We start from the raw sequence: 71,099 nt of genomic DNA, 5'->3' as shown, positions 1-71,099 counted from the left end.
CCGTGTGCGCGCGCTCGCGTGTGTCTGCATAACAACGTCTGTGTATTTGAGTGCCGGTGTGTGCAGCAGTGTCAGACCTGTTTGACCAGATAGGATAACTGTCACCTCTCATCTTCTCAAATTAGTCCCCCCCACCCCCCCTCCCCTCTCGCTTCTCCTCCCACCACCACCACCACCACCGCCTCCTCCTATTATGGGCCAGCCCATACCAAGTTTCAGCAGCACACATTTTGGTGTAGCTTACACAGAGATATTTGGCCCTCATTTCTTTCCACAGGATTGTAAACATATCCTCTTCATCTTTAAAATCTTTTCTTTTTCCTGCAACCTGTTTTCAGGTACCGGACCCGACAGTGCATGCGAGGCGGTCCGAAGGTAGGAGCTGCATGTACGATGCAGGAATTCACACACAGACATCATGTCTTGGTTTTAAAGGTGTTTGACATAGATAGATGACCGATGTAATGAGTTTACAGATGCGCAATACAAGATTATAGATTTCACGTTAATGTAATGTGTCGTGTCAATGAGTGCAATAAAGTTGATGTCAAGTGTCGGTTTCAGTCCAGATCGATCTCGGCTTCCTGCCGGACGGCAGTGATTAACGAGTTCATGTTTGGGGTGGGATCGTCCCGTTGTGATGTTTTCTGCTCGACCCAGTGTCCTGGCGGGACGGCAGCCAATATTTATCACCCTCCCAGCAGAGCGAACGACGCGACATGGCTGCGTTCACCCCACAGCCATGTCCGCCGCATGTTGTCCGCGTCGGGACACCAGATGGTCCGTCTCCCAACCTGCGGGCCGCCTCATCCCCTCCAGAGAGGGGAGGGTGGCGCTGTCCGGAAAACTTCAGGCGCTTGACTGATCGGCGACTGGAGGTGCGGCTGTTTGCGGTCCAGGGAGAGGGAGTCGTGGGTAAAGCATGCGGGCTAAGAGGGCAAAGTGTTTCTGCTTCCTGTAGGTGGAGTCGGGCACATGCAGCAGCAGCAGCAGCAGCAGCAGCAGGGGAGCCCTTGTTCCTGCAGCAGAGGCCGGGATGGTAGTTTTTAAAGGCAGATCGTAGGTATGCCTGCAAATGTGATGCCCTGTCCTGCATTTCCCTCTGCTGCTCTGCCACTAACTGGAACAGTTGCATTCCTCTCACTTGTCAGTGTTTGTACTTTTTTTTTTTTTTTTTTTTTTTTTGCCCCGCTACCATCTAAGATCTGATAATAAGTATTTTTCTAATGAGTTCCTTTTTCTTTTTCTTTTTTTTTCTTTTTTTATTACCGAATCTGTTCTTTCAGATCATTATCTTACAAAAGACCTGCAGACTCGAAGAGTTTAAAGGAACCTTTTTTGTGGAAAAGTACTCGGGTCTTGTTTTTGTCTGTTGTAAGCTTATGTCACTACATAGCACCCGCATGTTAAGAGAGAGACTTTACACAAATCTTCAGGTAAGACGACCATCTCTTTGAAACATCAGTTTGCAGTTTGACTTCCTGGTTCAAATTTGTCTCATCACACTTGCAGTAGTTGTGCACGCACAGATTTCTTTACAGATTATTGCCAACATATGAGTTTACTTCTGGATTTACCTTGATTTGATTTTTTTTTTTTTTTGATAATCTGTCTTAACTGTTGTCTGTTCATCTAAATGATCAATTTAATTGCTTTTTTTTTTTTCTCCAGCTATCCCAGGCCGACACCGTCATAAAAATCAATAACCCAACACGCACCACATCATGCTTTCCTGCAGTTTGTTTCCTCCATTCTTTCATCGTCGTTAAATCTTTTACCACCTTTACATATCGGCAACATGCGTGCCTGTAACTATCTCTTCTCCCCATCTCTAGTTGCTCTCTGAATACTTTTTTCTAACCAGCCGTAGCTGCCCTCTTGACCCCTCACCTGCACATGCTGACTGGAGGTGTTCGCTTACCTTCCTCGCTTTGCTCCCTTCTCCTCTGCCAAGTACCACTGATATGCACAAACACGCACCTGCAGCCAACAATAGAGGCTTTATTCAGGGTGGGCACGCTGTGATCCAGCCGGCCCTCTATCAAGGACTTGGATCTGGACATGGGCGGCTACCGTGCTGAAAACCACGGTGTTTCTTTAAAGTTACTTTAAAAGTGCTCCAGTCATAGCGGCATGCCGTGTTTTTTTTTTTGCTTTTATCTGCGGGTTTGACGATGACCTCATCAGCCCAAACAGTGTTATTTTTTTTTTGAAGAGTGTCGTAGCTTTGTCATGTTAAGAGCAGAGATCTCTCCACCGCACTACTCCGCAGTGAAACTAAAAAAAAAAAAAGCAGAACCAAGCAGTCTGATATATAACTGTCTGTCATTATGTTTTGGATGCTGCAGGCGGATTTGACCACGTCTAAATCCTGTGCTTTCTCCCCTCCGGTGCGGCACGGCCTCAGACATAACACATCGTCCTCAAGGCGATGACATCACTGTCTAAATGGCATGCTTGTTAGGAATCTTTCTTGATGTCTGCTGCTGCGCAGAGGGATGAAAGTGGGCGAATGAAAGAGAGGGCAAAAGCCATTCAGACGCATCTTCTGGAGCAGCCGTCGGCTTCAAAGGCCAACCTCAGGCGCAGCGACGGAGAACAACAGCTGATGACGTCGCGGAGGGCGCAGGACGTTTAACCGAAGCTCCTCACTGGGCCCGAAGCGTCTCTCGGAGCGCAAGAAAGAGCAGGAAAACAAAGATGCAGAAGAGGGTCGAGGTTCAATGAGGAGGAGGAGGAGAGAGAAACAGGATTCATGGGGGGGGGGGGGGTCGGTCTGTGCACACATCAGGGCGGCAGGCGAGATCAGAGCCGCGGGGAGCGCTCCCATGTTTGGGATAGGAGGGGAAGATAAATACGTCAGGATGGCTGCACAAAGAGCGGCGAGGAGGAAACGGGAATGTTGGGATTCCAAAAGGAAAATCTGCGTCTCTCTCTCTCTCATCACACACACACACACACACACACACACACACACACACACACACACACACACACACACACACACACACACACACACACACACACACACACACACACACACACGGGTTGAGATGGAATGAAGGGGTAAACAGACGTGTGTGTGTGTGTGTGTGTGTGTGTGTGTGTGTGTGTGTGTGTGTGTGTGTGTGTGTGTGTGTGTGTGTGTGTGTGTGTGTGTTGTAACCATGGTACACGAGTTTTAGAAGTTTGTTATGGATTTGTTTTCTAAATGACAGGCTTTCACAACAACTCCCCCTCCACTGCTGCGGGCCAGCAGAACACGTATGTTTTACATCATGACTCTCCTCCTGCTGCCTGGCAGTAAAAATAAATAAATAAATAAAAAAATAAAAAAAATACACTAGCAGCGAAAGATCTGGCCATGCTCGGTGTCAGTAGGTGTAGGGCTGGGCGGTCGCGTATTGAACTCGCTGTTTATCAACCCGTTTTCTCAGTTTGTAAAGAACGAGATTTTCTTTTCAAATTCTTCTCAAGCTGCCTCGTGTCTTCCTTTTCCTACATTGTCCAGATGGTTTCACGTCTTTTGGATGTGTTCCTTCTTCACGGACTCGAGGTCAGCGATTGCGACGCCTTTCCATTGGGTGCCTTGACGTTCACGGACTTCGGATTTTGTCCTTTCCTTGGTGACCTCTGGCGCCCTAATGAGCTCGACCAAGGGCGAGAATAGGACTGTTTACGCGGAGGTATTTCCTTTCCTTTGGGACACTGCTGCTTATTGATCAGGCCCGTCGACGTTATCCAACACCGACCGCACCGACGTGACCATCAACAGAAATCCAAACCGTGTTTTTCCTTTTTTTAATGTTTGGGACCAGTAAAGCCAGCGAGTAAAGAGAAGGACATTGGCACCACACAATAGCCATAAAAAAAAAAAAAAATCCAAAGTATCCCAAACAAACTTCATCGCTCCCCTGCTGGCCCGTCCTCCCCTCTGATCTCTCTCCTCTTTCATCCTCCTCTGGTAAGGCCCCCCTCTTCCTCTCCCTGCGTTGTCGTCCCCCCCCCCCCCCCGTTCTCGCTCCTTTTCATCTCTAGGCAACAAGGCAGCGGAGGTCTGAGCAGAGAGAGAGAGAGGCAGAGAGAGAGATGGTGAGCTGCTCTTGAAACTTTTGAGACAGCTATGCAAGGAATGCAGGTGCCTGCTGCGAGGACAACAAAGTGAGGAGGACCTCCGTAGGAGAGCGCACCGTGGGCGAGCAGCACGTCGCAACTCTGCTCAGCTGCTTCTCATGTGAAGCAGTTGGTGCAGTCGAGTTTAAACAACAACAAAAAATAAAATAATAATAATAATAATAAAAAATATGCACGTTGACAGCAGCAGGTCTGAAAACTGCAGAGAAACATTTTGTGTGCGCCATGTCGTTATGCGGCTTTACAAAAAGCTCTCCTGAAATATTTGGTTTACGTACAAATTCGTAGATAGCATATTTCACTGCAGAAAACACACTTCTGGAAAGTGAAACTTACGACGTTGACGTTTGAGGCATGTTTGGTGACAAAGAACAGCAGGCTGGGCTGTGTCATTCTGGGTGGCAAAGAAAAAGTATACTGAGATTTTTATTTTTTATTTTACTGCATCAAAGCAAGAGACTGAAGAAGTCTGGACTCTCTTCTTCTAGTCTGTTCTTTATTGTCTATTCGTCTCACTCCATCCACAGCTCTCTTTTTTCTTTCTCAGTCTCTCTGTCTGTTAGCTGTCTATATTCCTCTTCATCTCTCTCCTTCTCTCTGCGTCTCTCTCCTTGTCTGTGTTTTATTCAGCAGAAACAGAGAAGCCACAACACAGGGTTTGAAAGAGAGGAGAGGAGAGGAGAGGAGAGGAGAGGAGAGGAGAGGAGAGGAGAGGAGAGGAGAGAAGAGAAGAGAAGAGAAGAGAAGAGAAGAGAAGAGAAGAGAAGAGAAGAGAAGAGAAGAGAAGAGAAGAGAAGAGAAGAGAAGAGAAGAGAAGAGAAGAGAAGAGAAGAGAAGAGAAGAGAAGAGAAGAGAAGAGAAGAGAAAAACAGGAGAGAGCTGGAGACTGTGATGTGGTTGAGTTAAAGGACACAGATGACAGAGAATGCTTTCAACAGATATAAAAGAACATTATTTAGTGGTGTTTGTGTGTGTGTGTGTGTGTGTGTGTGTGTGTGTGTGTGTGTGTGTGTGTGTGTGTGTGTGTGTGTGTGTGTGTGTGTGTGTGTGTGTGTGTGTGTGTGTGTGTGTGTGTGTGTGTGTGTGTGTGTGTGTGTGGGTAGCTGCCCATCTGCCTGGCGGAGTCCAGGGGCCCTGCAGCCTTCGCAGCCAATGACTGATGTGATTTAGTGATGCAGGTCAAAGGTCAAGAGTCCTAGTCTCCATCTGCGTCTGAAGAAAAAGGCCATCAGGAAGGGATTAGGTTGGAGTCAATAGTCCTGGTGACAAGTCTTATCCCCACAGTCACACACACACACACACACACACACACACACACACACACACACACACACACACACACACACACACACACACACACACACACACACACACACACACACACACACACACACACACACACACACACAAATTATAGTGTTTGTATCACACTCGTGGTTATTAACTAAAACAGCATCAGTATTTCCATCAGTGTTAAATCTCTTTATATGGGCACCTTTGGTTGCGGTCTTTCCGTTACCTCGTATTCCAAATGAGTTTAACTAGCTCGGAGGTTTGTTTAAAACTTCACTCAGCACCACATTACCAAATAGTTACATTAGAGCCACTAAAAAAAGATGTTGTAATCATCAATACTTTTTCTTTAACGTTAGTTTTGCATCAGCAGAGCACGACAGTAGCGGCACAGTAGCAGCAATATTAGCATTAGTGGTTCAGTACGAGTGCCGGTTTACCTTACTATTTGCAACTTGTCTTTCGGTGTCCTGAGAATTCAACAGGGAATTTCTTTGAACTTGTACGGAGCGCATTTAATAGCCACATGTCTGCAGACGGCAGCGGAAACCTGAGGAAAGTGCTATTTATGAGGAGCTGTTTTGACAGACAGACAGGCCTGGGATGGCTGAAGACAAGTGTGTTTGATGAAACATGGCAGGAGCCAAATCCCAGTCAGCCCTCTTATTGAACCTACTGAAGGAGGACTGTGTTGTGGAAAAGTTCCCCCAAAGTGGCTCAGAAGAAGTGCACGCTTTCCCCGCAGGTGAAGGGAAAACTGGCGAGCCGGGGGAATAATGTTTATGTATTAGATTTCAAACACTTCCTTCCTGTGAGGAAATCCAGATGTAAAGGTATGTTCTTCTGCCTCAAGGATCTGACGGGTTTCTTCTTCTTCTTTTTTTTTCTGGGCGTCGTGATGGAGTGACAGAGTTTGGCTCTCCCGTCATCTCGACACACGGCGGATTTTCGAGCTAAATATGCATACAGGTCGAATGTGCTGCTTGGCATTCTTTTAAAAAAAATAAAAATAAAATTCATCACGTGGGCAAAGTGTGTTTTTTGACCACAGACACCTTTTTAAGTTTGGGAGGTGGGATATTAAAATTATACCTGCCATTAAAAGGGAGCCGTATCAAGTTAAAGGCGCGGCTCCCTATAGACAAACCAATTTCTGGACCATTTAAGTGCCTTTCGGGGAAATAGCCCGTCCTGTGATGGCAAGAGAACTTTAATCTTCAAACAACCCCCTTATCCAGCTCTCGTGGGTTTTTTTTTTTTCTGTTTTTTTTTTCTCAACCCCTCTTATCTTATGTGAGTCGTCGGTGGAGTGAATTTCTATATATTCTTGCTTCCTTTGTCAGCATATATAAACAAACCCAAGGCCTTCACAAATACGCACCGCCCTGCTTCCAAAAAAGTCTGATAAAAGTCCTTTTCTTTCCGCCGCTACTCGGAGAGGAGAAAGCGGGTTGTTCGCTCTTTGGGCTGGTCTATCAGAAAATCCGGGGGAAATTACGCTGAGCGCAGCAGTAGTCGTACAGCAAAGGGTGATTACAAATTCAAATGGATGCTTTTACATCAATGGAAGGCTTTGAAGACCTCTTAATGAGCAGATAGCCGGAGTTAAACATTTGTGGAACTGCCATCTTCGAAAGAGGAAAAAAAAAAAAAGGGGGAAGGGAAGGGGTTTGATCCTGGCAGATATCTGCAGGGCAACGCTGAGCAACTGTCTATCTCGGACCGGCGGTTTGTCTTTTGAGAGACGGAGCTGTTCAAGCCTCTGTTCCGGATCCGGGGTTAGATGGGGCTCTCCGAACAAACTTTGCACCAGGAAGAGCAAACCCCCGTCGCTGCGTACTGATCACAATGTCTTGTCAGATTTGAAAGACCGGCGTGTGTGTGTGTGTGTGTGTGTGTGTGTGTGTGTGTGTGTGTGTGTGTGTGTGTGTGTGTGTGTGTGTGTGTGTGTGTGTGTGTGTGTGTGTGATGAAAGCTGGATTGAGATACAAAGGGGGAGAGCGGGAGAACAAGAGGGCTGCAGAGAGCCGCGCGCACCACGGAGTCAAATATTGAAAAAGAAACGAGAGGAGGAGACACGGGGCAAGGGCAGTTTTAAAGAAAGGCCAAGATAAAAGGAGCGACGGAGAAGGAGTCGACGCTATGTAAAGTGAGGTTTTTACTCAAAGAAAAGGGGGGGGATGAAAAATAAAGGAGGGAGGCAATGAAAAAGAGACGAGATGCGGGGAAAGAGAGAGAGAGAGAAAAAAAAAAAAAGGTTTGAAAGAGAGCAAAGCAAATGATAAACAAACATAGGGAGGGAGACGGAGACGAAAGTGTTGTTCTTCCATCTCAGCAAAGCAGCGGGAGTCTGGTGGAGCTTTGAACTTGGCCCCCATTAGAGGCCTGATGATGGTTTGAAGTGAACGGTTGAAACGAGCCAGAGCATTTTAGATGTTAATTTGTTGGTTTTTTTTGCGGTGTGCGTGTGCGTGCGCGTTTGTGGGTGTATTTTCTCATCCTTTTCAGGGCTTCCCGAAATCGTTCGTAGTCACACCCAATTTGACACAGCGGGATAATAATGCTTCCTTTAGCTTTGTTGTTTTCTTCTATTCTCCTTTCCTCGTTCCTTTTTTTTTTTTTTTTTTTCCTGTTTCAGAAAGGAAGACAGATTCACGGCTGTTACAGCAGAACTTTAAGTTGAATTCAGCTGTATTATGGAATAAAAGAAAAATGAAGATGTTATCTGCATATGGTGCTGTCTTGATTAGAGATTTTTCTTTTTTCTTTTTGATCTTTCCCTCTTGTTTCCTCAGTCATCGCTTCCAACTGCACTGATGGAGAGACATGTCTTTCATGTCTGAAAATAGTTGATATATTTTAAGACTATAACCCAGTGCACAAATCATCTCTGTTCTCAGTCTTTCCTTAATTACTCATTACCAAAAATCAAGTTTCTTGTGTGGCAGATTATGTAATTGTGTTGTTTGTAAAGGGACACTGTCTCGCCCACGATGTCACGTGCCGGCTCGCGAATAACGATACTTTTTTTTTTTTGGTGGCAGATTGAGCTCAGTAACCAAATTAGGATGAGTTCAATGAATTGACCTTCAGATTGCTGTAATCACATTAAATTAAGTGTGTGTTGGGGAAGGTTAGCTAACAAACAGGAGGAGGTCAGCAGACTTTTTTTTTGTTTTATGGCGTATTTGACCTCTGACCTCTGTTCATATATCACATCAGGTCAGCGGCGGTCGGTCAGATCAGAGAGCCAGTCTGGCACCACCACCTCCAGGTTGACACCCAGCCTTTGTCCCCAAGCCTCCCCAAGCCGGGGGACAGTTTCTGGAGGACAGAGCTGGGGCAAAGTGCGGGGTGGGGGTTGTGTGTCTGGATGGGTCTGGTGTGTAAACACTGAGCGTCTGTGATCTAGTGACACATGAAAGGGGTCCGCCTGTGGGGTTGCAGGCCCATCGTCTATATGTCGACATCCCCCACCCGCACACCCACCCACCCACCCACCGACACACACACACACACACACCCACCGACACACACACTGACACCAGATTTATGTATTTATGCATTGCTGTGGCACAGCTCAAAGGGATATGGCTGGAGGGGGTTGAGGGAGAGTAGAAGGGGAGCACGGCTGCTGGGTCTGCAGACAGAGACGAATGGGGTGCTGGGGTGGGGTGGGGGTGTGGGGGGGGGTGTAGGTGACAGAAGAGATTGAAGGGCAGGAGGGGAAGTGGTGAGAGACATCTGGAGAGCGAGATGATGCTGATTCATAACTTTCGACTTCAATCTGGCCTCTATTGGTGAAGGGCCATTTTGGGGGAGTTGTGTGAGTGCAGCAGCCGAAATATTCATGAACACACACAAACACACACTGCGAGCTAGAGCATTTTGTTACAAAAAAAAAAAAGAAGAAGTAATGAGTCAGGTTAAGAGGATTTCAAACTGAAACAGTTTTTTTTTCTCTTAAACTTGAATTATAATCACAGTGGAGAGACCAAAGGCTAACTTTCTGATGTACAGTAGATCAATAGCTAAATCAGGGTATTGTTCAAGTGTATGATGTCGTTTGTCTCATGATCATCTTTTCATCTTTGACCATTTTGATCAGTGAACTGTGGTCTGATGCCTTACATTTTACTTCATCTACTTTTCTGTGCTTTTAATGTCAAATGTCAAATTTACAGTATGTTTGAAAATGTAGCAGTTGATTTAAAAGAAACTCAGTCATGTTGCTGTAGTACCACAGTCTCAACACTAGTGGGTAGACAGATTTCAATATACAGTATCTCTGCTCTCTGCTTACTGTCATCCTTTGAAGATCACAACCTTGGCCAGGGGGGTTAGAGGTCATCAGGTGTTGCTCAGCCCTCATTGAATGTTTTGACCCTTAACCACGACATCCCCCAGCTGACATTGGTGGCCAAGTCCACCATCCTGCCACCATCCTGGCTTCCAGCTCAATTTGTCTCTTTTGTGCCAGAGCCTACATTAAGCTCTGGCTGCTGCCTTTCTGTCATGCCCTCTCACTCACACCCCTGTTAAGTGCCTCCATACTGATCAGTTGGGGAAGCCCTATGTCCTACCTATACTGTGAACAGGCATGCGTGCCTCCCCCTGTTATCACAGTCCTGAACCAGTATTGGTTGGCCTACTTGCTGGTCAGTCTCTCTGAAACCTCTTCACAGCTATGCCGGTTCCCTTTTGGGAGGTTCCATCTTGTTTAGGTTCCTTGAGATCTCAGGTTCTTCCTTCATTCTTTCTTCATGGATCTGGATTGTTTCCGCCTGAACCACAGCCCTTTGCAAGGATGCAAGGGCTGCCTGTGATTGCCTTAATTTTTTTTTTTTTTTTTTTTTTTTTTTTTTTTAAGGGAGCATTCAGACTTTTGGACCGCTTTACAGGCTGACCACTTCCTGCCAGATGTTGTCGTGATGCCCCCAACATGACTATGTTGCGAGTTCCTAAAGATCATGGATGACCTGAATTTGAACTCCTCCCTAACAGAAGAGAGGGGAAGCTATAGCTGCTCAGATCTTGCATAGAGCACAAATAATGTGAAGCTTGGAGGCATTTCTAGTTGCAGCCTGCATTGATCTTTCTTTCCACACCTTCCACATGATACTGGCACTTCATAAAGTGGCAATCGCTACACTGTGATGGTTAGTTTGTCAATGAATCCCCTGATTGCTGGCTGCTGCCCCCCTGAGGTTGTTTTGGACCTTCAGTTGGCTTTTGTTTATAATTGTACCATCTTATTTATTATCTTGTCGATCATCCAAAAAGTACCTTAAATTGTACTAAAGTGTATGTAAGGTGCCACACAAATAAACATTGATTAATTAATCGACTGTAGCAGCGACGAGATCATCAGTAAACATCTCCACGGGTTGCTAAATTGAGAGATTTTGGAGAAATGTGTTATGCAGCTGAGTGAGTTCACATAAACAGTTTTTTGTTGCATATTGCCATTTACATTGTTTACTTTTTTTTTTTTAACTTTATTTTTCATCTTTCAGAGGGAGAGTTGGAGTTGCCACAAACTCAAAACACCTCCTCAGACTTTAATTGCATATTGATTTATTAATTATTTGTTTCTCTTGTCGGTGACACAGATGTTTTGACTTTTCACTTTGCTATACCATAAAAAAATCAAGCTGTACAGACATGCACTTGCAAATATATGTTGGATGTGTCCTTTATCATAAGACTTGACAACCTGATGGGAAATAGTCTATCATAGGTCCAGATGTTGTGCTACAGGTGTGAGCTTTGTACTTCACTCTGGAATCTGTTTTCTTATGTCTTAAGACAGAGGTTTTAATTTAATAAAAGGAAGGAGAGAAGTACTGTCCATATTTGAATATATTGCTGATTGATAAATACAACTCTCAGAATCTTTTAAGCTATAGTTTACCTTAAAAACTTTTTTTCCAAAACCAACATTAGTTTGAAGTAACATGAAGAATCAGTATAGAATATTTTTCCAACGTATTTAGAGTTTTAGAATAAAGTGTTTGCATCAAATTTCCTACTGTAGTTTTCATTTAAATATTGTTAGAGAGATTATTTCAAGATGATTTTAAGGAATCCCAGTTAAATTCATCTGAAATAATTTTATGTAATCTGCTTGTGTTCTCAGAGCTATGATGTTATTGTCCGACACTGTGGTCAAAATTGATCTGAAGCCTCTGGCAGTCATATCAGTTTATGTTTGCTCAAAATCACAGATGGTATTTTCATCACAGAAATGAACACAAGAATCATTGCAGCTCCCAGAACAGTCTTTTACTCTTTTCTTGACTTGCAAACAGCTAAGCCTTCACGAGTGGAGAGAAAGGAAAGAAATAAAGGAGGGATGTCTGGGTAACTTCAATAGCCTCTCTGTGTCCATCTAATATGGAGGGCTAGCATGCTGGGAGTTGGCCCTTTCCATTCAGACAGACCCCAAACTCATAAAGACCTCTTCTATGGCCCCCAACCTGAAACCCACCCACCGAAGCCCTCACTGGTATAGGCCCCTTCCATGGGAACTTGCAATCTGCAACGTAATCCCACTTTGGCCCCTGGAGAAGCCTTTCCAAACAAACCATGTGAGTCCTAATACCCAGGGCTTCACAAGTGGCTCCTGGCTAGGCCTGAGCTCCACCACCAACAACAACTTGGCCCTCCTTCTTCTTTTTTTCTCATTCTCTCGCTTTCCTTCTTTCCACGGATAGACGACAAAAGAAAGGGATCTCCTTCTAATTGCTTCGAAGATTGAAAAACTGAGAGGGGTGGTGGGCGGCTACAGAGGGAAATGAGACGGAGGCTCTGGAGGCAGCGGGGGACTGTCAGTCTGGCTTTGCCTGCCGTGGGTGTGCGGTAGCTGGGATAAAGGAGCTGGCAGGGCAGCCTCCGCTGCAGAGCTGAGCTGAGTGGATCAGAGTGGAGGCGGGCGACTCCCAGGGCCTGGCTTTACAACTTCGGCCAAACGGAGGACTATGAGAACGCCGAGGAGATGCAGCAGCTCTGCTGGAGGCCTTCTTCACACATGGGAAAGGACGTCTGGTCTTCACAACTGGGATTCAGAATAGGCTGTAGAGAACAGTGTGTCCAAGCCAAGCAGGAGTATCTGACAGAGAGAGGGCAGAAACATAGGGGATTGGTAGCCATCCAAACGTTCTGCCCCGTTCAAACAGTCGAGCCACTGTTGATCAGTGAGGTGGTTGATGATGAAGTGTGTGAACACACAGCTGGGGTGGTCCGTGACCTTTGGATCTGTTGCCATGACATGCGGGGTTGCTAATAACACTCACACAGACACACACCTTGACCTCTGCAGAAAACATTGCCACAAATCTAAGCCTCTTTCTCTCGCTCTGCCATCACCCAGCAAGCACCTCCTTTGAAGCTTGGCGGAGGAGTTTTGCTCAGCTGTCTGTTAGCGTGAAGCCCGGAAGGGGGGGGAGGTGGGGGAGAAATGGAAAGAGTTTGCTTTTGGGGATGATGAAAATTAAGATTACATTACCAATTCCCTGCAATTTCAGAGCAAAAAGATTTGAAAGACAACATGAAAACCAAATCTAAGGAAAATCAGCTGAAGTTTGTGAAGCCCAGAGTACCTACTTAGTACCTAAGTTTAAGTTCAAAGGTTGAATATGAAAGAGCCCTCTCTTCAACATGTGTAGTGACATGAGATCCAAAGGATTTTGGCCTTACCAGCTCCAGAAAGTTCCCTCAGTCTCCCCTCCCTGACCTCCTTTCATCCCTCCATCCCTCCCCCTTTCTTCTTTTTAATACAAATCAGCCACTCAATGCCATGCACATGTTTTAGTGTTATTTGAACTCTGGCAGAGAACTTCAAACAGCTTTCAAAGTGAACAGAGTTTTTTTTTCCTCTCTTGCTCTCTATCTCTTTCTCTTTTTTGAAAGAACACAGCCATGCTTCCAAGTACACCTGATCAGAAGGTCGAGAGATGGGGATTATGATATGCAAATGAGGCTTTGTTATCAGCGCTGACACTCGTTATAAAGCCGAACAGAGGAGAGGTAACATGAAAAGGTGGCAACTCACCCCCCTCTACCCTTTTTAGCATAACCTCCCCTCTCAAACACATTGGCCCACCTAAGCCCCCAATTTTTTTTCATTTAGATCAAAAGGTTACACACAACAAAGAAAGGCCTGTGTGGAAAAGAAAAAGTGCCCTATGCACACTTCTGTATACTTTTACACAGTCAAGACTAGTGATTGGTCAACTGGGCCAAAGGTGTGTGCACATCTCAATGTGTGCTTTGTGCAGGAGGGTGTTTAATGAAAGAGATGATATCTGGATTTGAGCGTGTCCTCATGAGGTTGTCGTCTCCTGTGCTGTTTAGGCGGGACTTTGCAATTACCAAACACCGTAGAAAGGCTTTCATGTTTCTTCCCTGCTGGGACAGGAAAAGGATGAGGACACACAGATACACACTCTCTCACTCACACACACACACACACACACACACACACACACACACACACACACACACACACACACACACACACACACACACACACACACACACACACACACACACACACACACACACACACATATATACACTGAGAGATTGAGTCTTCCTCTTCTCAAATAGACACAGTAACATGCATATGTTTGCCCCCCCTATTCAATCTGCATACGGTTCAGTTCAAAGGAGTCCAAGCGAGGTGGCGGTCTGTGCCACTTTTCCACCTATTAGTCGGGCCCACCATCTGCAGTGATCTAGTGAGGAGTGGGTTTTATGAACTTCATAAAGGGATCGTTATTAGAGCGTCAGAGTGGAGATTGGCTGTTTGGCCTTTGAGTTAACCAGCAGGGGTCCTGAGTGCTTTGATGTGAATCATACTGTTAAATAACTTTTGCGAGGTATGAGAGCTACTGAAACCTTAGAAAAGGCTAAGTCTCTCTTTATATAAGTGATAATTGACCCATTTTTTTTCTTTCTCCTCCTCTTTTTGAACACCTTGAGTTGAATGACAACAGCCATGAGATAGCAACGATGAACAAAATATGTAGACATTTTGTGTTCCATGGTTAAGAACGTCCTTTGAAATTCAATAGACTGTAATATGGTGCCCAAACAGTGCACCGTTCTGCGTAGTTTGAGCTTTGGTTTGTAATTTTCACCTTTCACGGCGTTGGTGGAGGCAGAGCTCAAACAGAGCGGGTATTTTGGGCAATGACACCCACCTGGTAGGAGATGAAGAAAGGAACTTTGTCTCGGATCACTGCCTTTTAAAATGTTTAGAAAACACGCAGTGCTTTTGTAGCTTTGGGGTTAAAACACCATTTCAGCTCAGACATCAAATCTTACATGAGATCCTTAAGCCGCAATCTGACATACAGGGATTTATTCCTTTCTATCATGATATTCAACAGAAACATCGAGAGGTGATTAGTTTGGGAACAGGAGCTACAGGATGGCCTGAGCCCCCGGGATTATAGAACACATTTCAATTCAATGTCAGATATGTAATTTTCCCAGGTGTGTCTTCTCTCTGTGAGACTTGTAAACAGGAAACCGGTACACTCACTAAACCTCATCAGAACACAGTTGAATGCAGATATCGTGTATTAATACTTTCCTGCAGAATACAATACAGATGTGCACACGGCTTCGGATCAGTTCACCAATTAAGTCTTGATTTTCTTAATTACGCTAATTCTACTTGATTACTTGTCAAAAGCCTTCAAAAAAAGCATCAATTCAGACCCCTTGCTAACTGTATTTGGTCCAGTCTTTTCCATCTCCTTTGTATGAGAAAATAGCCTCTCTTCTTTTTTTTTTCCTTTTGGCCAAACTCTTTTCGCAGAAATGGAAGTCAGAAAAAAAAAAATCCCCGAGTTGCATGTATGACTCATACAGCTGGTCAATGTGGTTTACCTGAAAATACTTAGATATACATACACCTATCAACAGGAACAAATATTGCACAGGCAATTTGGAACCCCCCCCCCCCTCTTCAGCTCCACACATCATTTTCCTCTGATCTGTCTGTGTTAAAGAACAGTACAGACCTTGGTGGGTTTATATGTTCTGTATTTTTTGTTACTCCATAAAGAGATTTTATTGGTTTAACAAGAATTGGATGATGATTCAGCGTGGAATTCCCTGTTCTACTGATACAAATAACATGACCATGATCACCACAAGGAATACAAACAAACAGTAATAATACAGGCTTTAAAGTCTACTTAACGGTTTATAATGCCGGCTCACGACCATAAGAGGCTGAAACCAAATCAAATCACTTAAATGTAATAAGAATAAATGTTAAAAACACTGATTACAATTTATTGTGTTTTAGGGTGTTGAAAAGGAAATTATTTAACACATTTCCAATACAATCTATGAGACTGAGGAATAAAATACCAAGTCAACAAGTTCTGAACAACATCAGACAATTAAAACACAGCAAAATATATAAAAAAAAAACAATTACGCAAATAACAGAAAAATTAAGCAATGAAAATAATTTTTCAACAAAGAAATTTGAACCTTATCAAGTAAACGGCACAGAGGGATATTTACCCTACATGATGTACACTAGCATTAAATTGATATTGGAATTAATTTAAAAAAAAAAGATTGAAATTAGACCTAATCAGAAAAAAAACCTGTGAGGTTAAAAAAGTATTTTTCAAAAACTGCTAGTGAAATTTTACTTCTGTTTTACTGTCGTATAGAAAGAAGTTGAACATTTCTGAGCCTGTGTCTGAGTCATTAATGTCCACTAGATGGACCCCTACACCACTCTTCTCACCCAAACGGGAGCACTGCTCCCATGATGCCGAGACTCCTCTCTGGTGCATTGCTAACAGCGGGTCAAATCTTCTGTAATCAAACCGGAAAATCTACTGATATGATTTTGCAGATGATATGAGGTGAAAAAGGAAGTTGAGCAGAGACACTTCTTTGCTCTCGGTAGAGATGAGACCCACGTGGGTCAGTTTCCCTTTTACGTAATCACCACAGCCCGGTAGGTGGCATCCTATCCAAGCAAATGTAATCAGATTAAATGAACCCAAATTTGGATGTACCTCTCCCCGTTGCCAGAAATGCTGTGCACCTGATGGACCTCACACCGGGGTAGGCTGTGCTGTCTGTTGTTTTTACTAGTTTTATTAAAAACATGGAAGGGTAACAATGATTAATTTCTGAGCAGCAGTTATGTTTATTATGTAGCCCTTTTTAAACGGAGATCGGATTGTTCACGTTGTTTGTGGAGGGAAATCCGCGTTTTACAGGCGCATTGCAACGCCGTGACGCAATTCACACTCTGCTGCAACCCAATAAAATATGAATCACCAGTGTGCCGGCGATCGGATGCTTCTTCGGGTGTAAATATTATTTAAATGGTGAGGAGGGGGTGTGGTGCTCGGTATCTCCCATTCACCAAAACAATACACGCCCAGAGCTCGTGCATTTGTGGCGAAAAGCCGTGCCGGGAGGTCAGGTTTGATCACTGTGGCGCTTGTCTGTCTGTTCGGACTCCGGCTGGGTGCTCAGGCCAGCCAGCCAGCCAGCCCTCAGCAGCCCGCCGTGCTCCATCCCTCCGCAGGCTCCGGGCTGCAGATAAAAGCGCTCCACGCAGGGATTCTCGTCACATTACGCAGATTCAAATCCTGGCTTCAGACAGAGCCCACCGGCCTGCGGATGAAGATGCGATAACTACGGTAAGAATAAAGGTGCGTTTGCCTGTTTTTTTTTTTTTTTTTTTTTTTTTTTCTGGGTTTGTCCGAAGGTTTGGATCACGGATGCGGTGCAGTCAGAGAGCAGTAGAGCTAAAACCAAGATGTGAGGAGGACAAAGAGGTTGCATAGAGCTGTACCTTTTAAATGTTTGGGATTCTATTCATAAAAAGGGGAGATGTCGCCTTCCTTTTAAAGCCACTACACTTGAGTACAGCTGTCAGGATGCTACAATACACCGTGGCAGCAAATCAAGGGACATTTCTGTGGCTGTTCTACATTTACAGTGTTTGGATCGTGTTGTATACCACAGCTGTGTGATGTGGTGTTGGAGGTAATTCACAGTTGCCAGATTTATTCTAGGAAGTATCTCCGTCCAGGCAGGTGACTGATGCATCCGGGGAGCAGCTCATTATCCATGTCGCCTGCTGTGAACTGTACAGGGCGGCAGGAGATGCTCAACCCTCTCCTCCCCGTTCTCTCCTTAGCAGCAGGCCCACAGCCACACAGCTATAAAATCACTTGCATGTCTTCATCTCTGTTGCTTCGTTACACCAAATCCCCTCTTTATTTCAGGGATGAATCACTCCAAAGCCTGTGACATTGCTTATCAAATCTCTGCTCAGTGTCCTCATGCGAACTGGCTCATTAAGGAGCTTTACAACTTGTCAAAAGTGTGGTTATGGAAATACACAACTTATTAATGAATCGATTAATTGTTGCAGCTCTAAAATCTTTTCAATCCCCTGGAAAAGAACGCAGGTTTCAAAGTAGATGAGATTCATCTTCGACTGATGGATAACGGTTGCAATACATTTAACTTTCCGTTCTTGTGTGTCAGATTGAACAGATGATCTCTGCGTCTCTGTTTTCCTATAGACATGGTCGCCCCCTGATCCATGGCTGTGCTGTGTGTGTCAGTGCAGACTGTGTTGCGAGAGGAGATTGAATGACTCTAAAATCTCAAGGTAAGACACCCCTCTTCCTCCTCCTCCTCCTCCTCCTCCTCCTCCTCCTTTGACCTTGTGTATGCGTGTGTGTGTGTGTGTGTGTGTGTGTGTGTGTGTGTGTGTGTGTGTGTGTGTGTGTGTGTGTGTGTGTGTGTGTGTGTGTGTGTGTGTGTGTGTGTGTTGAAAGTGGCAGCGTTTGGAATTGATCCATGGCCTTGAACGGCTGCTCCCCCGCCTCACTCTTCCTCTCCTTTAATTGTGTCTCCTTCTTCTCAATTCGTCTTACTCGATCTCAAAACTCTTTTCACCATCAGTACATAATCACACGGTTCTGTCTGAATGTGTTTGTACACATATTTATTGGCACACATTCTGCATTTATTTGTTTGGTTTTTTTTACACCAACATCTGTGTCCCACACTGAGGTGTGTTTCTGGATGAAGGGGTTTGCGTCAACAGGTCTAAAGGGAATAGTCTTTCTTGGGCTTAATTACACAAATTGCTGTGAGGGTAGGAGCAAACAGTGGCAGCTGAATAAGCTGTTGTGTTTGGTTAAAAAGGGGTTTGATGGTACATTCAGTCGCAAAGCCTCTGTAACACAGAAATGTGTTGAGTATGAACTAAAAACAGGTTTCCCAGCTGTGTGTCTGTGTGAAGCCGAAGAGGTGCTCGGATGCATCTATATTTATACTGTGCGTCCGTGTTTACATGTTTTATGCGCTGCGGGCTGTGAACTTTCTGGTTGTACTGCAGTTCACATTTTGTTCAAAGTTGAAATAAATTCTGCTCGAGGGTTTCTGGCAAGCCGAGTGTGAGTCAGCAGTCGACCCTAATTTTCTGTCTTCGTGGTTTGAACGGGGTCAGTGTATATGGGTCCACCCTGTGCTGGTCAAGGGCTCAGCAGTGAGCTCAGCAGTGAGCATGTTTAAATGTGCATTGTTGTAGACTACTTGTTGCATTTTGGGGGGGGGAAAGGGAGCATCAGCAATAAATAAGGAAATAAGAAAAAAAAAATGATGACATCCGTTCGTATATAAAATGTACAAGAGGATATTTGTAGAAAGACCGGCCCTGTAGTTTACTACCTGGTCATTACCTGCATCAATCCTTCTCCTCAGGTAGAATGTCAACTCAAAACTAAAATAAATACATTTTTATATGAGTTTAGAGAAGAATATTGAAAGATACACGATTGAGTCCATGTAGAGAACACGATTGGGTCCATGTAGAGAACACGATTCATGTATTATTGACAAGTTTTGAGAGGAAAAGTTTTGCCTATGTGTTTTAACTAATTGTTGTTAGCCCTCACCTTCTCCTTATGAAAATCACACTCTGCCTTACAAGTTCCTCACCTTTGAGGAGTTTTGTCCTCAACGGTTCAATTAAATGTTTCACCAGTTTGAAAGCAGATAGGATGATGGGCAGTGCCACCTTAAGCAAACATATTAGCTCCCCACTGGATATAGTTTGTTGCTGTTTAGCATCTCTGATTGGCTGGAAGTACTCTCCTAAAATATTTAAATACTTATATACCCTTTGGGTAGTTGGCGTTTTTGATGTTTTGGGAAATCTCAATATATAGCATACAGTAATTTTAGATAATAGTGTGTTCCCAATTTTGGTACATCCATTTGGAAATGAACCTTCCCCATTTCAACACGCCCCTCAGCACAAAGTAAAGCCGATAAAGAAACGGTTTTCCCTCAACCACATCCATCATTTTTCGGATGAGTCTGAACACCAACTGCAAGCTCACGCAGCCAACCGGAGCACAACTTCATTGATACTTTTGTACTGTAGCTGAGTGGGAGCCTGTTCCTACAGCCAAGTTACAAAATATGTCGAAACTCTTGTGGGAATTAATCTTCACGCGCCCAAATTCCTCTGTGCGTACACACCGGTGTGTCTGTTGCATCCGTTCTGGTGAAAGAAAATGCAGTCAGAAAAAAACTGACGTTAGAGTGCTGCAAGATAACTGACACGATGCAACACTATATTGACGTGGAGGAATAGACACATGCATACACACATGTTCGGTGCATGCAACCTTTAACACTGTTTAAATGGAGCAGCCGTCAGCGCTTGCCACAGTGACGAGCTGCCACAAGTGTCACAGCTAATGAGTTCTGATGCGGTCGTGTGTTTGTGTGTTTGTTTGTGTGTGTGCTGTATGTAAATTCACCTGGCTGCTACTCACCTGGATATGAATTTAATACAAGCACACACACTGACCAAGCACAAGCTGCACACCGCAGCTGAGCTCTCCCCTCAGTGATTTACTGCAGCTGGAAAAAGAAGTCATCCTGCAGAAAATACATCTGTTTCTGCTTACACTAAAGGCAAAGACAGAAAGAGAGAGTAATGGGTGGTGGTTTCCTCTTATTGCGGTTATCTCGGCAAACAGGAAGTTAACATTAGAGAGGAAGGAGGAAGTCTTTGTTGACCAGAACACACTTGGTATGCAAACACTGCACTCTGCATGTAAGCCATTTGTATGTACAAGGGCAGATTCTTAAGTGCAAGATCATTTATACACACCTTCACTTCATCCTCACAAATGAATTGGAAATAATATGCTTGTAAACAAGTGAGTTTAGCTGAGGACAGAGCTGGTGATATTCCATATTTTACATAATGTCAACCTTGTCTTTGAAATGGGTAACATCTCGGTGTTATAGACCTCCATTGTTGTTCAAAAGCTATGAATATTATGCCCTGTTCCTTCGTTACTGTGGACATGGGCATTGTAGTTTGATTTAACTCAGTCCTGCTTTCTTAAAAATATTGACTTTAGAGCGCCAAATGTGTATGAATCCACTGCTGAAAATAGTCCCCAAGAACTGCACAGTTTACTCCTACCTGAGCAGCATTTGCTAAAAACAGCATGCCACAGAGGATTCAGCCTTGATGCAACCTGAGATGATCCTGAAAACCTGAAGTTTTATAGAATGTAATGCAACATTACAGGTGGATTTCTCTGAAATTCTTCATGTACAGTCTTATCTTCAATCACCTCAGATACCTTTGATGGAGGTTTTGTGGGTGTCTTACTTTTATAGTGAGAAATTGAGCTTTTCATCGTGAAAGTATTGCAGGCTCTCAATCACCACCGGTACTGTTGAGTGTTTGAATCACAGACACAGAACGTTACATATAGCAGAAATGACATGTTTTCACACGCAGAACCACAGTGAAAAACACAAACATCCTTTGTTATTTCATGTAACTAATATGCTAATCAGTGCTGCTGCCACCATTGTACGGCACCGTCACTGTCAAAAATGGGGGAAAAACAAAATGGATCAGATATTTTGAGCTTTTCTTAGTGGCCTGGAATCCTCTAATGATGTTGGTCTTGCATGCAATGCTGATGTTTGGAGTCTAGGAGGAGATACTTGGGGTAAATATGGTCTACGAACTTAAATGTAAATAAATTGAAAGAGTCTCTTCATAATGCCCTGAAGGCTTGCAGCAATGTTATATAGTGATCCATGAATACTAATTTCAAATGCTATATTTAAGATTCTTCCCCATTTTTTCCTCCTATTAGTCAATGATTACTATCTCTCTCTGTCCCCATTTCTTTACAAACTGTCTTGCTTTTATGGCTTAAATAGTAATATGGGCCACTTATTTTTGATGGCCAGACAGAATAAAAGGATAAACACATATCAATATTAATCCTTGTCTGTAAACACACACATTTGTTGTTTTTCTATGTTTTGCTGTCTCTACCCCACGTCTCCCTCCCTCCCTCCAACACTCCATTCATCATGTAATTGGATGGATTATGAGTAATACCAAACCCTCCGACTGTTTGCGGGGTGTCGACCGGCTTTTATACAGATTATAAATTGCTTTATATATTTGGATGCCTGCGTGTTTGTGTGTGTTCAGTCGGGATCGCGCATTCATTCACCTTTTGATCTTTCAAATTGGGTTAGGCGGCTCCAGACATCGATATCTAACACAAATCTGTTATTTATTGAAGTGAAGCGTCAAATGCACACGAGGCCACTTGAGCAAATCATCTGCTTGTTATGTTAGAAATGGCCACAGTTTGATCTCAATTCTCCCTGAGGAGAGTGGAGTTAAGAGCTGAGGTTGTCATAAGAAAGTTTATTGACGTTGACAACCATAATTAGAGTTTATTAATTCATCGGACACTCTCGCATCTTTTGAGAATGTTTTCCCCAATCCAGCAAATTGATGCACAAACACACACTTTCTCAGACGGTCTTCTTCCCATCTCAGAGATTTTTGCATCTCGGATCTAGATATCACCATTCTGTTTCTTGTGCTTTGGCTTACTACCCACACATCCTACACACACACACACACACACACACACACACACACACACACACACACACACACACACACACACACACACACACACACACACACACACACACACACACACACACACACACACACATACACACACACAATCACACAAAAACACACCAAAAAAACCACACACACACACACACACACACTGAAAACCCTTCACTGAGGATCTTGTGTTAACAAACACTCCACACACACACACACTCCTAGGAGACCGCGGTTATACAGTGAGGAGGAGCTGCCCTGCCAAACAAAAGGATGCAGGGATAAGTGCAGAATGAGATGAAAGCTTCTCCGTTGGCATGGCAACCTCCCGATCATCTGCATGACGAGGTTTGATGTTTGACGTGTTGACGGTGGATTCTGGGTTAGAGAGAGAGAGAGAGAGGTGAAGAGAACTGGTTTGATCCAGCGCAGTTGTGTGAGCGCTCTTTATCTCGCTGGCTTTTGTTTTATTGTTGTTGTTTTTTTATTCTCTCGCCTCCTTTTCTTGAAGAGAGGGCTGCATGATTCAGAGCAGCGATACTCCCCATCAAACCGCTCCTCAGTGTTTCCTCTGAGCTCTGCTGGAGCTTATCATACCAGCAGACCCGGGGGCAGGACTGTGTCGAGCTCTGTGAGCTTAGACAGTGTGTGTGTGACCGTGAGTGGATTTGGAGGTTTGTTGCGGGTACGCAAATATGCTGGTCTAACAGGCATATTGACACATCACACATTAACACTGACTGTTATGCAGTCAGTGTTGTTTCCTGTCAATATGATGGAACAGCTCCATCAAACAGTCCGTAAAACTTGTTGTTACATTACATTCATGACATATTGGATTTTTGAGCAGAAACAAAAGCATTCAATGGCGTCTTACTCACACGAGGTTTAACCACCCTTACAAAGGTGTGCTACAAAAAGGGCTGTCTGAATGGAATGACATAAATACTGAGGAAGCTTCAGCTGTTGCTGAACACCTCACAAAAGTGTTTATTTTTCCATTAGTGTTTGAATGGGGGAATAGGAAACAGTGTAAAGCTCTTTGAGACCGTTAAGGTGATAAAGCGCTGAATAAGTGCAGACCATATGTTTGTGTGTGTGATGCATTCAAATGTTATGGTTATTTCCGTTAAGTGGAGAACAGCAGTGTGTAATTTGAGACAACAATACCCTGTCAAAATTCAAGTACGACACAAGTAGGAGTCCTAACATATAAAAGTACTATATCTTAGTATACTAAGGGTAGTACACCATTTGGAACGTACTTTCCAAACTATATTTCTACTTCTGGTAAAAAAAACAAAAAAAACACTGCCTACCTTTACATTTTTTTATGCCAGAAATTTATGTCTGTTTTCTTAAGTTAATATTTTAGTTGAATAGTTTTGGACTTTTGGCTGGTCAGATAAAACAATTTGAAAACATCCACAAGGCCTGTGAGAAATTTTGCTGTGAATTTTTATTTTATAGACTAAATAACTACATAACTATTTAAAAAAAAATTGTTTGCAGATGAACAATGATAAATGTAACTGTTAGTTGTAGCTTAATTTGAAATATTGGCACAAATATTGACACAAAAAGTTACGTAATCCGGTAGTTTTGATTAACACTTGTCTGTGGAAGATACCACTATGGAAACGACAGCCGCGCTCAAAAACCATCTCCATGCACAACCTTTCATTCCTCCATCTCTCAGTCCTCCAGTGGCAGCTGGAAGTGGTCAGTCCGGCGTTGGGGGACCAACACCTCGACAGCCCAACACCTCGACAGCCCCTCAGAGCTATTTTAAGAAAAGGAGAGAGCAGTAGAGAATGAAAAAAAGGTGTGTTTACCTGCTCTCTGTGGCCTTAAGTGCGCTGGGGGACAAAGCTGTCTCACCTTTTGTCTCTTTTTTTTCTATTTTCTGTCCCTCGACCTCCATGCTCCCTCTGTCAGTCTATTCTCCCTTTGTTTCAGTGTGTGTTTGCACTGTGCTCTTTCAGACAACCGTGTCAAGTGTCCGAGGAGCTCATTTCTGGTGCGTATGCATGTGTGTCTGTGTGGGTCGGTTGTTAGTGACAATCAACTCTGATCTCTCTGTCTCACTTGATTTATCTTCCCCTCGTCACCCTTCCTTCTTCTCGTGCCTCGCTGACTCACTTGTTCCTCGACATGCTCTCCATTTTCCTTTTTCACACAGTCATACAGTATGCTCATTATGCTCCGCATGACTGCCTTCATTTCTCTACTTGTTTTGCCTTTCTATTTGATTATACAATGGAAACTCCTTTGTGGAAATTAAACTTTACGAGCTTCATTAGAGGTTGGTCTTTAACACCTGTGTCAGCATGCTGTAGTTTGTGATTTTATTGTGTGAAACCAACGACACCGGCCTAAAATGGATAGAATAATATGCTTCATATTTTCACAATGGACAGATCCAACTCTTCCGGCCCTGATATTTTCCAATCCTGTCTAAAAGTTTCTACCCATCCATCAAAAGAGAGAAGAAGATCAAATGAGTCCCGATCAAAGTAAGAAAAAAGACTGAACAGCGGACACATACGGACTCTACTGCAGCATCTGTCAGGTATATCAGCTGTTTTAGCAGCAGTAAAAAGATCAGAAAATACCGAAAATTGTAGCAAAGACTTTTTTGAAGGCACAGCTGGGGCTGTTAAACCCATTAAAGTGCACTTCTTGGCTCTGAAAAATTTGGTTGGTTTTCAGTGGTTCTTTCAGCTTTAGGAGAAGAGAGACACTATATGCTGAAAGTGGCACAAACTGTCAGCCACAAATTTCATGCCTTCCTTCAGTATCTCTCCTCTTCATTACTCGTTCTCAAGTATTTGTAATTCTGTGCATGATTATGAAGACGTGTACAAAAAAGAGTATTTTGGATAAGTAAATGTATGAATTTCTGGATTACAATAATATTATTTTAAGTAGAAAGTGTCACGGCACAGCTTTTTCTTTAATTATTTCAAATTTTCTCCTTTGCCTATTTGTCTTTTATATTTACTCTGCTGCTGTTCACCCTCTTCTATCATTCTTTTACCTTGCTGCTTTTGACCTCCCTCTCTTTCTCTTTCTCTTTCGTCTCCCAGGGTGCTGGCTTTAGCTGATTAGAGTGGCCCTGCTTGCTTTGATTAATTGGATGAGTCGTGTCTCCATGCCAGTCTCTCCTCTCCTCTCCTCTCCTCTCCTCTCCTCTCCTCTCCTCTCCTCTCCTCTCCTCTCCTCTCCTCTCCTCTCCTCTCCTCTCCTCTCCTCTCCTCTCCTGGCTATACAAACACAAGGCTTTTTAGCAGCAGAAAACTGATGAGAGGAAATAACTAAAACTGTGGGCGTGTCAGCAAACATTGTGCAGGTCACAATAAAGTCAACATGTCTCATTTGTCTTTTGGCTGCACCCCGCTAAAACCCAGAACCATCCACAATGTTTTAATTTGTCCTTCAGGCTTTGATGACAACAACAATCACTTCCATCTCCATGACTCTGTCTCCCCGCTCTCATTTGTCTCCTCACTCTGCTCCTCCATCCTCGCGATTCTGCTGTAAATTCCACTTCAGAAGCTTGTCTCCGAAAGATCGTCTTCTGCCTCCACAGACTCACTGTGGCTTTTCATTTTCTTGTTTCTGTTGCTCTTTTTTTTTCCTGTTATCTCTTTTTCCTTGTTTTTATTCGATCTGCCATGCCCCTAGCACAGCTGTGGCAGGAGCAACACACACACACACACACACACACACACACACACACACACACACACACACACACACACACACACACACACACACACACACACACACACACACACACACACACACACACACACACACACACGTACTCATACTCAAAATGACACACAAAACCTATTGTAGCACAGCCAAGTGAATGGTTGGCTGGGAAAGTCAAATGCTCTGTTATTCCATCCCAGCAAATGCAATCTCTGGAGATGCAGTGCCAACCGGAGAGCCTCAAGGGGTGCCGTGGCTTTCTCAGAGATGCAGACAATCACACAAGCTAACTGCTGTGTTGTTCCCCTGTCCATCCTCCTTCCATTACAGGCCTTTTTTGTTTTTTATCAACCAGCCGAAAGCTCGAAAGCCAGAGAGGCTGTGTGCTGTGCGTGCAAACAGCATGTTTGCCTGTGTGTGTCTTCCTGTGTATGTGTGTGTAATATGTGTGTGTGCTCTGACCGTTTGATATTGCTAACCAGGGATGATGGACTCTATGCGAAGTGGAAAAATAAACAGGCACAATAACTGGGTTCCACCCTGTTGAGACTATATAATAGATCCCTTGTTCCTGTGATCACTAGAGCTGAACAGATACTTTGTTGTGTGATTATGTCCTGTATATTGTTTTGCTTCGGTGGTGAATGGTGGGTTTGTTCTATATATATATGTGTGTGTGTCTTTAGGATCCCATAAAGCACAAAATATATTGTAAAACATGACATTCATAGCTGTGTAAAAGACAAAATTACAGACACAACAAATGAAATGAGCAGCATTAGAATATGTAAATATAAATGAATTAAAAGATAATTAAAAACAAGCACACTAGCCCGTTTAAAGCTGCACTATTTCATATTTTTTATGAAAAACAATGTTTAATGTGGAAAATATCACGTGACAAACCCACAACAAAAGATTGTAAAGTTCACTTTAGTTCTCCAGAGTATTTTGTCATATTTCAGGTCATTGTTTTGGCATAAAGACCCAGACCTTCATTGTGCGGTTCAGTTTCACTGCTCCCACTGTCACTATTTCTAGCTGGAGTCCACCATGAAAGAGCTAGGACATGCCAACAGCACACTGACATTCACAGCACTAAAAAGCAGCAACTAGCTGGTGAGCATAGCGGAGCTGCTGAGGATCCAGATATTTCCCCGAGGAGTTTGTGAAGACCAAAATATAAGAAAAACAAAAGTCAATATTGGATTTATATTCACCAGTGATTTGTTTTATTTGTTTGTCTGTATCTGCAGTATGTAAATAAGCAATTATTATTAACCCATACAGTGATTTATTAGCAGTGTTGTGTTTTCAGCTTGTGCTGCCCCCAAGTGGACAAAATAATAAATAAATTCATGTTAAAATAATCAAACTGATGAATTTTCATGTTGATAATAATAATTTTCCATTCACTAGTCAGAGTAGCTGCCTTCCATTTTCTTTTATCCTTTCTTGCCTCACCTTCCAGCCTTTAGTCAGCTGCTGTCTGCCCCCTTTGGAGGGTGGAGTTAACTACAGCCGAAACGTTAATGGCCTTTCTCCTTGAGGCTTCTGTGTTCCGAAGTAAACCATTAATCATGTTGCCATAGCGGGGTGAGCGATTGAGCAGCGTGCTGGTAAGATGGAGAGAGAGAGAAAGGCCCGGTCTGAAAGCGACTCTGCCAGCTACAGTCTTGCATAATGAGGGCTAATTGGTTGAGGAACACGGACATACCTGTCCAGTCTACTCACATTAGGATGAATAGAGAGCTGCAAGGCTGTTCCCTTCTCTCCCATGTAGTGTGTGTGTGTGTGTGTGTGTGTGTGTGTGTGTGTGTGTGTGTGTGTGTGTGTGTGTGTGTGTGTGTGTGTGTGTGTGTGTGTGTGTGTGTGTGCGCGCGCGCGTTTGCGTGTGTATGAAGAGTGTTTCAAGCATGCGGGGATCTCTGTAGTTATTTAATCACATTGCCAGTTTGCACTACCACTTTCTCAGCCTCCTTCCTTGCACTAATTTTTTGCTCAACTGTTTCAGTGTTGTTATTAATAGTGTGTTGCTACTGTCTCCATCTATGTCTCCCAGGCTGTGAGCCCTGTGCAGGGTGATGATGAGCAGTCAGGGCGGCAGCAGCAAGGGAAGTGGCCAGCATGGTGACACTCCTCCCCCTCGTCACGCCCCTGGACCCAAGCTGCAGGTGCAGCGTTCCCTCTCCCGTGACACTATCACCATACACTTCTCTGCTTTGGGGAAGGAGGAAGATGATGAGGAAGAGGAGCTCTACGGGGTACCAAATGCAGCTAAATCTATCCCTGATGGCGCGGAGGGATTTCAGGGTCTACCTTCAGGGGCCAATGAGCAATGTGTCGCCACAGGCTTGGAGGCGAAAGAGGAGCTGCTGTTTGAATCTGCTGGTATGGAGACTTCATCTGGAGCTGCTGTGCTTCCAGTTTCATCCACCACCCTGCCTGTGCAGCTCTCAGACCCTCTCCCACACACACCCTCTCCTGCCATGACTATTATCCCCACCTCCACCCAGTCCCACCTGAGCACCACCCCTCCCGCCAGCTCCTCCTGGCCCTCTGATCGACCCTCAGCCAATGCCCCAGCCACAAGTTCCAGCTACTCTTCCCCTTGCAAGTCGCCAGCACTGTCATCCTCCAAGCCTTTTCTCAGCCTCGTCAGGTCTTTGTCCAATGACGTTGAGTCTCGAGAAACCCCTCCGGCTGTTTCTACTGTCACACCACCGCACGCACGCCACAGACACTTAATGAAATCTTTTGTTAAGTCTCTGTCCACGGACACTTCTAAGGCCGAACATCTGGAAGGGCCTCCTCATCACAATCCTCAGCAGCAAACACAACCATCCCATCGGCCTCCACCTCGCAACATGCAGCTCTTCAAACAGTTCTCCCAACCCCGTTTGTCCTCCAGCCCTGTCACTGTCACTCAAGCAGGTGGAGACTCCAAAACAGCGCCTTCCTCCCCCATCATGTCTCCTGATGGTAGGTCCTTCTTCAAAGTCCAAGAGGTGGAGGCCAAGATAGAGGACACCAGGCGGCGGCTGTCAGAGGTGATGTCAGATCCCCTGCAGCTTTTTAGTAAGATCATGGGGGATGAGTCTGGCACTGGAGCTGCTGCTGGGAGTGTCGCTCATCGTGCTAAATCGCTGTCCTCCAGTGCATCAGAGCTTAGTGGAATGGGAGCGGTGAACGGACACGCCGAAGGTAACAACAACTACAGCATCAAGGAGGAGGAGGGAGCAGAAGGGGAAGACGATGAAGAAACCCCAACAGGAAAGGGCCCCAACTCAGTGTTTTTCTCTTTCCCATCACTGGCACCAGCTCCATCTCTCACTCAGGCCTCATCGTCTGCTTTCCACAAGTCCCCTTCTCTCACACTGGGCCGCTGTTCAATGTCGGCCCTAGTAGCTCGACAGGAAGACGAGGACTTCTGTGAACTGTACAGTGAAGACTTTGAGTTATGTACTGATACAGAGACACCAGATGGGGATCGTTCTGGGTCCCGGTGGCCCCATACTAGTAGCACTGGTTTGTGTAGTGAACTCGATGCAGAGGAAGAGGAGAAAGCTGAGGTGGAAACTGTGCCTGTGACTTGCCTCGTCTTCTTAACGCAGTTGATGTATTGGTACTTAGTCCTTCCAGTGCCACCCTGGGTATGTGCGGTGGTGCATGGGATAGCAGCCGGGTTCATGTTGGCCTTGCTGGTGCTTTGGCTGTCTTCTCCTCGACACTCTTCAGGGACCAGGATAGGGAGGCGAAGGATAGAGCACTGGAATGTGGCCCAGTTGGATATCAAAGAACCAGGAATATTCAAGGTGAGACAAAGCACAGCATTTATATGAATTCAAAAGTATATTTATTTCCTCAACTCATTGTAGGCCTCACAGATTGTGGGTGTTTTTAGGAGGTGTTTTTGCTACATTGGCTCTTTGACTGCCATTAAGGTCTGCAACTTTATCATTTGTATGTTTAGGCTGCATGCTTTGCGCAGATTTACACTTTCTTGGTGTTTACAGAAAAGTCAAATATTTTAATGCAAGCTTGCAAGACAGGCAAGATAAGCAGTACACATGTAGCTGATAGCATCAACATGATAAATGACTATTGCACTGCATTTATCTTACCGGGCCTTAGAAAAGCCCTCCTAAGAAAAGATCCTATGTTGTGCATGCAATTACAATTTTGCAATTTTGACTGTACAAATCTAGTAGGAAGGATGCTGTGCCACGGGAGCTTAGGTGCTATATCTTCAGACCACATGATTTTTGCTCTGTCATTTTATCATCCGAGCCATGTGCTGAAATTTCCCCTGTTGTTTGAATTGAATTGGCTTGGCTCACAGAGTACCCTCCGGGACGGATAAGGTAGGAGTTTTGATGAGAATTAAACTCTATTCAGCCTCACAGGGGAGACCAGGAGGTTATATTACACTTTTTTTTTCTGCAGTGATGGCTAAAATTTTGCTTTTAACCAAACATTGTAATGAGAGCGCACATCTGAGTAGAGAAATGTTTTGTAGTTTGAAGGAGTTATGTAAGCATGTGTACTTGTATGTGTGAGCCTTAGTGGGTACCAAGCTGTTGCACAGAAGAGCCTCAAGGCCAAAAGAGGAGTTCTGTGGTCGTGCAGAACATGATACGCGCATATGAACGATAGACTCGAAAGCCCACGAGTGCAGTGAAGCGACATTCCTCTTCATCGTTCTCTTCGTCGTCTTTCTTTGAGGATCAACAAAGTGTCACACGTTATCTTTGTTTGTGTTGTATAAACTTTGGCCACTGCCCCTCTTTGAGAGAAATGTGCTGTTAAATTAATGGTAATGTAATGATTCAAAAAAGTATATGGAAAGGAGTTCATTGTGACATTAACTTTTAACATAATTATTGCTATCAGTAGAATATGTGTCAATAAGTCACAAGTATTTGCAATATGTGGTTCCTTCGCAGCTGAAAGAATCAATGTATGAAGCACAATGTCCAGCTATTGGGACCTTTGTAGCATCGCATCCAATTTCTCGTTTTACAGAAAATAAAAAGAAATGTTTCCAGAAATGTAAAAAACTATGTCACGATATAGCCATCATATACTTAAATAAGTTTATTTTGCAAATGTAAAAATGGCTTTTGTAATGGCTTTAGTACTAACAACTAAATTTAAGGGGTCCTTATCAGACATATTCATAAATGTTAAAATCAAATACTGCATTGTTTTCATTCTTTCAAATATTAGTACTGGACTCAGAAGTCCGTTATCAATGTGGCTGGGAGTGGCTGATTAGCTAATGAGTGATAAAACATCAAGATCAAACATCACCTCCCGTCTCCTCCCGTCCATTTCCAGCCTGTGAGTAAACTGGTTGTGACCCAGGTCCTGTCTGAATTGTCGTGACCAGGGATTAACTGGTGTTGACAGACTCAGTGTGAACTGACAAAAGCAGGGTTGAACATTGGTCAAATAGCCCTGGTCTGACCCTAGTCACTGGTTTAAAAGAAGTATTATACTTAAAGAACTGGTTCTATCATCCCTCAAATTTCCCATATATCTCATATACTTACACTAGGTGTTGTACTAAATAGAAGGACTCCATGTAAAGTTAAAGAAGAATGTCAAAGGCGTACCTTTTTGGTTCACTAACATACCAAAACAACAAGATAAAGAAGTATAAAAACAATATCAAGTCTCCAGTTGGCAGTTTTCATACTACATTGCTCTCCAAAAGTGTATCAACAGTGCAGTGAGGGCACTGGATTATTACTGGACTATTTCGTCTTTGTTGTGCTTTAATCTAAATTCAAATGTCCAAAGCCAAAACACAATTTTCTCTCTACTGTTAACATCCTGTACATAAATGCTTCAGATTTGTAAACCTGTAACCATAAATCTTGCGTTTTCAATTCAGTGTCAGTGAAAACTGTTCTGCCTGTCCACCCCTCAACCTCTCAGGGCTGGATGAACGAGATCCACAGCTACGACCCGGAGATGTACCACGCCACCCTAACCCACTCTGTTTACGTCCGTCTGGAGGGCTCCGTCCTGCGGCTGTCCAAGCCAAACCGGAACATCTCCCGCCGTGCCACACACAACGAGCCTAAACCTGACGTCACTTACATCAGCCAGAAGATCTACGATCTCTCTGACAGCAAGGTGCGGTGGTTGTGGTAGCATGCTGGTAATCAAAGGAGGGAATTTGTGATGCATGTGAGACAAGAGAAGGGATGACTGGGATATTCAATGTGTGTGTGTGTGTGTGTGTGTGTGTGTGTGTGCTGACTCCCGACTCCCCAAGTGTATTTGTGTGCTTGATTATAAGCTTAACAGCTAGTGACATCAAGCACACGTCCCCTCACATTTGCCTTTGCCCGAGTACATGCTCGCTAATAGGTCATGTTCAGTGACAAAGCTACTCATTTTCAGAGTCACATATTGTGTGTAAACATGGAGTGACTTGTGTATAAGTGTGCTGACCTAGTGGTTTTTTTCATGTCTGAAGGCAGGACAGTAAGAAGACATTTCTCATGTCAGCGTGTCATGGAGCAAAGGTTTCATTATGGTTGTCCTCATCGTGCTGCTATCCTAATCACTTTGTCTGGCTCCTTTAGGTGTAGGTATTATTGTTATTATTGTGCATGTTATCTATATAAAGGCTGCACATAGTAGTGTCCCTGAAATTGCTATTTCTCCTTATCGTAAAGGTCTGATTGGTTTGACTATTCTGACATCCAATACCTTTTCCACTCCATAACACCACAGGGCTACAACCTCCAGCTAACACATTGAGCGTGCAATACTAATATCAGTGTCAGAGAGGCTGTGGCAAGAATTTATGCTTTAATGAAGTATTTAAACAAAATTGTATGTCCCATTACAGCAAAGCACAGAATAATGGCAAATTTTAGCTGCTTTCTTTATTAACAAACAACAGACACGTTCTTCTAATGTTGGTTAAAAACAACTGGAGCTTCGGGTTATTAAAAAAATATTAATATGAGTCATCTGCGCTTGTATTCCTAGCTGTATTGTTTGTTTTGATTTAGATTTTTTTTTTTTTAAATATATGTCCCCAGTTGATGCCACTCACACGCTGGGGCTACTCTGCCACATCAATATTCCTACTTACAATGTACAATACAAAGTACGACTGTTAGAGTATTTTTTGTTTCTACTGTGCCACAAACAACAACAAAACACTCTCATCATTGTCTTCATGTGACTGATTTCATGAACTCAGTCTATTATACCACAGATCTACCTGATGCCCCAGAGTTTGGCCCGGAAGAGAGTTTGGAACAAGAAGTACCCCATTTGCATTGAGCTGGCCAAACAGGAGGACTTCATGTCCAAGGCCCAGAGTGAAAGGCCCGAAGCAGGGGAGGACAAACTAGCTGGGCAGGGTGAGAAGCTAGAACGAACGGATAAGGGCGAGAAAGCGGAAGGACCGGCATCAGTAGAGGAACCCAAAAGACCGACCTCTGGAGGAGGGGATCTGACAATCTACCTGTTTGGGAGAACAGGTCGGGAAAAGGAAGAGTGGTTCCGGAGGTTTCTTTTAGCTTCCCGAATCAAGTCGGAGGGGAGAGTTGGCTGTCTATCTGGCATCTGCAAGAGTGGTGAGTTTCAGAGTGAGCTATGCACACTATCACAGATCAAGGGGGTCATTTGGGGTTACCCGTCTTGCGCACCCTTTCCCCTCACATACTGTATTAGTTCAGACACACATCCCCCCTCCCTCCCCCAGTTTGAATAGCCATTCTCTTGAGTATGTAACTGCATAGCAATCAGATCTGTGCATAAACCTCAGCTTAGGGACTGCCAATCCCCTCAACTGAGTGAACAGATGAGTGTGAATGGGTCAGCAGGATTACATGCACAAAGAAGCAGCATTGGTTTTCTCTGTGGAATATAAGCCTGTAAGGATAAGACCCCATACAAAGAGAAACACTGGCATTGTGTGGGCCCACTGATAAAGGCAGTACAGGGTGGACAGGATTACTGTAGAAATGATTTAAATATCAAGCTGTTTTGGGGATATATATAGCAATTATGTTGAAAATGACTGATAGTATGAGGCACAGAGAGGAAGTGTGTGTGTCAGCCGGTGTAGAGCATGCTAATCCAGAGAGCTGCTGTATGTTGTGAAAAAGGAATATAAATTAGATGCTAACAATGCAAGGCTGCACAAAATTTTTAGTGTGCATTATGCATATGAAATGATGTATTGATTAGAATCAGTGAACATGTAGATGCATAATGGTATCACTATACGCCCCCTTCTTCTCACTCCTCACATCCTGCATGTTCCCCTTCCACTTGTAGCCTTCTTGTCCTCCCACAGCCGCAGTGGCAGCATCCAGTCTGGTGGAGGCCTGGAGGCTGACAGCCGGAGCAGCAGCCGGGGAAGCCTGGAGGAACTGTTGCAGCCTCAGTCGCGCCACAGAGAGTCCTCGACTGCTCCCTACTCAGGCTCTACTGGAGGGATGAAGCAGAAGATGCTGTTGGACTATAATGTCTACATGGCCAAATACGTCAACCCCCAGGCACCACCAAGAAGCCCAACTCTCACGGACAGCCCTGAGCAGAGCCCTGAGAACAGCCCCAAAACTACCAAAAAGGTATGAGACAGATGGATGCATGTTGGACTAATAAGAAATAGACAACCAAACAGGGCATCTCGTCTGAGGTTTTTATTGTACCCACATGGGACATACTCCTTGAACCCCTCCCTGTTTGCCAGGGCGAAGGTTCAAGCGGTGCCCAACAGCAAACTTATTACTCGTAACGGGTTAGTTCGACCACGGAAATGGATGGAGCATAGATCAAGCCCAAGCTTGATATCTACTGTTATTATACTTGATCTTAACCTTTAGCTTGAATTATGTCCACAAAATGAAAGCTACAGTAGATACCTGTATATCTGTCCTTCAGTTGCGCAGGAGTTCAGAAGACTCTGTGGCGCCTGAGGCCTGGGTCAACGCCTTTCTGGGAAGGATATTCTGGGACTTCCTGGGAGAGAAGTATTGGGCCAACGTAGTCTCCAAAAAGATCCAAATGAAGCTCAGTAAGATCCGGGTGGGTAGTGGCACTACTAATATGCATCTTCAAAAATCAAAGAAAAATCTGTGAAGACGTGGTCTCGTGATCAGTGTAACAGAGAAATTTGTGTCTCTGTCGGCTGTATTTGAGTCTTTTTTTTGTTCCTCCTTTTAAACCGTCTTCTGTGTTTCAGCTGCCATATGTTATGAACGAGCTGACGTTGACGGAGCTTGACATGGGCTTTTCCATTCCTAAGATCCTCCGTGCCTCCAAACCGTCTGTGGACCACAAAGGTAGGAAGAGACAGTACGCTAGGTATGTCATGCTTTTCATAGTGTCCTCGGTGGTTTGCTACAATACCGATATTTTATTTTCCAGCCATCCGTCTTCTCCTCTTTCGTCGGCTCTGCTCCATCTCATTATTAATCTGTTTATCAGCTCTCCACCTTGCTTCTCTGACAGAATATTAAAACATGTCACTTTTCTTTGCCCCTTCGCCCCCTTCTTCTCCCTTCCTACCATATCGCCATCTTCCTCTTCTTTTGCTCCTCTTCCTGCTGGATTAAGACATCGCCCCTGCCCTCCAGCCCTCTCCCCCTCTTTCCCCTGGAGTCTCGACTGTCTGCGTGCCTCGCCCTATTAAGCCACAGTAATTAAACTTCACGTCTTGGTTCTCCCTCATCCATTACTGAGACACTGACTCACCCTGGATACCTTGAGCCCCAACAAAGGGACTAGTTCAACACAGAGACAATACAGAGATGCGAGGCATATTAATTCCTACCAAGGTGGCTCATTTGGGGAGGAAATGAGAGAAGCTTAAGAAATAGTGGAAGAAATAGGTTGTTGTAGGTATGTTTCAATCATTAGTTGTGCCTTTTTATGTTTTGGGTTTTTTAAATCTGGCTCCATAAATTCCTGTATAATGAGTAGACGAGTCGGCACATTTTTATTGCGGTGTCCTAATTTGTACAATATTCAAATTTTGTTGATCTTGTGTTTAAAGTTAAGTGATGTTAGCGCTGACATGGTAATGCCTGTTGCTATTCAATTGTCGGAACTAGTCTTGAGTCATTCTCCCATCAGCTATATTTCCACATTGTCTACGGTGCTAATATATGGGTTTTGTCTATTCCACCCCCAGATAATACTAACAAAGCATCATCAGTTGATCGCAGCACATAATTAGTCCTGGGGGAATGGCATCTTGGCAAGTGGTGCGCTGTAAACCTGCATGCACTAAAAAGGGAGCATGTACTTCAATAGTGACATATTTACTCTCATATCTTGTTGGTATTTCTTTGCTCTTGTGATGATGATGATAAGATAGAATGTGAGAGTGCCTCCTGACTCCTTTATAGAGAGATAGAGGGAAGACATGGTTTGATTTACAATGTTTATAATGTGCTCCAAGAACTACCAAACACACACAAGCTCATACAGAATTGAGCTTGACATTACTGATAAAACTAAATATCACTTTTGATTTAGTGCCTAGACATGATGATAATGTGTTGGGTGAGCAAGCATGTGAAAAATAAACTAGTGGGATATAAGGAATAGTTTTTTTTTTTACATTTAGGCATGAAGTATATATTTACATTTTGTACTGTGTAAACCCTGTCAAAGTTGACTTTATTGTTTATCGCTCTTACCATCTTTGTTTCACGTGTTTAGTGGGGCCTGGTGGAAATCTTTGCAGCTATTTGGTCCCAGAAATATGATGACCTGCTGATGGTGCTAGATGTGGCACTAAATCATTAATGTGGACATGATTGCCAGGCAAATTGAGACATTCAACTAAAAGAGCCAGACAAGTTTCATAAAGTCACTTCACTACACTCACTATACTGTTCAGAAAAGTCAACATGTGAGTTATACAGTATATTACAATGGCAAAGACTCAAGATAATATCTTGTCTTATTAATATTGCTGTGATTTATTTCCCAGTAGAAAACACACACATGATACAGAATCTGACGTAACATCATTTAACAGTGCTGTCACACACACACACACACACACACACACACACACACACACACACACACACACACACACACACACACACACACACACACACACACACACACACACACACACACACACACACACATACAGAACAAAGAGCATTTATGGAGAGTGGAAAATGAAGACTAAAGAATAATCAACAGCTATCATCTGCAGAAGCTAGGATTCATTGAAAAAACAGCAGGGGGATCAAATGTGTATAATTCTTCTGCCGCCCACTGAAAAGTGTGTAAACAGGAAGCAGCTTGATGAAGTTAGCCAATAAGGAGGCACTGCTGCCCCAGAGCTGACCTTTTCAGTATTTGCTCGAGGATACGTCTTCTTTCTGGCAGCTCATCAGGGGACCGCCCACCAATTAAACACCAGGCAGAAGATTCTTGTTTATTTACAGGATTTGCATTCAGAATCAGTCATTTTTGCTTCTGCTGTGGTATTAATGGGGATGTGAACAATGATTTTGACATTAAAATACAATAAATCTCCATGCCTTTCTCTCACTGTCTTTCCAGGTCTGTGGTTTGATCTGGAGATATCCTACACGGGCTCCTTCCTCATGACACTGGAGACCAAGATGAACCTTGCCCGTCTGGGGAAAGAGGGCGAGGGGCTCGGGGAGCACGGAAAAGAATGGTGAGCATTTCAATTACATTTAGTGATTACTTCTTTAAAACTTGATAATTCAGCCAATGAAATGGAGTCTGATTTTAAAATTGCTTTCAGTGATCTTCCACAGCTTGTTCTTATTCCTCTATGTTTGTTTATGTCATTGTCTTATAATACATTCTCAGCCACAGTGCGAAAATAAAATGTTTGAAGGATTCGCCATTTTGCTAAACATAACAACTCTGAGCTCGATGTGATTTGGGTAGATTTGCACTTAGAACCATGTTATTGTCATTTGTGTTTTTCACATTTCCTCCCCTTTTTGTGTTGGCTCTTCCTCCCCTCTCTTCATATACTAATCCTCACTCTGGACGCTTACCACTATGGATTTGTCCAATGACTGGTGAGTTTGGGAATGGACGCCTACAGCTGCCTGTCACTGAAACATCACCTTTTGTTTTACATTTGGATTAATTGGATCTTTTCCTGAGTGAATCAGTGGAAATTAGGCTCCTGTGATTCATTTCAGTAGGGATACATTTAATGGCCCTTAGTATTGATTGTTCCTGGTTCTATGCAAAGCCATGTGACAGTCAATATGTGTTTATGTGTGTGTGTGTGTGACAGGCCCAGGCCACGGACATACTGTCTGGCAGACAGCGATGAGGAATCGTCAAGTGCCGGCTCATCAGATGAGGAGGATCCCCCAGAACTCCTCAGTGACAGAACTGTACTGCCCGGCGCCGAGGGGTGAGTGAATGTCCCCTAACAAAAACATTAGTTCGTATCTGATTTAAAAATCGGCAGAATTAGATTGATACTGATGTGTTGAAGCAGAATGTTCTGCCTTTTCAGTCCACCCTCCCGCCTACTTACCCACTCAGCCCCACATGTTCGAAAGTTCGTTGCTGATTTAATGTAGTACCCAGTCACTCCTTTCCATCGTGGGTGCTGAGTAGCAAGAGATGCTGTAATGAATAAATTATGAACCTGACTCACTCCTTGTCTCCCCTCCTCCTCCGTTTCCATCCTCTGCTCACGTAGCTATGTGGGAGGCCACAGACCCAGCAAGATCATGCGCTTTGTGGACAAGATAGCCAAGTCGAAGTACTTCCAGAAAGCCACAGAGACGGAGTTCATTAAGAAGAAGATGGAAGAGGTATCCAACACACCACTGCTGCTCACCGTGGAGGTGCAAGAGTGCCGTGGGACTCTGGCTGTCAACATCCCACCTCCCCCTACGGACAGGATATGGTACGTTCAGGAGTACATTGAGGGCTGGAGGATGAAGGAAATCCTGGCTCGAGAATATAACACTGCACCCTCTGCTGGGCATTTGCAGACAAGCCTGCAAAGAAAGAATAATAAAACCGTTTAATTAATTCTTCATAAAGTAAATATACATCAAAGAAATGAGGGCAAAAAGGTGTGTTTTTTAATTAAAGATGTGGCTCATTAAAACCTTAAGTGGGCTTCATATTCTTAATTAATCATGAACATCTTTATCGGGGCCTCATAGAGGATATTTAGACAAATCTGAGGAACCACCAGATAATTAAAAGAATAATAAATATATTTCTGTCACATATTATATATATTTTGTCAGATTTTCTCTAGTTTGTGTTCTATTTTTCCTGAAATATTGGATACTTTTATTTCCATAGGCTTTTAAAAATCTATAAAATGAAAGTCTTTGGGTACATGGTTTTGAGCAGAAAAGCCCGAGCTATACCCTGTAATGAGTGTTCAGAGGTAATCTTTTACCATAAGATAAAAAGGTTGGGAACCACCCATCTTCAGTATCCTCATGATCTTTAATTTGTGTAGCACATTTCCTCAACAACATGTTATATAGTAAAATGTATTGAATTTGAGGAAATGAATGAGAGCACCTTGTTGCCTGTTTTTGTGGAGCCTGTCTGAGGACTCCGCTTGTATGAGATTATATAATTATTACCATGAATGTTTCCTCTTGGCTGTCAGGTATGGTTTTCGGAGTCCGCCTCACCTGGAGCTGAAAGCGCGACCTAAACTCGGTGAGAGGGAGGTCACTCTAGGTCATGTAACAGAGTGGATCGAGAAGAAGCTTGATCAGGAGTTTCAGGTATACGCTAAGAAAAACACAAACCGGTGCTCGTGGCTGCCCACCTACATGCACTCGAAAGCAGTGTGCCTGTGTCTTTCTCACCCCTCATCTGTAGCCAAAGTAATGATACGTCTGCAGTTTGGTAACTGCCCTCAAGCACACCTGCAAACTGCTGCAGCAGAATGTCCGTCAGGTCTACCACACATCTACATTTATCTCTGCCTGATTCCTCGGGGAGTGTAATTATGTACCACCCGCTCCGCCAGGCCTCTGGTAAAATATAGTGCTGACTGTTATCAGTTGTGTGTGTGTGTGTCTACATCTGCCTTTCAACAATCGCAGAACTCAGGCTTCACTGTGGTTCAGACATAACAATACGGGGTTGGTTGTTCAGGGATGTATTTCAGATCTCTATTGTTTAATTCTTGTTTAAGAAATGTTGTCCCATACTATTTTCTTGAACTACTATATATTTTTGGTCATAAAATCATTCATTTATCAAGTTTTTAAGTGAGCATATTTCTATTGTCTTCCACCTCTTTTGTGTTATTCCTAAAATGTATTTGTTACTTTGCTTGTCCTCCCCTAGAAAATATTTGTGATGCCAAACATGGATGACTTATGGCTACCCGTAATGCACTCTGCCATGGATACGCGTTCAAACACCAACTTGATTACTGTGACAAATGATGATGCCTTGAAGGATCCAGAACCTGAGGAGTCTGAGGTCTCTGACGCGTGAAGACTGCGGGGAAAAGCGAACAATGACAGACATTTTATCACCATGAAGATGTAACGGGTCCGGCCGACCCTCTGATATTTTTACCCATATTCCAGTCCCATTGTTGAACTAGTTGGTGGCCACTCATGAAGTGCACTCTCAAAACCGAAGTCCCAGTGAGCTCTTAATTATTTGTGGTCACTAAAAGCAAGAGCATGGAAGAGATAGTGACACACAGGTTGTCATCCAGTCAGTTTTATTTGTGTAAAATCTCAAATTTGGATTCACTCTCTGATGAAATATAATTCATGGGGCATGTTGCGACGGTTTAACAAATGCGTGTCATGGTGGATTGATTTATAGCCATCTAATTCAACAAGAAGAACCAGAATACCTGTGATGTACAGCTGCACCAAACATGATAGCAGTACAGTGTGAACTCTTGTGTGGCATTTCAAATTGAGTGGTTTATTGTTGCTAGAACTCTTCTGAGGCCACTGATGAAGAGGGTGTTTATCTGAATGAGCAAACAGTTGAGGGAATAATCCCCCAAATTTAGAGATGATTTGCTGAAAGCCCTGGCATCTATTAAAACACATTTCACAGGGATATCAATCATATACACACCGCTGCCTGTGCCAGCTGCCTGGTACTTATATGCAAACCAATCAATGGCACTGTGTCCATAGAAGACACTGGGTCTGTTTCAAAACACCATATTATACAGCCTGTGTGCTTTTCAACTGTGTGGTATGGATAAAAAGGACTTCGGAGGGGCTGTACGAACCAAGATCTGCAAACTCAGCAGCTAAACATTGCCTAGGTCTTTTGAATGTATAAATAGGAATGCAGCTCCCTAGCTGTGCAAGGAATAGCTCATTCACTAAGCAACATGTTTCAAGGCCTCTTTTCATGTTATAGTTGAGCAAAAGTAATAATTTTCTATTTTTATTGCCAAAGCAATCTTTCAGTCACGTTCGAAAGGTACTTTAGGAGGTAAACGGTGACAAATACGCGGTCGATACAGTAATTTAGTGTTCCCAGTGAGGCCAGTCCAGTGATGTACAGTTAACATTTTAGTTATTGAAGCTGGAAATTCAGAAGACAAAAATAATCTGCAGGGAGTGATTTTTTTTGGAGACTGAAACTCTTTCATCAAATAAACTTTGAATCTGTAGGTGAACGAGTGGGAAACCCACTCTCATGGTTTTATTTAAATAAACATCTTACTGGATATTAGCCATATTATTTAATGTTCAGACATCCAGCTAATGAATGCTCTATTTTTGTTGGATTATTTATTGATTTACTGTTCTATGTTGTGCACATTAAAGAGGAACACCACCAGTAAACTGGAACAACAGGAATGTTGTAATCTGCCAAGACACTCGTCTGCTTTACAGGTGACTTTTACTTTACATGTGTGTTGGCAAGTGTGAGGCAGAAAGTGCCTTTAAAATAATCAAACATTCCTCCATAGTGAGCCACCACATTTCTTGCATCAGTTGAGGGTAGAGAGCAAACGTCTTTGTGGCATTACGGTGTCTGTTAAGACATGCCCTTTGTTTTCACGTTTCGGTGTTATTCAGTTGCAGTGATGAAAATATCAAACATTGCTGTTGTGTTCAGTGATGTTGCAGAATGTTATGGTTCTGATCATTGTGGATCAATAAAACCTTTTGCTTGGAAAGAATGTCATCAACTTTGTGGTGCGGAAAGAAAAGGAAGGTAATTGGAAATATTCTCATCCGTGTTCAATAATCTTTGTATTACTTGCATCTTAAACTCAAATTTACATTAGGGCTGCAAGTTTTTCTTAAATTATCAGTTAATGTGCAGATTGATAAAAATTGTTTGTAAAATGTTAGAAAATACTCAAATATTTTCCAACAGTCCTGGGTTATGTCATCAAATGTCTTGTCCAACATCCCAAATACACTCAAGTTATAACAAAATAAAGAAAATCAGTCAAGTTTTCACAAACAAAAATGTTTGGGATCAAAGGAAACTTTCTGGCTATGAACTAATTGTTGCACTTTTCGTAGTATGTTGAATATTCCCTTAATGTTATCAGATTTTTCAGAAAAAAAAGTATCAAATGCGTACTTATTTTTAAAATTAAGTATTAGCCTGATATTTTTCCTATTCATATAGTCACAAAGGAGAATTACAATACAACATGAATGAACGGGAGGGGGGGGGGGGATCTCTCACCAACAGACCAAATGTCAAATCCTTAATTTTCACTTCACACGTTGGTTATGACTCTAATTTGAGTTTAATGACTGCCAATAGATTCTGTGTCTTGCTTAAAAAGAGCAACTTGGTGAAGATGCGAAGAAACTCCAGTTATAACAAGACATGAAATGATCTTGCACTACTCTTGACCTATTTGAACGGCCAAGGAAAAGGCCATTCAGGTTCAAAAAGTGCAGAATTTTTTTTTAATTATTTACCAAAAAGTGTAAAACTACGTGGAATAAAAAACAAAACAAAAACAAACAAACAAACAAAAAAAAACACACCAGTTAAGTTTGTAGAGAAAGGCTTTATTTTCAGAGTGCACATGTCCTAAAATAAAACTGAACATAAATACATGTATATTACAGATTTCATCATGGTGTCACCTTGTCTTGTAGAATAACCAAGTTTGTTGAGCGTCAGTCCGATCCCTGAAGAAGAAGAAAACAACTTGGGTGAGCTTGATTATTAAAACACTGCTCATAAAAGACTTGTATGGGTCATGTCAGATCTATATTGTCTTCAATATTTATCAGAAGTCTAACGCATCATGATCATCATTCATAACCATAAAAAGTATCCTTGATTATTCCAAAAATACCTACAGTGCTGTCATTTCGGAGACCGATCCCCGATCAGGCCCAGCTCCTGCGTGAAAATGAGAACACGTCTGAGTGAGTTTGATTATTGTAACAGACATCACACTGGTGCTGGTGGGTCAAAATCAGTTTTCATATCGACTTCATTTTCACATCAGAAGTCTAACGCACTAAAATCATCATTTCATGACGCAAATATATTACAGCATTTCTTTAAGCGAAATAACTCACCGACATATTAAAAGTCATGCGTGACTCGGCTGGCCTTCTCGTGGATGTAAACCAACCACGTGTTCTCGTGAGTGCGCAATCACACCAGAAACAGCGCATCCACCCGAGTGCATCACCAGCCCTGTGTGAAGAAAACATGATGTGTTACGAGAGGAACAAAAAAAAAGCCCCCAAAAGCCCCCATTGTAGTTGCATTTTAATGCAAGAAGAAAAAAAAAAGTTACCTTCACCATTTTCTTGTCGATGCGGCCTCCACTCGCGCTGCTCCAACTCATACCTCGACTCGATTCAAAACAGATAGCTCGCTGCAATTTAGTCACGTGTAGTTAAAAAAAAAAAAAAAAACGGTAAATATGCATGCAAATAACTTCAAAAACATATTAAACGCAAATATTTGACGTCTGACTGGTTCGCCTCCTGATAACATGCTCTGCAACAGGGTCACCCGGATCTAGTTTATATGGCATCCGGTGTGTGTGTGTGTGGGGCGGGGGGAGGAGGAGGAGGAGGAGGGGGAGTGGCCTCTTCTCATTGGATCAGAGGGGCCCATACGTCTCCCCTCCTCCACTCGTGTGGATATCTATCCCAAAGTCCAGCCCCCCCCCCCTCCTCCCCCTCCGGGCTTCATTTCAGGAAGAAGCGCATCCAACGTTGTCCGCTCGCCTCGATGTTTTCAACGCGACACCGTTGACGAAGACGTATCTCGCTTCGGGAGCTTCAATCGCGTTTTCTATGTAGTCAAAGGCCTCCCGGACCAACCAGCTCGTCTTGTCCCGGTTTGAGACCAGGCGATATGGACTGGACAGGGAGCAGCAAGGCCCTGGTGTGGTGCGTTTTAGCCTTACTTTGCTGCGCTGCTCCCTCACCGAAGGTAAGAGGGCTAACGGGATCAAACTAGCTTAACTTTGGTAACGTGAGTTAGCCAGCTAAACAATTTATTTTTTTTAATTTATTTATTTTTTCTGCCATGCGTCTCATTAATTTCACAAAGTCCCAAGCTGAAATGTTTATCTCGGTGAACGTCTGTGCGCTTTGCGGGTTTGTTTCCACATTGCCAGAAGAAAGCAAAAAAAAAAAAACCAAAAAAAATCAATGTTAGATGTCGTTTTATGCGCTTTACAAAAGCACCAAAGTTAACTTTACTAACACCGAGTTTCCTAACTAACGTAGATCATTTCTGTATCCAGTCCAGTTTTACAAATGAAGGAAACTACTATCCTCGGAGCGTCAAAATATGAAAGTTGTTCATCTTCTTTCTGAATAACTTCCGTCGATATTTATATATACTGTATATATATTTTTAAAGACCTCCCAACAGGATGCAATTAGACATTGTTTTGTGTTTAGCCCTATTAATGTGGCTTTCTGCTACTTCACGTATGTTTTGATTTAATCAGGCGCATTGGGGCATCAAAGGGGGGAAAAGGTTGGCTGTCCTGAACGTCGACATCAGTCATCATTTCACTGTTTTTGAGCTATATGCTCAATGTGATGTGAAAATATGGTTCTTTGACGAGCATTTCAGAGTCGACACATTTACACCGGACAGAAAGTGTCCCCTGTATCTCTGGAGCTGTCTGAAGGTAAACAGGACGGATACAGGATGTCTAATTTCAGAAGTCCCAAGTCAAAGGCACGGCCCGATGACTCCGTGGTTGGGTTTGTTTTATTCACACGAAGCCCGCAACGATATAATCGCAACCATTTTTTGAATTCGGTGCGCCTTAGGATGCAATATCACGTGATAAACGTAGATCATACAATTACCCAACAGCTTTGCGAGAGATGTCTGGAACAAAATATTAATCTGATGGTGCTGTATTACTGACTAATGTCATTTTTAGCAAAATAAATGATTGAACTTTTGGCTGGCACAAAATCTTAAGTTGTTGAAAAGGAGCTCGATCCGTAGAAAGGGTCGACACGGAGACCCTTCGTTACCAACTTGGCTAACCACTTTAGCTAAATAGCAGATTAAAGTAGCTTTATAATCCCCTGTCATGTCTCCGGTTCCTCTTTTAGCCCCTTCAGTCTGCTGCTGTAATGACCGTGACAAATGATAGGCTATGTATAGATGGCGACCGAAGTGTGTACGAGATGGATAGAGCTATAATATCTACAGAGAAAACACTCAAATCTGTTCCTCTTTTCACCGTCTTTAGTTCATAACGGAGCTGTCTTTTAAGGTCAACTGATTTTTTTTTTTTTCCGTCCAAACTAGGATGTGTCCGAGAGCGTCCCCGCCGCATCGTCCCCCCCCCCCCCACTCAAGTTTGTTTTTAGATGCGTTTTTCTTACATTATGCTCACGCCTCGCATCTGCCCAACTCTTATTTTCGTTGAAGTACTCTGAACTGACTTTAGACGACCGTACGTAGTTTCCCCTGTTGTTCGGCCACTGTAATAATGTTTCATTTTCTTCAATTCGCTCGCATGTCGACAAAAAAAAAACACAAAAAAAAGTCGCAATCTCACACTACCTGATCACAACTGTAGATTGCCAGAGCTGTGACTGAGCGAGGGCCATCATGTGACATCCTCCCTTCTGAAGCAACACCATGCAGAGTAGCTAAAAAAAAAAAAAAAAGTGCAACAATTTGACTTTTGAGGATAATCTCCCCAAGACGCGGGTCCTCAGCCGTCTCCTGTCCAGTAACACCGTCCCGTGAATGCATCTCTGAATGACCACATATTGGCGTAAAAGATCAGATGATAATTTTAAACATTGGTGTTTGTTTCATACAAACGTCTAAAGAGACGATGCTCATTTGTATTGTACAGCTACTCACTTGGTCATAGATTCCCACCACCGTTGTCTGTTTTAAATGATGATGATGATGATGATGCTAGAGGTTGGAATCCACAACCTGTTTTCTCTTGCAATGCAGGGCTGCCCTAATCGCGAGAGTGAGGTTCATTTCCTGCCGCACGTATTTTCTGCTACTTTTCTTTTTTACTCACACTTATCTATTCGTCTGTAATGAATATCATCCAGGGCAGAGTGATGAACGAAAGACTGGACCACCTCTATCCCTTCAGCTTTTTCTGCTCCCCTCAGTCACCTCCTCTGCTCCTGTTGCCACCGTGCTTTCAGCTCCCTCTCCGTGTCTGCCCGGGTAAATAGTAAGACAAGACTCTTGGTTGGTGACGCCCTAATTCGACGTTCTTTCAACAACATATCGGGGTAACTGGCAAAGGGTTTATGATGCAGGCTGACAACTAAACTTCGTGTTTACACTCTTGTGGGAAAGCTTGCCAACTGCAGCCTGTTCGCAGGCCGTGAAGCGCATCGCCCCTCGAGTGGCTGCAGCCGGTGATGCCGTGAGCACTGCGGTCGTTGTCCCTTTAAGCCATGTCTGGCCTCGTTGCAGAGGAGAAAGAAGATCGCAGAACCTGCCAAGTTTTTGGTTTCGCCCAGTTCTATGGTATTATGTAGCTCTTGCACAATAAAACACATTTCTGGGTTTCACACAGAATGAGGAAATGAGCGGGAATACTCCATAATGCACATCGTCAGTTGCTCCGAGCAGCCAAAGATTGTAATACGGATGTCCCAATACTGTCGAAATATTCACCAGTTGTTGAATATCAGAGTCCATCCAAAAGTAGGAGGCGAACAGATGTTTGAGAAGTTGTTTGTTTGTGAAACCAAGAGTCTTGATAGAGGTTACGGGGGGGTCAAAAACATGATTTTTTTTTTTTTTTTTTTCCCCTCTCTCAGTACAATTGTGTGGCGCTCGTGAGTTGGAAACCCGGTGGGAACAGACACAGGTGCACGTTTATTGACACAAATGCTTGTGCAGGACGTGTGTGACTGCAGCAGGGGATCTTTCAGCAAACATGGAAGGACTCGGTTTCTCCTCGTAGATGGTGTGAAACGTTCAGGGGTTGATTGGCCGTGGTTTACGTTTGGCCAGTTATAGCATGCTAATATTTCCCAAACTGTAAGCTGAATAACTCGCAGGGAAAAAGAAGTGAGCATTATAAAATGACTGATTTGGAGTGGGACTGATCGTACACATTTTAAAGGGAAAGTACCAGCTGTGTGACCAAAACAAATGTTTGTGTCTAGTTTAAGAGCACTTCAACCCTCCAACCTACATTTGTTCCTCTATTGTGGCTAAATCCTCAGAAGAGTGTGCGAGTAATTTTAAAATGGTAAACCTGGTAAATCAAATGAATGGGCTGTTTGCGCCGCCCCGACGGAGCGGTTCAGGGAATTAGTCAAGTGAAGTTGATCAATATGCGTGGTTCAGCAGGAGAACGAGGCCTGTCTCAGCTGGTAAAGATAGTGGGTGTAGTGACATTCCCAGATTATTTCTTCAGCTGTCTTCAGAGGACACTAAAGAGTGGGACACTGATACTGTATGTCAGATAAGAAATGAAGTCGGTAAGAAAACAATTTAAAAATGACCTCTTGGGAAAACAGTTGTCAACAATGTTAAATAAAACATTTATGTTTATTGTCTTGTCTATAATGGAAACGTACAAAATGTTCAAGCATACTCTCAACTTTTCAGTTGAGAAGCGAATGTTTACCAGTTGCAAATCATTTTGAAAAGTCAAAGGCTCAGTGTGCCGTTTTCTTTGGTTCGGCGGGCCAAACTTCCTTCTTCGCGCTGGTTCCAGCAACAATAAGATGCCCAGGGTGTGTTTATCAAGAGTCGAGTTTTTAAGCATTCCACAGTGGCTGACTGGCGCATACTTCACCCACGGTGTTGCTAATTGTGACATGAGCCCAGTCATAAAGCTGGAGCCCTTTGCTGCTGCTGCTGCTGAGTTGTTGCATTCGCTGCATCTTCATTTCATCTTACTTTGGCTGCATTTTCTCCTCGTGTGTCTCGGATGACTGAGAGTGTTTTGCCTCTCAGTCACATGCACGGTCTGCTTCTTTTTGATATATTGAGCCCATCCGAGTGTTGTCATGTCTGTTCTTGTCCCTCACATTTGTGAGTAGGAGTAAAAGGTTCTGGAAAGGAGGGTGTCCATATGGCCCGTCGGCCCACTGTTCATCTGTGCAGAGGGAAGTTGATGCGCTCTTCTCGCTTGGTCTAAGCCGAAGGTGCACCCAAAAATATCTGGTTTTGTCCCAACCAGCGGTCCACAAACAAATGATATTCAGTTTATTATCATAGAGGAACCAGAAAATATTTAAAAAGCTAGAATCAGAGGATTTCAGTGTTTTTTAAATTACAACACGACTCAAAGCGACTACCTGGTTATCAAAGCAGTTGGCAAATCATTTTCTGTTGATCTCCTAATTGATTAATTGAGGAATCGTTGCAGCTGTAGTCTCGATGGTTGACACGAACAGAAAGAGCATTATTAGATGACCGCTTTGGACTGTGTCGTACCAGTCAACCTTTATGGTTGTGGTTACATTTGCTCTCCACACCACATGCACAGGCCCGGCTTAGTACCTCTGGTAGTTTGTTTGTGTCTGGCTTAAGAGCACTACAACTCTCCAACCTCCACTTGTATGTCCTCAAATGTGGCCACATGCTCACATGAGTGTGCTAGTAATTTAAAAAATTGGTAAAGTGCATTGTATGTAGGGGCTCTTTGCGCTGCCACGAGGGAGCTGTTCAGGGGATTAGTCAGTGATGTTGATCAATACGAGTGTGGTTCAGCAGAAGAATGAGGTCCGTCTCAGATTCTCAGGCTTTTTTTTTTTTTTTTTAGACTCGTGTGGTAAAGATAGTAGGTTTAGTGTCATTCTCAAAATGTTTCATTAATTCATTATGATGGACCACTTGGCGATTTTCTTATTTTATATATTTCATACTTGAGGGTAAACCGGTCAGGGTCCTACAATGGAGCATAACTGACACTTGATTTACTGATTTTTGTTATGTATTTATTGTATTGACAGGCCCAGCATTTGAGCTCCTTAACTGTTACACTAGGTTACAGTTAGCTAGCGAAACACTGTTAGATATTTGTATTTTTCAAATTTAATGACGGAAGTGTTATTATATTGTTTTGGTTTTTTGGGACTAAAAATGGGACTAAAAACGTACAAACGTACAGCCGAAACGTGACCCCCCCCCCCCCTTTAACTATACCGGGCAGATGATGAAAACAGTGCTCTGTTTTTCAAGCGGTAACATTTGTCAGACAATACTTCATCTTCTGCGATATCTTCGAATTAGTCGCTGAATAGTTTCATCATTTTACTAATGGTTGCTCCAGGTGTGTGCGTGAGGATGAGTAACGCCTGAGTGATTAGCACCTCAAGTCATTATTCGCAGTCTTAAAGCGGGAGCACACATACTGACCCAACCTGTGGCTTTAAATGGGAGGAAACGTGCTCAGACACGTTTGACCTGAACTTGAATACGTGATCATTTTCATGTATAATACACAACTCATAGTTGCATTTCAGTGCGGAATAGCGATGTGGTTGTTTACGTCACCTTGATATGTATATATTTTGTGTGTGTGTGGTGTTTCCTTAGGGGTTTTGCAGCGCCAGCACAGTTTCCCCTCCTGAAAGCCTGCTCTTTGTGTCCACCTTGGATGGAAACCTGCATGCTGTTAGCAAGAAATCCGGCTCTATCAAATGGACTCTGAAAGAAGGTAAGAGGAGAAGGCCAGAGTCCAGAGTGAGGTTTTGGTTACTTTTTTTTTTTTTTTCTTCTCTCTCTCTAGTTTCCCTATTCAGGTTGTATTTGGAAAAAATAAAGTGCTTTTGTGTTTCCCTGCTGCCACAGGGAGGAATATGAGATCCAACTGAACCCAATGAGGTGCAGTGTGAATTTCAGTTTTTTGTTTTTTTTTGCAAGTAATGCTAGAACACAACATTAAAACAACACTAAGACAGAAAATTGAACATGGTGTAGGCCACAGGTGGAACAACTTCTCCTGCGGGTTTCAGTCTGCTCCCTCCTCTGGGTGAAGCACAGGACTCTGGTTCCATGTGACGGATACAATATCAAGTCTGTACCACTTTGCTTCAGTGTTATCAGAGGGGTGTTACTACAAAGCAAGTTCAACATACCCAGGCTTTGTTTACCTAAACTGCCTCAACAGAGCGGAAGCTCTCAGTCAGAGATAATCGCTACTACGACGGTGGTTATCGACTTTCTCTGTTAACTCGGGCTTCCTGCTTTAGGCTCAGAGCGCGTTGACATAAAAGAGGAGGTGTTTGCAGCATCAGACCAATCACAAATGTTGACAAGTGCACTAACAGCAGAGCCACATATTTAAAAAAAAAAAAAAATTTAAATGAGGAGCAAACTATAATTTTAAAAAGACAATGATGTTAAACACATAATCCACACTGAAAGCAGCACAGCTGCAGCAGCAAAATGGTGGAAGGATGTGCAAAGAAATCGCTCCCCCCCCCCTCCTCCCTGTGTGAAAGTGTAGCCGAAGTATCACCTTACCGCAAGTGCACAGGAAGAACGGACTAGTTTGCATATTTCAGTAATTCATTTCCTATTATTAGATGTATTCTCATGGCGCGTATCAACGTTTTAGTTGTATTATTTCACCTGCAGCCCCGGAGCTGTCAAACAAACTGGGAACAAATAAGAAATAAATATAAAATCATAATTCAAAGCGAGATGTAGGTTTATCATCAGATCTTATAAGTAGGCAACGAGTGCAATGCTTTAGTCCGTCAATCATGTCAAAAAAAACCAAAAGAAATGAATCTATACCTCATAGAAATCATCGGGGAGAGACACCGAGGTTTGTCGGTCTCCGAACACCCTTTCCTCTAGTAACTTGTGAAATAATGGGGAGTACAACGAGCCTATATTTTCAATTATGAAAAAAGACGATATCTGTTATTGTTCCTGATGGGGTGCCTTTTCGTTGATATTTATCACTTGTGAGAAATGTTTTCCAGGAATAAATCTTGTGTTTAGGACGTACTTGAAGAGAATGCTGAGAGAAGTTGTGTTGGGCATGAAAACTGGGTAATTATTAACCGAGAAGGGCAAATATAGCCTGTAATGAAGGTCAGAGTGGGCCAGGGAAAGCAACTTTGCTTGAAGTATCACGTGCACACGCAGCATGTACTGTTGTTTCCATGTTAATGTAGGAACCATACCCTTGGAAATGACATTTAGATAAGATAGGCTTAAGGGTTGTTGGAAAACTAGTGCTGGAAAAATCATTTAGTGTTGTTTTGGGAGTTTAGAACAAGAGACAAAATTTAAAAAAACTTTGGGGGATTTTTAGAACCCGTTTTCTATTTAATCATGTTTTGTGTCATTTTTCAGCAACACGAGATTTTCTGACATATTAAAGGAAAGTGATGTGGGCCTGCAAGTCCTGGTTAGGTCCACCCAATACCCAGATCATTATTAAACGAAGGCAGAGGCTGCCTCCTCCGCATCATCTGTTTTTCTGGAACAGCTATTGAATATAAATTTGGCCATTTTTCTACCAGGCTTTGTACACACCTGCTGTTGTTATCCTCCTGTCAGGCAACCATACACCCGCATAATAATAATAAGGGGGAAGCAGAAAGCGTTCACCTGGACCAAGGCACAAACACACACATCCTCCCACCGTTTGCTTGTCACTGCCCGTCGGCTTCGTAAAAGAGTATTTGTATTTCAGCCAGCCAGGGTTAATAACATCCTCATGTGTAGCATAGGAAACCATTATTGTCTCAATACCCTTTGTAGTTAGATTTAATGAATGCTGAGGCTTCTCGAACACAACAGCCATTTACCACCTTCAGTTAATCCTTCCTCCCGGTTTTGTTGACCCCTTCGGGAACCTCCACAGAGATCAGCTCCAGCTGGTCTGGACCCTGTATGTTCACACTGTAAGAGGGGGGGGGGGGTGTTTGTCGAGTAGCAATGGCGGCTCGGGCCTCGCGTTTTGCTGTTGGCTTAAAGGCACACAATGCTTTTGTCTTGCTTTGTGTGAAAGAGCCACACTGATACTTAAGTCTTACCCTTGACCATGTTGCCATTTGTTTTTGAATGAATGCTTTCCTTCTTCCGGGCAGCTATCGGTTGTTATTCATCCCACATGGAACTCGGACACCTTAAAATGATTGGAAGATTAATCCACTGATATAATAATGTAATGGATTATAGCTGAAATCTTTGGTTCACTTTTTAGCACACAACACCGCAGTAATGCAACCTTGACAAAAAAAAAAAAAAAAAAAAGGGGGGGGGGGGAGGTTGGCTCATGAATGTTTTAGTCTCAAACAAGTTTCTAGTCTCTTAAGTTTATTTTGATATCAAACTGTTTTTATCCCTCCTGACTAGTTACCAGAGGGTTTGGACAAATGATTTCAATTCTTTACAAAATGGTGGTCAGCGATTTATAAAACGCTTGAAAGGTGTACAAAATGGGCATAAAAATGCAAAAGCAGGATGTGGAGGAGGAAGATTTTTACATATTTATTTCCAATAACCAACTGCTTTCTGCAGTGTTTTATTCTGACTGTTAGATGGATATTTGGTATCGTAGAGGCTCTTCAACAGGTTGAACTATTACGGTATTTCTAGAAGACATAATGTACTATGATCTCATTAAACAATACATGACTGTTTGCCGCATGGGACTCCATGTTCATTTGGACTTTGTGTGCTCTGTGCTTGAGTGTCACCAGTGTTCATGTCATTCTCTTAGCCAACTGCTACTGGCCATGGTTTCCATTGTTGGTTATTGGTGGATATTCTTGTCAGTCCTGACTTGCATCTCTTCGCCTTTTCTTTCCTCCTAGATCCAGTTCTTCAGGTTCCCACACATGTAGCCGAGTAGGTATCTTTGACTTATTTTTTTGTTTTTGCATGGGTGTTTGTGTATATCTTTGTGTGTTGCTCCTGTCTGTTAGAAAAGACGGCGCTCGTCTCCGCTGTCACTGTCAAACTCCTCGCTTACATAATCTCCATTTACTTGTCTTGACCGGTTTTTCCTCTATTCCCTCCACCAGGCCGGCCTTCCTGCCTGACCCCAACGATGGCAGCCTGTACTCTCTGGGAGGAAAGAACAACGAAGGCCTGACGGTGAGAGGAAATGACTCGGTCGCAAATTATTATCTCTTCTCTTTAGTTCAAAAATGCTTTTTTTTAGTTCCCTGTTCTCCAACTGAAAGTAATGCACCCTCATTCTGAAGTTGCAGCTCTGATGGTGCATGTGTACGTTGCCATGAGACGGACAGAAATACGTGGCTGTGTAATGTTCATTCCTTCCTTTTGCACAAACAGAAATTACCGTTCACTATCCCCGAGTTGGTCCAAGCCTCTCCGTGTCGCAGCTCTGATGGCATCCTTTACATGGGTAAAGACAATTTCCTACAAAGTAGTTATTTCATGCCCGTCGATGGAGCACATCGCCGTACGTGCTGCAACCTATCTGTGTATTGAACACTTGACGTTTGACCGTGGGAATGAATGGAATGAGTTTCCTTCTCCATAATCGTGTGCAGTCCATGTCCTCGTGCATCACCTCTCCTAAACGAGCTGGTGTTATGTGGTTGCAACAGAATACATTTCAGTGCCTTTCTGTTCCACTCAACCTGCTGTCGTAGCCACCGCTCTTTTGAATTGACGACGGTTAGCGCTGGAAAGGTAATCTACCCTGGTGACGATGCGTCTTTGTTGAAAGGGAGGAGGGTGACATTTGTCTCTCCCCAGTTATTATCAGTGAAGCTTTTGTTCTCATTCAACTGAAGCTGCTCCCAGCACAAAGCATGTTGCAGATGCAAAGTGTGACAAGCTCAAATTCTTCATCTTTAAACCTGTTTGTGTGTGCACATTTTTTTGCCAAGTCGGTTTTGGAGGATTTATCAGGACAAACTCCTTCTTCGTCTGCATTCTCTAAATCAAAGCAGCCCCTTTCTGATTTATTTTTCGTATTCATCCATAATAATCTGTTTCTTGGGTATTACTGTTCTGACACTCCTTGCATTGACTAAATAGGTGAGATACCAGTCCAAGGGTGCAATGGGTTGGTCATTAATTATAGAAAGGTTACACCCATCACTGTGAAGGTTAAAAGGCTGCATGTTATTTTGCCTGTCTGGGTATGCAGACTGCATCTCTTGGGAAAATTTGACAATTGCTTGAAAATAGTCAAATCGCTTTTCTTTAGGTGGGCCAAAATCACATGCGTGTTTTTGCTGTCTCCACTATTAGACCCTTGTTTTTAAAGAAGGAAAAAAGAAGAAAGGTATAAATAGACAATTTTCTTTATTTTACTTTTATTTGACCAGGATGTCCCATTTGAGATTAGAAATCGCTGTTACAGAGGAGACCTGGACAAAGAACGAACCGTAACCCTGGCGATAAGTGTCGGGTGTACAGAATAGTCAACTGTAGCAGCAATATGTAGAGCCAGATGAGCAATATAAAGTAAATAAAGAGCAGAACATCGTGTTATGTAAATAATGAAAATGCTGTAACCATGACAAAGGTAAATCATTTTGTTTATGTGCTCCTGTACAGGTAAGAAGCAGGACTTGTGGTATGTGGTGGACCTGCTGACTGGTGAGAAACAGCAGACCCTGACTTCCTCCTATGCTGAGATGCTCTGTCCCTCCTCCTCTCTTCTCTATCTGGGACGCACAGGTAAAAACAAAACCAACACAAGCGCAGCTTTTTTTTTTTTCTTTTCTTCTTTTTTTTTTGGTCACATGGCCCCAATATTGTCACTGCAGCTCATCTCATCCGGTTGTTGATTTCTTCATGCTCAGTGACGAGTTCATGTCTTGCATGCTGTAACCACAGACGGTTGGCAAACCATTATTTACCTCCCGTTCATCTCTGCTGCTAACTCGTCTCATCTCAACGAGACCGCCAGCCCCCAGTCTGTCCCCACAGACTGAGGAATGGGGTAGCCGGATTGTAGTCAAGGACCTGGAGCGTTCGAGCCCTACAAACTATACATTCGTCACTGGGTGTCAAGTCAAAGCTCTTTTGTGAATCCCATTTTGTTTTGCAAAAGAAATTTTCAACACCACTTTTACATTACACTAGAAGCCCGGCTTCTGCGTCGGTTGCATAGGCAATGTCATACAAATATTATTTTTTTCTCTGTGTGAATATTCTCTTGTTGTTCATCTCCCTGTCAGAATATACCATCACCATGTATGACACCAAGAGCAGAGAGCTGCGCTGGAATGCCACCTATTCTGACTACGCCTCCACGCTTCCTGACGACGACACCAAATACAGTAAGGGTCTCGGGAGTAGCTATTTTGCTGCTTTAGTTTTTGACGGACGAGTACTAATCCCTCGTCTGTGTTTCGGTCTTCCACAGAGATGGCTCATTTCGTTTCCAATGGCGACGGCCTCGTGGTGACTGTGGACAGCGAATCGGGAGACGTTCAGTGGGTCCAGAACTATAACTCACCGGTGGTGGCCATGTACATCTGGCAGCACGAGGGCTTGCGCAAAGTTTCCCACACTAATGTTGCCGTGGAAACCCTGCGCTACCTCACTTTCATGTCTGGAGAGGTTGGACGCATCACTCAGTGGAAATACCCATTTCCTAAGGAGAAGAAGCCCAAGAATAAATTCATGTAATTGCTGCTTTTGTGTGCTTTACGTCTGAAGTAGATACCGCGTGATGTTACCTTCCAGTCAGAATATATTTTAGATAATTATCACAACTTGGCTGCTGACTTATTAATTCAAATATTTAAACCCGTTTCATTCAGTTACTGTATTCAGTTGAATACGATTCACAGAACAAGCGTTGGCCGGGAGTTCTCTCGGGACGTGTTTGATCATTTTGTTCCTAAGAATCACAGCGACCCGAATCACCAAAAGGGTCAAATCAAAATCAACTTTTATTTATGCAAGATTGCTTAGTGTTGGGATGGAGTCTAAACATGTAATATCTTAACAATTGGCTGCCACAAGCCCTGGTTTCACCTCTGGTTTCACACCTCAGTTCAGTTTTATTTTTATAAACTGCGTCCACACCTGCTTCTGCTGAAAATCACAAACAGTACTTTCGGTGCTCGATCCTCTGTGAAAGTTTCGCCTGTTTAGTGAGGTGGTAGAAAACTCCCAAAAGTGTATTGCAATCATTTTGAATACATAATGGTACACATGCTCCTGTTGTCGAAATCGTCGCACTTCTATTTAGCACAAAGATTTGGGTATTTATAAAATAAAAGTTTTTTTTTTTTTAACTGCTTTTTTCTTTTTAAGGGCCACCTTGTATGTGGGTAAATACTCCACCAGTCTGTATGCGTCTCCATCCCTGGTGTACGATGGAGTTACTGTGGTGGTGAGTGCCATTTACAATTATATCTTAATTTAAAGAAAACACCGTACTTATTACTGAGACATGAACACAAAACAGGTTTACTGTTGTATTCTGTTTGTTGAAGCTTTGAGTCAGTGTTGGGTCATGTTCCCTCGCAGTTTATCTCCTTGTTTCAAGGTTTCTTAATCAGTCCTCAGTTTTTTTTTTCAGGTATGCCCAGAAGCTTGTACGCACATATCCTCTTCCAGTTTTGTCTTGGCTTGCCCCATCTCAAATCACTTTGCCTCGCAGGCCTGGCTCTCTGAAATAGTAATGTTCGGTTTTTTTTGTTTTTTTCTCATGTAAATCCATTGGGCCGGCTAATCCGACCGCCTTAAATGTTTGTGTATGTAGCCTCGGGGCAGCACCTTCCCCATGCTGGAGGGTCCTGATAGCCAGGAGACAGAGGAAGACAAAGAGTGTGTCATCACACCCAGCACCAGTGTGAAGTTCGATGCTGCGTTCCGGGAGCGAAACCGGATCCACTTCATGAGGAAGTACCTGCTCCTAATAGGTACTAACACCAGCACATAAAGCAGACAGAAGGCGTAGGACTGACCAACTCCTTTTCTCCTCTTATCTTCTTACTCGATATTGTGGTGAAGACTGTTTCAAGCCTCGGGTTTCTTCACAGGGCTTTGACATCAGGAAATCCTTTCGTAAAGTGGTGGTCGTTGTTGTTGTTAAGAGGTTTCACTGTCACCACATTTTCAACACAGGGCCTTGCATGGTAGACTTTACTTTTGAGCACAGTTTCCCAAAGTTTGTTGAAGACTCGGGGGCACATACTTTGTGGGACATTTCGGGGTCCTGCTCAAAGAAAATGATTTGTTTTTCAATTGAAGATATGAAATTTCAAATTTTTGACCATTATCATTACCATATCTTTTGTGAAGTTTTCCAAAAGTGTGGAAAAGCTAGAGAAGCTGATAAATAAACAACACCCAAAAAGTTTAAAGACCCAGTCTGCTGGGGAACAACTGCAACATACGAGCTGGGAAAAGTCATTTAGTTAGTTTCGATGCTTTCCATTATGATTTTTCATTCATTTTGCTTGGGTAATGCCGAAAACTACTCGGGTGCTGCACCTAAACCTTAAAATAGTAGAGAAAAACCCTGACTTCAAGTGAAGGTGTTGTACTGAGACTGCCCTCTGCTGGTCCATAAATGGAATCACGCAGACATGTTATACTTTACAGCTTTTGTTTGCCATTTAAACGCCAAACTGTAAATGCTTAAAACTGAAAAAAGTTTTTTTTTTTTTTGTGTGTGTGAATGTCAACAATTCTGCTGCTCATAATAATGATTATTAAAAGGTTCTCTTTTTGTATTTCAGGTCACCATGAGACGCCCCCTGAAGCTCACACCAAGCTTCTGGAAAAGTTCCCCGACAGCTTCCCTCGCAGTCAAGGCAACGTCATCCCACCTACAACCGACAAGAAAGTAGAGGAGGTAATTCACGAGTTTTGTTAGAGATGTGCTCAAACATGTGTGCAGATCTACTCATTCACTTCTGCCTTGTCCTCATCTGTGCGTCCCTCCCTCCCTCCATGTTGTAGAAGGTAAATGATAGTGGTAAGGATGACGGCCCCTCCCTGCCGGGAACATCTATCGAGGAACCCGGGACCAGCGGGCGCCCCATGCGCCCAGAGGCCCCTGTTGACTCGATCCTAAAAGATATGGCCACCATCATCTTCTCCACTTTTCTCCTAGCTGGCTGGGTGGCCTTTGTGATTACCTACCCCAAAGTAAGTCACACTAAACCTACTAGTGAACTATTGTGTACTTGATACTACTTTATGGTGACGAATGACTTTGTGTGTGGAATAAGCAGGCTTAGTAAAAGAACAGACGTATTTGCATCAAAAAGTATTGACGTGAAATGGCCCCTTATTTTATTGCATGACTACATTGTTATTACTGATGTTTTAATGATTTAGTGGCATTTTTACTCTTGTAACTGAGTTGAAGTGGAGCTACTTTGAACTTATTTATATCCAGTAGGCAGTTTAGTCTGGTGGTTCTCAGCTTATGGGTTGGAAAGCCTCCAACTGAGGGGTCGAGAAAATATAGTGGAGTAATAAAATCCAATTCTTTCCAACTTAAATTTAGTAGATAAGTACAAGTACAGGGAAGCACAAAAAGGGAAATACAAGTACAGTATTAGATTAGCTGTGTGGTCGCTGCTGTGTTCATAACGCTCCTCACGCATATGAAAGTGTCCGATAAACCAACTTCACAAACGCAGTCTTGTTACTCTTACAGCCTTAAACCTGAATGTCATGAATAAACATAATGTCCTCTCTTACCACAGAGTGTCCACAAGCAGCAGCAGCTGCAGCACCAGGAGTTCCAGAGACAGATGGAGGAGAGGTTGGAGCTGCTCCAGAGGCAGCAGCCCTTCCCCCCCGCAGACGTGGGCCTGGGCTTGGCTCCAGACAGCGACTACCTGGAGGTGGCCCGCACCCGCTCCGAGTGCTCCGACCACAGCAGCCCCAATGTCACCCCCCGCGCCTCCAACCACTCCAACCTGTCTGTGTCTGAGCTCGGCAGTTCGGCCAATGAGCACGAAGATGGAGGTAAAGGCCGCAGAATTGCGACTACAGGCGTGCGGTGCTTGCTGAATACTTTGAACTCTTTTAACCCGATTTTTTTTTTTTTTTTTTCTGTCCAAAATTGATCTCAGAGGACGACTCCACCATTGTCAGAGTGGGCAACATAACTTTCCATCCAAAGGAAGTCCTGGGTCATGGTGCTGAGGGGACTATTGTGTACAAGTAAGTGAACACTTATTCATCACACCTTTTGTTTTAATATGTAAAACAGCAGAGAGATATTTCTACATCACAAAGTTGCATTTCCTCTGTTTCTCCACCAGGGGTCAGTTTGACAACCGTCCAGTGGCAGTGAAGAGAATTCTCCCAGAATGCTTCAGCTTTGCAGACCGAGAGGTTCAGCTGCTGAGGGAGTCCGATGAGCACCCAAATGTCATCCGCTACTTCTGCACCGAGAGGGACCGTCAGTTCCAGTACATCGCCACTGAGCTGTGTGCCGCATCGCTTCAGGAGGTAATCAAAGGATTATTTAAGCACTTTTTTTTTTTTTTTTTTTTTTTTTTTGCTCCCTAGGGAACTGTAGCGTGATGTCAATTTCATTCGTGAGGATTAAATCTCGCTCTCGTTATTAGAAGGGGCACCAGTGGTGTCCGTCCGGCAGGGAGGGAGGGAGGGACGGACGGAGGGAGGGAGGGAGGGAGGGGGAGAAACGTCTCGGTCAGGCTGGACGTCGGCAGGTGGAGGCTTGGGCCGGCGACGTACTGATCGTCGCTACTTATAACTCTGATGGACGCTTAGAGCTGACCTCATCGATACCCTGTCTCAGGGGGAGGGGGGGGGGTGATGAGGGCCCACGTTTAGCACGATTTGATTCAGACTACGTATAAAAGTCCCTTATTTCATTTCACCAACGTAAGATGAGATATGTCGGTACAACACGGATCACATTTCAAACGGCGAGGTCATTCTACCCGACTACTCGGATAGAGAGGCGAGTTCGTGAGTTTTTGGTGGCGTATGACCGCAGGAGGGAGACGTGGATCTTCTGGGACGGTTAATACTCTGCTTATCCGGCGCGTGGAGAGTGTCGACTTTGGGGGAGTCGGCGTATTGGCGCGGTTGTGACCCGAAAGGGGCGTCCCGTGGTTTTCGGCCGGCGGGACGTTTGTCTCCAAAGCGGTTTTACACCCGAAAGCGTGTGGGATTTGTCACTCGTGGCGGAAGGGTTTGAGTTTTTATGAGGTAAAAGGGAGATAAAGAAGAGGCCACAGCAGTTTAACAAAAGTTCACGTGTCATCGCCACGTGGCGGTTGAGAATCGGGAGAGGTGCATCCCAGGGTCAAATGAGATAACTGGGGAGGACGTGTGGTTCTGGCACTTTTTTTTGGTGAAGGATACTTCAAAGCGGGTTCGCTACAGAAAGTTGTGGTAGTTGTAAGTATTTCGCTAATTGCGGCCCGATTTGAATTGAACGATGCATTCTTTTTCTGGGTAATTAAAATGTCTTGCTGCGAGTCCACCGAGTTTTTTTGTTGTTGTTGTTTTTTTTTTCTTTTCTTTTGACATGTCATTTCAAAGAAAGCGCAAAAACCTACAATGAAGTACTTCCCACGTTGAAATTGACTTAACTGCTTTCTCTCATCTTGTCAGTATGTGGAGAAAAAGGACTTCAACCGTCACGGACTCGAGCCCGTTACCCTTCTTCAGCAAGCCATGTCGGGACTGGCCCACCTGCACTCCCTCAACATCGGTATAAAACACGGAATGCAAAAATCACTTGTCACGTCGTCATTTTTTTTTTTTTTTTATCACTTGGTTATTGCGCGCCGCTAGAACTGCGGCCGCACAGCTGAAGGGTCTTGACGGCTCGTTTTTGTCCCCACCGTCTTCCTTCCCCTCCAGTCCACAGAGACCTGAAACCCCACAACATTCTGGTGTCCATGCCCAACGCTCACGGTCGCGTCCGGGCCATGATCTCGGACTTCGGCTTGTGTAAGAAGCTGGCAGTGGGCCGCCACAGCTTCAGCAGAAGGTCTGGCGTGCCGGGCACCGAGGGCTGGATCGCTCCGGAGGTTCTCAGCGAGGACTGCGAAGACAACCCGGTGAGGGAACGGTTGACTTTACAGCTTTATCCCGCCGTTTATGAGCATGGCTGGATGTTAGGGTTCCCTAAAAAAAAAAAAAAAAAAAAATACACTTCCCGTTCAAGTGCGCGACCACTTCCCTTTTACGAGCGATGCCTTTCCACAGCCGAGAAGGTGGAGGTTCAAGCTGAAGACTGGCGAATGAGTGGCCTCTGTTATGAGCTGGGTGGAGCAACCTTTCATCAAAAGGTTCCTCACAGACGATGGAACCCAACCTTAAAAATGTGTATGGCAACAACGCTGTTAAATAGACGCCACGCCACACGTTGGCTGTTGCTTACTGGGTATTCACAGTTGGTTGTATTTACCTTCGCGTGAAGCATACATACATGCGTAACGTAAAGGCAGACTCTCTTCGAAAACACATACGAATTAGAAAATGTGTACTTGTAAACTTAATGTGGTTTACGGTACAGCGGATACTCGTTGAAATACTTTTGAAAGGTAAACGCGAGCCTGCTGGAATTCAAATGAGCATGATCACGAGGAGCTTGCTGCTGGTGATGACGGTTCTTTAATGTTGTGCGTTTGATATTATGCCACGCCGTGACCTCCTGCATGCTTTCTTTCTTTCTTTCTTTCTTTGTCCTTATCCCCTCGTAGACCTGCGCAGTTGACCTCTTCTCTGCTGGCTGCGTCTTCTACTACGTGGTGTCCCAGGGAAGCCACCCTTTTGGCAAATCTCTGCAGAGGCAAGCGAACATCCTACTGGGCACGTACGGCCTCGACCATCTGCAAAGTGACAGACACGGTGAGAACTCGGACCTCTGGGTCGTCCTCTCCGGTCACGTCGTTGGGTTGTTACGGCAACGGAGCGGTAGCTACGGTCAGGTGGAGAAGATGGGGCTGGATGGTTGTCTGCTGCACATGTGTGGGATTTCTTTCTTGATGTCAAAAATGATTTACAGCTGACTTGAAGTACCCCCCCCCCCACCCCACACACACCCCCCCCAAAAAAAAAAAAAAAAAAACGTTTGTCAACTCTGCCGGGTCTTGATTCGGCAAGTAGACAACGCATATGTAGACATCACCTTAGTTTGCATGTTGTCGAGCTTTACCTTTTTTTTTTTTTTTACGAGCACGACGTCTGAACCTGCACGTTTTGTGTCCCGTCACCAGGAGACATTGTAGCCAGAGATCTAATCGAGCAGATGTTGAGCGTGGATCCCCACAGGAGGCCCTCAGCTGAAAGTGTCCTCAAACACCCTTTCTTCTGGAGCCTGGAGAAAGAGTTGCAGTTCTTTCAGGTTGGTCGCATGTCGACGCACCTGATGACGCCGCTGCATGTCTGGGGAGATCGTACCTTTTTTTAGACTTTAGACTGCGCCCGACGTGGTTTCAACCGCCGCTTACTCGAACCACATCTTGGTGCATGACAGACTGCCAGTGCACCGTGCTACTGTAGATTAGTCTGCGCACACACACACACACACACACACACACACACTCGGGGTTTCTTCAAAATTGTATAAATCCTGTTTATTCTGCCTGTATTTTTCATTAATAAGCTTCTTCGTATAGATACAGGTGAATATGCAGATAATATTAATCTGCGTGTGCACGCATTAAGAATTTCAGCAGTAATGCCAGGTTGTCTGTATTAGATGTTTGTATAAAAGTTTGTAGGATAAACGAAAACCACCTTTGGCCAAATATGAACACGCAGGATGTAAATCATGTTTAATTGGTTGACTTGTTGACACCTGTCTTCATGTAAATGGGACACATTCATTTCCAAAATGAGTTTTTTTTTTTTGTGTGTGTGTACAATAATACTTTTTTTTTTGCAACGCTGCAGGCCCCCTGCTGGGCATGTTGGTTGATATTCACAGACTCTGTTGCCTGTGGCTGTTTGCAGGATGTGAGTGACAGGATCGAAAAGGAGCCGCTGGACGGACCGATCGTGAGACAGCTCGAGAGAGAGGGGAGGGCCGTTGTCAAGTGTGACTGGAGAGAGCACATCACAGTGCCACTGCAGACGGGTAGGAGACTGTAATCTGACATGCTGTTCGCATTGCAACCAAACTCCCGGATCCCCCTGTTCAGAAACGGTCTTGTCGTGCGCTGCGTTGCGTTGGACTCGTTGGTTGCAGTATTGCATTGACTCGGGTCGTGTTTCAGTTTAGAGCTGGTTGGAAATGTGCTCTGTTGAACTTTCACCGTTCAACTGAATGCTTTATCCCGTCACTGGCGAATGTCTTAAGTGTGTTTGGGGGAAGTAAGCCCGCTGCTTCCTGCCAGCGGCGTCATCTACTGAGCATCACAACCTCCGCTGAATCTCTTTTGGACTTTGCGCTCAAGTTCTACTGACCACTAAGGCCAGATCGTCGTGATTTGACCAGAGAGGCGTGAAGGGCAGGGCAGATACAGACCGATAAATGTGTGTCGCTCGTGTGTTTTTTACGTTCGCAAAAGCACCACCAGTTTGTCCTTTTTAATAGATTCTCATTCATTTTAAAACACTCGAGCAACGAACCGGACTGGATGAAAACATTGAAAAACATGCATCCCACCTATTTAAATTTTGTTTTCCCAATATTCAGTTCAAGATTCAGCTTCACTTACAGGATAAAACTAAAACTTGTATTACGGCTTCAGGATTTCCTGTTTACGAGTTCCACGTCGGACAACAATGACGGATTCATTTTTTGGGTTTCTTTGTTTTCTGTTTCTGTGTCAGATCTGCGTAAATTCCGCTCTTACAAGGGCGGCTCGGTCAGAGACCTGCTGCGTGCGATGAGAAACAAGGTAAGCGTGTATTCTCATGCGGCGAACTGCCGCGTACAAATGAAACCGGTTTCTGCCGTCTGGACTCACGGGTCGACCTTGCATCCACAGAAGCACCATTACCGAGAGCTGCCCGCCGAGGTGCAGGAGACTCTGGGCTCCATCCCCGACGACTTTGTCTCCTACTTCACGTCCCGTTTCCCCCACCTGCTGATGCACACCTACCTGGCCATGCGGACCTGCGCGGCCGAGAGGCCGTTCCTGCCTTACTACGCCGCCACGGAGCAGCTCGCAAAAACGCCGGCCCGGTGTGCGCCCGACGGGCCTCAAAGACTGAACGAGCCGTGCGCTCGCGCTTCACTTCCTTCCTCACAACCCCAGGAACCCACACATTCGCCGCCTGCGCAAGTCTGCCGCGCGGCACGTGCCGAGTCGGCGCCCTCGTCGGCGGAGGAGCCCGTGTCTTCGCGGCGTCCAGTTGGGACGGTGCGGCCTGCAGAGCCGGCGCCGTCCGCAGACGCCGACTCGCGCAGTCGGACCGTGGAGCCCGCGTTCGCCTCCGACTCGCCGCCACTCCCTCTCGGGCAAAGTGACCCCGGCCGGCCGGAGACGCCCGCGCCGGCCGATCCTCCACCGCTGGACAGAGAACCGGTGTGAGCTGAACCGGAGTCGGAGGATGGACCCGGCGCAGACGGGAGCGTTGCCTTAAGGAGTGGGGAACCCTGCGGGGCTCGTTTTTTTTTTTTTTTTTTTTGCTGCGACGCGAGCTGGCGAGAGGACCAGGCCTGCAGTGCCCGGGATCCGCTGCCAGGCGCAGCAGCTGCACACCGCATTAAAAGTGCCTTCTGCTGACCCCACGACACAAGTCTGTCCACGAGTCTGTCTCTGCCGAGAAGAAGTCGGATAACCAACAAGGTGTTGTTGGATATTTTCATGTAGCTGGACTGAGCAATGAGAGAATTTTTTTTTAAAACATTTTATTACAGCATGTCCAAAATAGTGTTTGTCCCGGAAGTACCTGGTCTCCACCGGGGGGCGGGGGGTGGGGGGCGTTCGGCCGATTATCGGCCCGCTTTGGCTGATTGGTTGCGGCCTCCCGATCAGCGTCTTATCAACGCCGAGGGCGTCTCCCGTCACGGACGAGCTGGGCCCGTCCGTGACTGGCGACCCGCTGATAAAAGTTGGTCTCGCGTAGCGACTCGTTATCTCACTTCGTGTTTGTTAGTTTAATGACACACTTTTGCGTTTAGTAAAACTGAATCCCGACACCGTAGCCGTTCGCTGTATCACTTCATGTCGGTTAGTTAAACCAACATTTTATTTTTATTTAATTTTTTTTGTGCCGTTATGCATTCAGCCGAGGACAGAGCAGAAAAATGTCACACGGCATTATGTAAGATCACGGACGGTGGCTAATGGCATTGGCAGGAAATATATATATACATATATATATATATATATCGATTGCAAATATCAGTTATCGGTGTCCTCGATTTACAAATATTCTGTATCGTTATCGGCCCCGAAAAAAAAAACATATCGGTCGACCCCACCCGCCCAGCGTGGAAAACGTCCAGATGTTGAACACTTGAGTAGTTTTATTGTGCAATGTTGTGTATTTCTCAGTGAGCCTGTTCACTGCACAGATACTGTATGTATATTTTTGTATAGACTGATTCAGAATTTGAATCATTGTTGAGAAATCACTTAATATGGCCGATGTGCCTTTTTTTTTTATTTTTTTTTTTTTAATATCACTGTACTGTGCGAGTACAGATCTTTAAAATTGACTATGCTAAATGTGCTTGATTCCAGTTAATGCTGCTAGACTGCTTCTCTTTTGTCAATCCGGACTGCTGACTCGGTAAGTTAAGTGGACTGTTCCAGAAGGGTGTTCAGGGTGACATCTGAATACAGTAGGTAATTTAATCCTCATATTTATGGAGTCTAATGTTAGCGTAGGAGTCAGGCTGCAAAATGCTCATGTATAAATAACTTTTCAAGGGTGTCAAAGTGAAGTTAATGACTTGCACATTAAATTCTATTTTTTTTTTTTATACTAACATTTTGCTTGTTCATTGATCTTGCGGCAATACAGAATGTTTAACTTCTGTCTGTTCCTAAAATAAGAAATATGGTGATTTACAGGAGCTTCCGGCTGCTTGTCTGGGTTAGCGACTGCTACAGTTACCATGGGTTAGAGTTTTATCTGCGCGCATTTCATACTTAGACGTTTGGAACGTGACAACTGAACACGATCCAGTAGAAGCCCTCCAGGTGAAGGCGTGCCCAGGTTGTGTGGAGGCTGTGACTGAATTACCAGGTTTTCAGACACCCCCCCCCCCCCGTTGCACTGAAACACGGGCGAAAAGGAGGGAACGAATACTGCGATTTACTGTCCTCACTCTTCCAACCGCTGACCTACTCGAGATGCCGCAAACGACTCCAAATAACGTGGGAGGCTGAAATACGGTACATTTTCAGAACGGCAAGATTTAGCAACATCATCAAACAAAATTGTACTTAAAAGGACCACAAACAAAGATCCACTCGAATGTATTAACGGTGAGCTCTCACTCGTTGTCAATTTTTTTTTTTTTTTTTTTTGGACTGCTTTATTAGTAGCAACTACATCACATTGACATCAGCATGTCATAAAAACATAAACGCAGTCCAAGCACGACAGCACACACCACAACATGTCCTGACATGAATGACGCGTTTGTTACATTACCACGTTTCTACAAAGTACAAATACTACATGCTCTGATTTAAGAACTCGTTGACACTGATGTGGTATTGTTTCTTCTAATAGTGATTGGCAGTATTCAGTGGTGTCTGTTTTTCCTTTGTTGAGCATTAAATATTTTTAGGGTGATATGTTCATACCGTCTCTGGTAAAAATGGTCACTCCCTGCAGTATTACTGGGGTGTGACTGAAAACAACTTACATAATGATAACGAGTGATGAACATCCCTTTACTGCTCAGGTGACCCCCCCCCTCTCTCTCTCTTTCTTCTCATTGGGATGGTTCTGTGTCTTGTCTTCCAGCCAAAGTGTTAAATACCTTTTTTTTTTTAGGTTTTCAGATGTAGGAGACCTGTGAACTAATGCCTTTCTATTTTTACACTTTCTTGTGCCTGAGACTTGAAATGGAGACAAATCTCTGCCATGAATGAAAAGTATATAACACTCACTGTCCTACATGCGATTTAAGTAACTAAAGTTAATCCGACATCAGTTTATTTTTTTTAATGGCATTGATCAGCTTGTAGCAACACGAGTTGCTCTGCGGTTTCTGGTCCCGTCAGAAGACAAAATGCTGAGACGATTGCTTGTGGTTTTGAACGAGCGGTGGGAGGAAGAGTCATACATAGTTCTGCCCTGATGCACCGTGTGCAGCCTTTTCCTGGTAAACGAAACTGGCGCCGCTGAGCAGATTCAGTGGGTCCCAGACCGCCCAAACGTAACGACGGACGACAGGGAAGGGTCGAGAGCTGCAGCAAGTCTTTTCCTGCAAAACCGGATTGGACTGAACAGTCTTTGTCTTCTGTCGGTATTTATCAGAGGTAAGAATCATGATCGCGTTTTGTCGGTCTTAACGGTTTTTTGTTTTTCGCCTTCATAATAGTAAATCATTTCTCCACGTAGGGCGCCATGTACTGTGTACCCTTAAACATATTAGGTTAGGTTAAGTAGTTACTTACTTTATTAATCCCCGACGGGACATTTTTTTCCGCTACAGCAGCACACAGAAGCAATAAGATAATAATAGAATAATAGAAAAGCAATAAAATAGCAGTAAATAGCAGTATAAAATATAAAATGCACAGTATATACAGTAATTACAGTAAGCGTATTACTACATACGCTTGATGTTATGCTCCAAAGTAAGTTTGCAGCCTGGTTCTGGGTGTAAAATGTGGTATTTTCTGTGCGGTCGTTTAGTGATTTAAATGAGAACAGTTTCCACACGCCGAACCGGGTTTCACAAATATCCTGTATTTTTTACGATCACTAGTGGTTGTTACGACATTTACGACGTCCCGTTAAACCAGGGGTCTTCAAGGTTTTTCAGGCCAAGGACCCCCAAACTGATGGAGAGATGGAGCAGGGACCCCCTACTATATATATTATAAAATTGTGTTTTATATTAAACCGGGCCTCGTGCCATGTATAAACATACCTTGTTTATTGTGCATTCAATACTAAGCTATTCAAATAATACACAGGTTCATATATTCATGTTTTTATTTTAAACATGTGCGAGGTACAGTGAGTAGGGTGGCCTACTACTACTGGTATCAGGGAGATTTTTTTATTTTATTTTATTTTTTCTTCCTTAAAATGGCATTTCCTTTTCAAATAATATTGCAGCTTGTGTCCGGGATCTTAGTCAGCTGGGGACTGAATAGGCTCTCGGTCAATCACAGAGCATGCGTGTAACATGCGGCCTTGTGATTGGCACAGCAGCGATAGAGGCGGGTCCTCCGCTTCGTGTGAGGAAGTCTTGGAGGAACAGGTCCAGGCTCGTCTCACGCTTTGAGTGAACCGGTGCCCAGCTCGAGAGAGCTCCTTTTGTGTCGCTGAATGTGTGCATTTCTGACTGAAAGATAACATCTTCTGCCTCCATTTATACAATATGTTGGATTCATGTTAATGTATATTTAAAGACATTTAAATTTGGGGGGGAATATGAAAAATTGTCTAATCAACCAAAACTTTGAAGACCTCTGCATTAAACATTAAAAAAAAAAAGGCTACAATATAATTACATTTTAATTGCATTATTCCAGTGGAAAAGAAATAGAAAAAAATACACATGTATTTATATTTTTCTTCTTGTGAGGACTCTAGTAGCCTGCCTAACCTGAAAGTGTTGTCATATTTTCTCATGTATGTTCGAACTGTTCACTGTCATAGCTCTTGTAGCATTGTTTTTTCTTTTTCTTTTCTAGCAGGCAAATTATTTTTTGTAAAAATAAAAAAAAACCGTTTTGTAATATGATCCTCATGTCCCACTAAATGGTCAACCTGATATCAACAAAGCGTGTAACGGAGCCTTCGGTCCACTAGATGGTAACGTGTCGGTGCCCGAACCACAACAGTGAAGGTCAGGAACAGATCACGGTTCGGCTTAAATGTGACACACTCACAATATACTTGGGGTTATACACCAAAACTGCTTAGGGTTAGAAAAAGATCATGGTATCAGCTACTTAAGGTACGTTACGGGAATTTAATATGTTATGTGTGTAACCTAAATTAACATTACTTAAAATAAATTCACGCTTATTTTTGCTTTCTCACAAACTCGAACACTGGTCTTCTGGGTAAATAAATGTCTTGTTTGTTCGATTCAGCCACCCCAGACCTCCTACCTTCTTAGATTTGTATCTCTCTTTGTACTTGCATGCATTTATTTTTCATGCCTAGGCGGCGTAAAACACGACACCGAGACAGGATCCTTAAGAAACTTGTTTGTGATTATTAAAATTGTTTTATTTTTGAATAAATGCTGAAATACTGTTTAACTCGATATCAGTATTTACGCTCAAAATCCCAGTATTAGCCAGGCTGTTATCTTGAGTGACTTTGATGTAGACCTGCAAATGTAAAATTCAAGAGCGTTTTACATGGAGCTTGATGTGACTGTGTCAGGAAGGATGAACTGAACTCAAAGCTGTTTGGGATTTTAGCTTCAAAATTTCACCACAAAGTTTGGAAAGATAAATGAGCCTGCAAGATAATAATGGACTGAAAAACTGTATCATATTTTTTTCAGGTGGAAAGTGACAGTGAGTAAACGCCAATACTGATAATGTGAAAAACAGAAAGGAAATCATGGGTGAGTGTAACTGGTTTCTATGAGATGTCCCTTTTAAATATTTGCATACTTTCTTTTGGTGGTTTTGGTTTTCTTTAGTCTGAATTTATCTTTATTATTTTTCTTTTCTCTTAAAGTAAATTTGTGAATCACAGATTTGGCTTTATCAGCATGATATAATATTCATGGTATAATGTAGCCCGATACAAACACAAAATCCTTCAGCTATTTTTTTTTGTTTTTAAAGTAAAGCTTTACATTTACAATCTGTTTTTAAAGGTGCAGCAATAATTATTTGTATATTCATTTTATTGAGTCAGATGAGTGTGTACAGTGTGAATGGGGTCACAATTTATTACCCAACTCTGTAGTTCTGGTCAATTATACGTTTTTTAGCAAATTTGTTTCATTGTTTTACAGAGCACACTTTCACTGTTTTGTTTTCTGGGCTAGAAACATGTCTCCAACGTTGCTCTGTATTTACTTGATGTGTAAATTGTGTAAATGTGTAGATAAAGTCTCCAGTATTAATGAACTAGCTTGTGCTGGAGAGGGATGTCAATATTGGAAGCTAATGTGATTACAGACTAACACGTGGTTGGCTTTTGCTTTTCATGTGATTTGATTACAAAATCTAAAATTACACCAAACATCCCATCTGTATTTCTTTGAGACTGTCATTTTTAATCAAACCCATTGATTTGTATTTCTTTTCACTGTTCAGCTGACAAACCTGAGCAGTCACCCAAGAATTGGACAGAATCAGAAGTCAGCACCTGGCTAAGATCGATTGGGGTGAAGGAGCACTACATAGAAAAGCTCTACGAAGAAGAAGTAAATGGACAAATCCTTCTTACACTGAATGAGGACTTTTTGAAGTCAAAGGTATGCATGAAACTGGGGCCTGCTCATTTAATTATCCAAAGA

General features: G+C 43.5%; 2 protein-coding genes and 1 long non-coding RNA gene across 6 annotated transcripts; 2 read left to right on the top strand and 1 right to left on the bottom strand.

The window, feature by feature from the left end:
• Positions 1-16,504: 16,504 nt before the first annotated feature.
• Positions 16,505-41,792, top strand: tex2 (testis expressed 2). Of its 3 annotated transcripts, none has more exons than XM_069702746.1 (13): positions 16,505-17,120; positions 18,015-18,103; positions 28,206-29,958; positions 32,087-32,287; positions 33,387-33,750; positions 34,457-34,752; positions 35,066-35,209; positions 35,367-35,466; positions 37,715-37,835; positions 38,442-38,558; positions 38,853-39,062; positions 39,792-39,912; positions 40,484-41,792. In XM_069702746.1, exons 3-13 carry the CDS (start codon positions 28,228-28,230, stop codon positions 40,634-40,636), a joined length of 3,558 nt encoding a protein of 1,185 aa, XP_069558847.1. In that variant the 5' UTR covers positions 16,505-17,120; positions 18,015-18,103; positions 28,206-28,227; the 3' UTR covers positions 40,637-41,792. The 3 variants fall into 3 exon arrangements, with proteins under 3 accessions (XP_069558847.1, XP_069558845.1, XP_069558846.1); XM_069702744.1 differs by having other exon boundaries at positions 38,436-38,558; XM_069702745.1 differs by having other exon boundaries at positions 16,505-17,132; positions 38,436-38,558.
• A 1,357-nt stretch (positions 41,793-43,149) lies between these two features.
• On the bottom strand, positions 43,150-44,138 carry LOC138623277 (uncharacterized). The gene is made up of 4 exons (XR_011311071.1): positions 43,911-44,138; positions 43,687-43,807; positions 43,462-43,504; positions 43,150-43,287 (listed from the first exon to the last, which is right to left on the bottom strand). It is a non-coding gene; the product is annotated as an uncharacterized lncRNA (long non-coding RNA).
• A 180-nt stretch (positions 44,139-44,318) lies between these two features.
• On the top strand, positions 44,319-69,034 carry ern1 (endoplasmic reticulum to nucleus signaling 1). Of its 2 annotated transcripts, XR_011311072.1 has the most exons (24): positions 44,319-44,557; positions 50,144-50,264; positions 53,386-53,419; positions 53,596-53,668; positions 53,870-53,942; positions 55,109-55,231; positions 55,735-55,836; positions 55,923-56,184; positions 56,822-56,900; positions 57,273-57,432; positions 58,255-58,370; positions 58,478-58,666; positions 59,233-59,497; positions 59,605-59,695; positions 59,797-59,986; positions 61,124-61,223; positions 61,376-61,575; positions 62,221-62,368; positions 62,737-62,864; positions 63,476-63,599; positions 64,298-64,365; positions 64,456-66,208; positions 66,493-68,011; positions 68,197-69,034. XR_011311072.1 is itself a non-coding variant. In XM_069702742.1 (22 exons), the coding sequence occupies exons 1-22, from the start codon at positions 44,480-44,482 to the stop codon at positions 64,999-65,001; spliced, it is 3,270 nt and encodes a 1,089-aa protein (XP_069558843.1). In that variant the 5' UTR covers positions 44,319-44,479; the 3' UTR covers positions 65,002-66,401. The 2 variants fall into 2 exon arrangements, 1 of the variants encoding a protein (XP_069558843.1); XM_069702742.1 differs by lacking the exons at positions 66,493-68,011; positions 68,197-69,034 and having other exon boundaries at positions 64,456-66,401.
• Positions 69,035-71,099: the final 2,065 nt, after the last annotated feature.

The sequence above is a fragment of the Brachyistius frenatus genome, unplaced genomic scaffold (genome assembly GCF_029030835.1).
Source record: "Brachyistius frenatus isolate BFR_SWC_R1_liver_20210118 unplaced genomic scaffold, ASM2903083v1 Contig_43, whole genome shotgun sequence".
Taxonomy (NCBI): domain Eukaryota; kingdom Metazoa; phylum Chordata; class Actinopteri; family Embiotocidae; genus Brachyistius; species Brachyistius frenatus.
This window is presented reverse-complemented; position numbering and strand designations above follow the sequence as displayed.

Coding starts and splice junctions, on each gene's coding strand:
- tex2 (XM_069702744.1), top strand. CDS start 28,228: ATGATGAGCAGTCAGGGCGGCAGCAGCAAGGGAAGTGGCCAGCATGGT. Junction 32,288..33,386: donor ACGATCTCTCTGACAGCAAG/GTGCGGTGGTTG, acceptor ATTATACCACAG/ATCTACCTGATGCCCCAGAG. Junction 35,467..37,714: donor ACCGTCTGTGGACCACAAAG/GTAGGAAGAGAC, acceptor CTGTCTTTCCAG/GTCTGTGGTTTGATCTGGAG.
- ern1 (XM_069702742.1), top strand. CDS start 44,480: ATGGACTGGACAGGGAGCAGCAAGGCCCTGGTGTGGTGCGTTTTAGCC. Junction 57,433..58,254: donor GAAGTACCTGCTCCTAATAG/GTACTAACACCA, acceptor TTTGTATTTCAG/GTCACCATGAGACGCCCCCT. Junction 64,366..64,455: donor TGCGTGCGATGAGAAACAAG/GTAAGCGTGTAT, acceptor TTGCATCCACAG/AAGCACCATTACCGAGAGCT.